This window comes from Leptosomus discolor, chromosome 1 (assembly GCF_034619465.1).
Source record: "Leptosomus discolor isolate bLepDis1 chromosome 1, bLepDis1.hap2, whole genome shotgun sequence".
NCBI lineage: Eukaryota > Metazoa > Chordata > Aves > Leptosomiformes > Leptosomidae > Leptosomus > Leptosomus discolor.
In genome coordinates, this window is record NC_141391.1 from 46,773,183 (window position 1) to 46,844,779 (window position 71,597).

The 71,597-nt window shown below is 43.9% G+C and overlaps 3 protein-coding genes across 7 annotated transcripts in view; 1 reads left to right on the forward strand and 2 right to left on the reverse strand.

Annotated features, from left to right (window-relative positions):
• Positions 1-38,567: 38,567 nt before the first annotated feature.
• On the reverse strand, positions 38,568-43,829 carry LOC104341074 (glutamine amidotransferase-like class 1 domain-containing protein 3, mitochondrial). Its single transcript, XM_086482009.1, has 4 exons — positions 43,716-43,829; positions 42,231-42,402; positions 40,180-40,384; positions 38,568-38,856 (listed from the first exon to the last, which is right to left on the reverse strand). Exons 1-4 carry the CDS (start codon positions 43,821-43,823, stop codon positions 38,664-38,666), a joined length of 678 nt encoding a protein of 225 aa, XP_086338135.1. The 5' UTR covers positions 43,824-43,829; the 3' UTR covers positions 38,568-38,663.
• Positions 43,830-50,798: 6,969 nt separating this feature from the next.
• CLN5 (CLN5 lysosomal BMP synthase) lies at positions 50,799-59,055 on the forward strand. The gene is made up of 4 exons (XM_086482010.1): positions 50,799-50,911; positions 53,002-53,167; positions 54,347-54,572; positions 57,720-59,055. The coding sequence occupies exons 1-4, from the start codon at positions 50,799-50,801 to the stop codon at positions 58,229-58,231; spliced, it is 1,017 nt and encodes a 338-aa protein (XP_086338136.1). The 3' UTR covers positions 58,232-59,055.
• A 7,166-nt stretch (positions 59,056-66,221) lies between these two features.
• The window catches only part of FBXL3 (F-box and leucine rich repeat protein 3), a 17,985-nt gene continuing 12,609 nt past the window's right edge, over positions 66,222-71,597 (reverse strand). For all 5 annotated transcript variants that reach the window (XM_086476639.1, XM_086476635.1, XM_086476647.1 and 2 more), the window contains one exon: positions 66,222-69,005. In XM_086476639.1, coding sequence (XP_086332765.1) covers positions 68,362-69,005 — 644 coding nt within the window. In that variant the 3' untranslated portion in view covers positions 66,222-68,361. The remainder of the gene's footprint in view (positions 69,006-71,597) is intronic.

The window sequence follows — 71,597 nt, forward strand, 5'->3', positions numbered from 1 at the left end:
TTCTTCCTTTTTTTTTTTTTTTTTTTTTTTTTTTTTTTTTTTTTTTGAGGGTAGTAGGAGAGAGGTGAAAACAATTCTGAAAGATCAGGGAAAAATAAAATAAGCCTGAAAGAAGCCAATTTGCTACCCATTTAAACCTCTGAGTTTGTTGCTATAGAAAAAAAGGAAAATAACATGACATATCTTCTAGCACACCGGGAATCTTTGTTTTCTTCCCTTATACTATTTTAGAGTCAATTCACCAGACTAAAAGCACATGAAATTTTCACATGGTGGTTTATGGGTGACAGTTTCATGGAGTTACTTTTACTTCTCAGTCTCTTAATTGGCATCTCCCCCCACATCGTCCTGCTCCCGGTCATACTTAGCAAGAAGCCACCTCAAGAGCCTCCCACAGATTCGTATTTTAAACTCTGCTTCCCTAGTGTGGGCTCTCTATCGAGAGCACTGTGATTAAACTGTGCACCCAGAAGATGAGATCATATAATGCTCGTGCGGGCACTTATTCATAGCAAAATTTGCAGTGGAAGATTTTATACCTACCAGCAGGTGAGTCTTACAAATGCTCCCATGTGAAAATAACAGGATATTTAATTCATCTGTTAATTGAACTTAATTTTTCTGGCATTAGGTGAGTATTAGTGTAGGTTAACAAAAATAGCACTAACATATTTATTAACTTGAGCTTTTTATTTGCCTTGAGGTTTGTTAGATTTAAGACCAGACTTCATAAGACCTGAGCTTAATGTTCCAACTCTTGTTTTCAGAAGCTTTAGACAAGTTAGTTATGCTACTCCTTCAGACATTGGGTCTCCAGAGCTTCACCTCCACCTGCATGTCATCTCGTGGGAGGCTAGATGAGAAGGACTCACCCTGCTCCTGTGCAGCACCATATGATGTCCAAAGCCATGCACATTGTAGGCAGTGGGGGGGGACACAGCTGTAAGAAGCACCTTATTTGGGACACTTTCCCAGGTCTTTCTTTAGGGGTACAAATCAGTCTGTCCCACTGCAGTGTCCTATGTGCCAATGTGCAAGCTGACCCCTAACTCCCCTTCAAAAAGGGAGCAAGGAGCCTTCTCATGGGAAGATACTGTTCATACAGCCTGGTCAACAGTCCTGGGCAAAGACCCAGCTTGCAGTGTTTGTCTCTGAGATAGCTGTCTTTTTCTGGGCTTAAAAACATGCCCCGCACTGAAATACTTGTTTTGAAGCAACCCCTCTTCAGAAGCATCAGCTTTTCTGGGCATCTCACTGCTGCTTTATGCCAGTGAGGATACTTTGCCTGGCTGCAAGGCTTTGGTTATTGTAACTTCTTTCTTTAAGAGATTTTTTTCCTCTTTTCACAAAATATTCAACTAGTTTCTTCTCCACTTCCTATCTCTTTTCATTTGGCTACGTTTGTCTCCAGGGAGGAGAATTGGACTTCATCTGGGGGTGTTACAATGGGTAAATATATCAACTATTTACGTGTCAGTCACCAGGTTGCGTAACACAGTCATAGTCTTAGTGGTTTATTCTTATTTTGTGTGGGAGACAGTGAAATATTAGTACATGTGATATTCCAGGCTGCCACAAAATGCCTTGTAAGACATACATCCCCCGTAAAGGGTGTTAAATATTAAATATGGTCTAACGGACAGGCTAGGCTTTGTGACAATAAATGTGTAGTTGAATTTCTTTTACTGTGCAGTACCATGACATTTCTAAGCAGTAAGACAGTCACATTTCAGTGTTTGCTGTTAGCTGCCCAACAGAACTAGCTACATGTTGGGTACACATGATGGGATCCAACAGCCTTTCTTTTAATATTTTGAGAAGTTTACACTGGTTTTGGGGTGTTTGGTATGGGATTGGGGGGGGGGGGCTTTTATTGTGTCAGTGTTTAGAAAGATGTTTCCATCACGATGAGGTGAAGAATGAACTCCTATTTCGCATTTTGGGTAGGGCACTCACGGGTGGTCCAGGTTTATTCAGGGAGGACGGTTTCCTTCACAAACCATAGAGGAAGGGTAACATCTAGTGGGAATAAGCCCACATTGCAATTAAGAAAAGCAAAGGGCTCCGAAGTATTGCCAACACGACCCAACATTCACAATAAAGAGAAAACTATACTTTTTCGGTCAGAAAAAGTAGATGTAAACGATTATATTATTATATTCAACTTTTTTTCGTGATAAATTTCACAAAGCAAGAGCATATTTTATCCCTGTTCTGAACTACAAGTGGTAGTTAGCTTTTATTATTTCTTCTTTCAGTCTGTTTTGTGTGAAATGGTATAATACTGCTTGAAAAACGCCTAATTATATATGACTAAATTGGTTAAATTTTTAATACTGAATTCAGTGAAATATTTAGCATCCTGCATAAAACCAACAAAAGGAGTTAGTGATCTAAACTGAACTCGAGGCTCAAATGTGTTCATTTAAGCTTTGCAGTCTTGCTTAGAGGATACAGGGAAAAGAGTATGGTTAGTCCCACAGCAGAATTTATTGCCTAAGGGTTAGGAACTCTTCACATTTTTGGGACTTACATGCTCTCTAAAATGAGTGTGGTTCTGTAGGTTTGACTTTGACAGTCAATGGATGACTATTAGATGAAACCTTTCCCATTTCTGACCCATTGCTAGAGTGAAATTATCAGGCTCAGCATCATATCAAGCAATAGCAAGTAATGTTGCCAAAACCTTGCATTGTGTATTAGTCTACCCAAAGACAGCAGAACTCAACTCCTAAAAAGAGTGCACTTTCTCTGCAAACTCGGTCTCACATACTGTATATAGCTGGACAACACAAAAGGACAAATTTATAGATTTCCATATCTCATGTGAATTGTCATGAATGTTAGCTGTGAAGTTATATCTGATAATATCTGTTCATAGCGATGGTTTTGCCTGTGTGTTTGCATATACAGTTGAACATGTTTAGCTGGAACTGCATGTTCTAGGAAATCCAGTGCTATGAAAACACATGTGTGTGTTCAAGCATGAAAGATATTGAAGAATCATAGAATAACTCAGGTTGGAAGGGGCCTCAGGAGGTCATCATGCACTCAAGCACTTTCCTGCTACCAGTGTGACACAGACATTGCTCTGAATAATTTTGTGAGGACAATGCACCGCAGAGCCTGAGGGAGGGAGGGAGGGAAGGAGGGAGGGAGGACAGCCATTAGCTGTGCATTCCATGTCCTTGCCCGATACTGAGCTACAGAGTCTGGCTGAGAAACATAAAGTGAGCAATTAGTGAAGTTCAGAGCTGTATTAATTTCCTTCAAGCACCTTTGCAAAAATTGGAAGACAAAAGGTACCTTCTCAATGTCATGGTAACAGGCAGGTTGTTTCTGCCTCAGTAAAGAAAAGCATTGAAGGGGACACCTTCCACACACATCTTGAGGGTCACTGAATTTGGAGGAGACGAGAAAAGAGGTGATGCACCTTATGCAAGTTATGAGAAGTACTCCCACCTGCTTCTTTTAGGTGGTATCTATGAAAATGTGATTTCCCTGCTTCGGTTCGTTATCCGGAAGTTACGGCTCTCTCTGATACCAAAAAAGCAGAGAACAGCTATGTCATTTTATAATATGTAGTGATGTGGTATTTTACATGCACAACATGTGAGGTTTTTTTCCTGTGCTAAATTACTCATAACCCCTATGGAGCAGTTTTAAATAAATGCGGGTTCTTTTTACAACCCTTAGCTCTCTGAAATTAATCTTCCATATCTCTGTGAAACGTTTCATTCACGTCTTAAATCTTCCCTTGGCAATTTTCCTGTCTGTGAATAAACAGCATTCTGATCCAGCTTCTACAACAGCAATGACAGAAAGAGAACCAGACCTTTGCAAACGTGAGTGGAAACTACATGGATCTTCTACCATTAGCCATCAACGTGGATCAACAGCCTGACGCCGTCTCATAGAATTTGACAGTATGAGGATTCAGCAAAAGAGCTTCTCCTAACAGGGAAAATGCAACTCATTGTCTAGCTAATTAGATATCAAAACCAACTTCTGCTCCCACTTCTGATCAGCCTGCTTTCCTGTAGGGTTGGTCAGGCTTCAGAATAGGTTTTAGTGGGGAAAAAGCACATTTTTTGGAGGGAGCTACAATCAAAAGATAAGAGCATTGGTTTGCTGAGGAGCAAGTTAAGAATTGTCCCTAAGTCTATTCCTCTGAGAAGCTAATCACAAGAGTGGTATCATTCCTGGGCAGGAACTCTATCCAAGAGAAGGTGCTTTTTAATGAAATTTTCGACATTTACAAGTCTTGCTTATATGCTTTTCTTACAAAAATGTGTTGTAACAAAGGAATTCAAAATGTATTGATGTAATTATTCTTTTCAACAGAGTGATTCTTCAAAGGTAAAATAGCTAATGATAATGACACTGGTGGTTGTGTGTTTCAAATTTATGTATTCACTTTAGCTGTGATTATTTCACGAATCTAGCATGTTTCAAAAATCATACCTGTGGGCAGTGAACAGTAGTTAATGCTTTTGCTTTTGCTTTCTGCCACTATGTATCAATGCAAGCTGTACTTAAATGTTAACTCTTCAATGTAGATTAAAATAAACAAATGAAATGCAATCATTCATTTTAACAGACTCAGAAATTGAATGTTCTGCTTTGTTCTCTTTGCATCTTTTTCTGTTGAAATCAATTAAAAATTCCTGTTACATTTAATAGAAGAAATATCACAATCCTTACCAGGGACACTTACAGCATCTGTAAAAGTATTAAGAGGGTGAAAGCCCTCTAGTACTAGCACTCTAGTATAAATAAGTTAGCAACTGATTTTTGACTACCTTAGCTACCTTTCTTGACTACCTAAGAAAACCATATTTGCACTAGTTTTTTTCTCTACTGAGACCTAAGCTCATATCCTCGATGGCAGAACTGGCTGTATTGGTGTCAAATCCTGCTTGTTTTGCAGCCCGTATAAACTAATGAGCAACATTAAACTGTCAAGGAATGAACAGCTTCACAATGCTTGTTTAGTGTTTCACAGTCCCCTGCTTGCTCATGTCCACCCAGGGTGTCAGTCCTGAAGGATGCTTTGAATATGGTAGAAGTGGTTCCAGCTTTCTACTGGGCTCCACAGTCAAGTATCTGTCCACCAGACTTCATCATCTCTTCATACAGACTGAAATTATATTAATGAAGTCTCATTAGAGACTCAGTGCTCACCTTCCCACCTGGAAGATGAAAAACAATTTATATACACATAGAGAGAGAGAGACCCTTTATTGTTAGGATACTCAAACCTATCTTTGTTTCACCTTCTTTGGCCTCAGAGTGCAGACCTTCCTACGTGGAGGGTGCAGCTCCACAAGCTCTTAGCTGCTCCAGGCATCCTGGAACATATCCATTCTGTCAGGACCTTGCCAAAGTACGTCACTGATGGCTATAGCTAGGGTTCACGCCAGTGGGGACATCTGTGAGTGAAGGCTGTAATTAGATACTTTTAGCTCCTGCAGGCAGCGTATCTCAGCTGTGCAATCCATGCCAGAGCAAGATGCTGGACCTCCTATTCACTGATACCCTCCCTGACCTGCCACGTAAACTAATGTGTCATGGAGAATACATTTCTTTTCACTTCCATGGCAGGGGAAATGATTTGCTGCCTAACTGCCAAAAATCTCTGACTAGGGAGTGAAATAGCAGAAGTCAGCCTCTGCTAGGGCCAACGTTGAGTTTGCCAGAACATTTTCTTCAGCCCTCATCCTCAGCAGTGTTTCCAGAACTTCTACCGGTTATCCGTGGCATAACCCAACTTGATTTTCTGCTTGGACTGAGCCAAGCTTGAAGAAACTTGGAATCAACTTCATCAGGCATAGCTGATGGCTCCCCAGCTTCCTGACGTGCTGTGTTAATGAGATATTACTGCCCAAAGGAATGAAAAGCAGCTGTTTCTTACCTGTAAAGAAAAACTGAGTGTTGCTGCAGTTCATTTGAGGTGAGTTTGGTAAGGTTGTCTTCTTTCTTAGAAAAGTTCACTGCACATATTCTGCTCTTCAGTTGGAGAGGCCCAAATAGGATTAAACCAATGTGTCTAGAAAATTCTGAATGTGCTTTCCTGTTTCAAGTAGAGGGATTACCACTCTGCTTTGTAGGGATTTTCTGTACATATCATCTGTCTACAATATCTGGGTGTTTCAGTCATGTATGTAAATGTAAGTAATACATTATTACTAAAAGTGAACATATCAACAGAATAAATGTTTGAGAGACTGTCAGGACATTTAAGAAATATGTGGAATCAAGAGTGTAAGTGTTTAGATTTCATGAAGTTTTAATGAAGAAAATGTCTGAAATCATAGACAAATCACAGCCACTTAATTCCAGCAGCCTACAGTCTCTAAGCCCTCAAGAATATAGGAATTAGATTTTTAAGAAGATCTCTCTTTGTATACCTGCAAGCTGTTGAAAAAATAAAGATTATTTATGAATTACTTATGAACTAAGCACAGAAATTATCTTTCCTGTATCTGCAACAAGACAACAGCAGAAGTATATGCCATAAAGTTTTGCTAGCCTGGAAAGAGTTATACTCATGCAAAGGAAATTGTTTGTTTGGTTTTCTTTTTAATTTTTCATGTGTGTTGTGTGTGCACAGTTTTTGCCAAACTGCCTTTCTCAGAAAGACTTTCTTCATTATTGTTTGTATGTTTTAACTGCATGCCGCAAGTCTAGATTGTATCAGAACTGAGTCCCCTGAATAAAATCCTTTCAAATAAAACAAGCAAAAAAAATAAAATCGATTTATCTCAAGGAGGTTAAATCACACAGAAATAGGTTGAGATTATAAGATGGATCTTAGTGAAGGGGGAGCTTATCTGAGAGGCAGGAGATAAGTGTAAAGCCTGCAGTCATAGTGACAGAAAAGGCCTCTGGAATAAGAAAAGAACTCTTTGTAAGTCAAGATGCTGTCTGTGACTGACAGTCTGAAAAAGGAAAAATATAAAATTGCCAAGCATACATAAGGCTTGTTAAGAAGGAAAAGAAAGGAAGAAATGAAATGTATAGCTAAGGAAAAGCAAAATACAGAACAATTACTTCTTTATTTTATGAGCTCATAAGTCCATATTTATAGTATTTTAGAGGAGTACAATAGCTATGTAGCTAGGTCTTTAATACTGTATATACATATTGAATGTGGTTATTCAGACCTGTTTGATAGGGGAGTGTCTTTAAACAGTGAAATACTCATCAATAATCTACCTAGGTGACCTCTCTTCTTAACCTCAGCCTCTGTCCTCAGGTCAAGGCTGATGTGGCTGTCCCCTCGATTTCTAGTGGAAAAAGATGATGTTTGGATCACTGCCATTTGACAACAGGAGGTGTACTAGCAGGGCATTTTCTGATTACTTTCTCCAAGAAAACTCTACCTTCTTCCTTTTAGGATCACAGAATCATCAAATCATTGAACAGTTTCAGTTGGAAGAGACCTGCAAGATCATCAAGTCCAACCTGTGTCCTAGCTCTACCAACATCACTAAACCATGTCCCTAAGTACAACATCTACCCGTTTCTTAAACACCTCCAGAGATGGTGACTCCACCACCTCCCTGGGCAGGCTGTTCCAATACCTGACCACCCTTTCAGTAAAGACATTCTTCCTAATATCCAGCCTGAACCTCCCCTGGTGCAGCTTAAGGCCATTTCCTCTTGTTCTGTTGCTTGTTACTAGGGAGAACAGACCGACCCCTGCCTCACTACAGCTTCCTTTCAGGTAGTTGTAGAGAGTGATAAGGTCTCCCCTCAGCTTTCTCCCCCAGGCTAAACAGCCCCAGATCCCTCAGCCATTCCTCATAGGAGACATGCTCCAAATCCTTTACTAGCTTGGTAGCCCACCTCTGTACCCTCTCCAGCATTCAGTGTCCTTCTTGTAGAGAGGGGCCCAAAACTGCACACAGTACTCAAGGTGTGGCCTCACCAAAGCCAAGTACAGGGGCACAATCACCTCCCTACTCCTGCTGACAACACTATTTCTGATACAGGCCAGGATGCTGTTGGCCTTCTTGGCCACCTGGGCACACTGCTGCCTCATGTTCAGCCAACTGTCAATCAATACTCCCAGGTCCCTCTCTGCCTGGCAACTCTCCAGCCACTCCTCCTCAAGCCTGTAGTGCTGCTGGGGGTTGTTGTGGGCGAAGTGCAGGACCCAGCACTTGGCCTTGTTGAAACACATGGAATTGGCCTTGACCCAGCGATTCAGCCCATCTAGATCCCTCTGTAGATCTGCCCTACCCTCAAGCAGATTGACATTTCCACCCAGCTTGGTGTCATCTACAAACTTACTAAGGGTGCACTCCATCCCCTTGTTCAAATCATTGATAAAGATGTTAAACAGGAGTGGCCCCAGTACTGAGCCCTGGGGGACATCACTTGTGACCAGCCACGAACTGGATTCAACTCCATTGACCACAACTCTCTGGACTTGGCCATCCAATCAGTTTTTCACCCAGCAAAGTGTATGCCCATCCAAGCCAAAAGCAGTAATTTCTCTAGGAGAACGCCGTGGGAAACAGTGTCAAATGCCTTACTAAAGTCGAGGTAGATGAAATCCACAGCTTTTCCCTCATCCAACACGCGGGTCACCCTGTCACAGAAGGAGATAGAGTTTGTTAAACAGGACCTACCCTTCATAAACCCATGCTGACCGGGCCTGATCACCTGGCTGTCCTGCATGTGCTGCATAATGGAACTCAGGATGATCTGCTCCGTCAGCTTCCCTGGCACTGAAGTCTTGAACCTTTTACTGTGCTGGTGATTTTTTAAATCATCCAGAGTGAATATATTCAACTTACCTGTTCGGGGTTTTTTGCTTCGTGATAGAAAAAAAGTGTTTGTGAAGACAGAGGAGCTGCTTGCCTATAACCCTAAAAGTTAGCATCTCTGCAGGTACAAGAGGCCAGATTATCAACAGTGCCAAATTAACTACACATCATGCACCCAGAGTAGGATTTGGGAGTAAGATGAACTGGAGGAGCAGATGAACGGAATGGAGAGGGTCTTCTGGTAGCTATATAAAGGAAAAATGTTTGTAACTATGTTCAGTATTAGTAACTATATTACCCACAGGAGCTCTTCAAAAGTGAGCTGGGTACATTCCAGCAATAGATATTTGATATACAGGCTAGGAAACATCAAGATAATCTCATCTATATGTGTTATAATGACTGACACTGTAAAACTGACTGTACGACCACTGCCCAAGTAGTTCTTCTCTGCTTCACGTAATTTATTCTTCTGCACAAAACCTTTTTTTCCCATCCACTGAGCAAAACCTGTTTTGCTGATATTGTGCTTTCTCTGTGAAGAATAACATTTGGTTTACTAATCTCAGCCAGGTATTGTCAGTAAGCTTACTGAGCATTTAAACCTTACAGATGATGCCAGCTTGAGCTAACACTTGGTTTGTACCATTCATCAGTCCTGCATCTTATTTGGAGTGTTCTTGTAGGATTCAAACAATTCCTCTTCTATATAAAATTCAGCTTACCTGGAGCAAAAATACTAAGTTCTATAAGAAAATCTATGACACTGTGAAGATTCTTGATTGAAGACACAAAGCTGATTAGTGGTCTTAGCCACACAATTACCCTTTATATTAATTGGAGCTGTTTGGCTAAATCTTGGACTAGATGGTCGTTGTAGGTCCCTTCCAGCTGAAATATTCTATTCTGTTTTCCTCAGCTTTGAGTATCTCAGCCCTTGTCATTATGCAAATCATAAATCCATCCATACTTCTTCTGGCAAACCACTGTACAGGAAAGCATAGCTAATTGAATTCATTAATCCCTACCCCTAAAGCACAAGTGTCTATCACTTGAGCTAGTTAGACAGTAGGTAGTTTTGTGCTCTTTCAAGCTGCTGTATCAGAGTGAGAGACAATATGCTAGTAAATGCACATGAAGTCTGAATATGTTTTGTCTGCTAACACTGCATGCATAAGCAAATATGCACTGATTTACCCCATATAATTTTTTCTTAACTTCTACTTTCCATCCTTGTTAAGTTAAAAGTTTATAGTAGCTTAGTACCCCAAGTTAGATTCAGAAGATTACTTGATTTTTTTGGTTTGTTTTGTTAATTTTTTGGGGGGTGTTGCGTTTTAACTGGTCTGGCAGTATCATGTTCAATGTCATAATTTGGATTAAGGTTCATAGTAATTTTCTTTAGAAAGGACACTGAGTACGTTCACAGTACTTTGGCTGGGCAAATCTCCTAGCCTGGTGCACCCAAATGAGATCCAGTCAAATATGCCTCAGCTGGGAAATGCCAGGCACTTGGCTGTCTGGGAGACAATGCTGTTAGTCCCTTTCTCACAGCTGACAATCATGTCTGGCTGTGGAAATATTCCTTTGCTCCGCTCATGTTCATACCATAAGTGCTAGAAGCTAACCTGTTTAAATTTGCACCAAAGGAGGAAAGAAATACATTGGCGTGCATTTGTCTTGGTCAGCTTTCTTCTGACAACCCAAAGAATTTCCAGGCATAAATAAAAGTTACTAAAGGCAGTAGTAGAGCAGGGCTCAGGTTCAGGAATTTGAATGATTTATGGGTGAGGACTCTAATAGGGACAAAAGAATGCGCTTACAAAGCGGCATTAATATACCTCAGGCAGTGAAGAGTCGGCAGCTTGACTTGATAAGTAGGGATGATCCTGATTCAAAGCATTGGAAGATAACATATGAGCAGGTTGTAACACCACGCTGTGTGCCAAGTTCTGATTTTAATGTGAAAAGCAGTCTTTAGAATCTAGCATGAAGAAGTGATGTTCCAAAACCAAGAAGCAAATCTTTCCTGGTGAAATCCACATGCAGATGTAAATATAGAAGTTAAAATTTTGGCCTCTCTCAACTCAGTGGCAAAGTTCCCTGTGGTTTGAGCCAGGATTTCACCCGGCATGCGTGACTGACAGCACTGTATACATGCATTCAAGCATTACCTAGGGAAAATCTGAAATTTAGTTTCCCTAACAGTTCAGTGACTTTCCCTCAAAATTTACATATGCATTGTTGTAAGAAAATTACCTCTTTGGCAATTTCTAGCAGCCTTTGAAAGTCAGTAGTTAAATCACAAATTTTAATCAAGTTCTTTAATAAAGTGTCACCAAAAGTTCCAGGGTGACAGGCCTAGCTCTTAAAACCCCAGTATAGTTTCTTTAGCACTGACTTTATAGTGAGCTTAGAACTGCTCTTCACGAGTCAGGTCTGCTGTGACTGAATTAATCCAGATGAACCATGTCTTTTGCCAGCCACAAACATCAGTGCCCCATTTCCACAAAGCCTTAGAGCAATAGTAGTAGTCATTAACTTGTACCAATAATGTAAATACAAGCACTATCACTTTTAGGTCATGCATTTTAATGTGATTTTGAACTTAGTTTTCTTGTGTGTTATTCTTTCTATTCTCACTCTTGTCTATTGTCCATCAGGCCTTTCTTTAAGGACAGCATTGTTAATATAAAACCCCAGTCTAATGAGATGCTGATTGTCTACTGTTTCAGTAAATTCCTCACAAAACACTTTACACTGAACTAGCCAAAGATGAGAGCATGGAAGTAGGTGACTAAGCTTCAAAACAAGATGGCTTGTTTTCTTTTTGGAACTGTGACAGAACCGTAATGGTAGCTTGTTTTATTCTTTGCTTATTTGATGCTTTGCAAAGGGCAAAGTTGATATTTAATTTTATGGTTAATAATTGTTTATTATTTTAAAATTATTTTTTAGCATTTACTTTTACAATAAATATATTTTTACAATATATACCAACTTTTACCACCCAAGCTTTGGTTCCCTTGGTGAGAGCAAGAGCCGTGTCCCTGGGAGCAGCAGGTGGCAGTGCTGTCTCTGCTCTCCGTTTTTGAGGCACTGCAGCAGGGCAGCTCGAAGAAGCCATTTCATACAAAATGTTTAATAGTTCAGGTTCCTCCAAACAGAGGCAATTCTGCTTATGGGATATCCCAGCTTGCCCCGTCAGGGTGGTGTGAATTTACCCTCCAGACTCTGAACAGTACCATTCTCCGTGTGAAATTCCTCTGACTCATGTATACAGCATTTGCTTCAGTGTATGTAGCAAGGAGTATAGGTGTATAAGTATGTAGCAAGGAGTACAAATGACTTTTCATTACTTTTATTTTTAACCCAAGATTTACTTACCTGAAAGTGATCAAACTGTATATCTTCACTGATGCAACCTTCACTGGCAGGTACAGTTACCTAGAGGTTAAAAAAAATAGTACCACTGTTGTGCAAGTAAAAATTGTTCCAGAATCATGGGATTAATTAGTGATCACTTTTATTTCAGGTCTTTTCTCAGCAGTAAGTACAGTAGCAGTGTCATTGACAGGAACAAACACTACTAATGCAATAAAGCTAGCAGTTCACCACCTAACTAGAAGTCCATCAGGAAGGCAGTAGATGGGATGCCTGGCCATGCCTTTGTCTTCTCAAGGTCTGCAAACTCTGCTTGCAGTCCATGGCTCTGAGGTCAAGTGAGACCAGCTGGCTCATGTCTACTCTTCTAATGGCTTGGGAGCAGGTTTTCTTGCAGATAGAACTAACTGAAGCAGTCCAATAAAGAGTCAAACCACAAGATTAAAGACTAAGTGATGTAGTTAATCAGGGGTCCGAAACCAGAGCTCACCACCTCATGCTTTTCTCTTTACCAGAACAGATATGCCAAATAGGACATCTACTATCTGCAAGGAGCGAAGGAGGAGGGAAGCAGGGACAGAGTGACAGCAGCTACCTTAGCTTGTTTGAGAGTGGTGGGGAAAGCAATGGCTTGTTACAAGCACGTGGTGGGAGTAAGCCACAAGACCAGGCCTTCATGATGAGTGTGATAAGGTACATCAAATGGAGTCACCTTCTCTTTTTTTTTCTTCTCCTTTTTTGTGTGTATTTTGAGTGACTAGGACAAGAGCAGAACTGGTAAAAGCAAGAAGTGTCATCTGTGTGGCCTCTGTTATCCCAAGAGGACTCGCGTAAAGGATGAATTAGGCCTCTGGTGTTCAAGGGAAGTAAGATAAAAGGCACAACTATAAACTGAGAGAATAAGTAAAGTAAATTATTTTTCTTTGTTGAAAAGATGTGAATCACTGACACTAACAGTTTTAAGATATGATAAAACTAGATGCCTACATAACCACCAAAACATTTGTGTCAGCTTAGTTATTATATAAATATGTATCTGGTTTTATTTTTAATTTGGACTCCTCAAATGGGACATGTGATTTATCTGATAGGCAATATATTTGATGCAGTGTCACCAAAACAAAGAAAATCCCTGGCCTTTTAACATTACAACCTGAAAAGACGTGCCTGTCAATCTGGAGACACTTGGAAGTTCCCCCTGAGGCTAATTTTAAAATTTATTCATGCAAATAAGGGTGTCTTACAAAAGACATTTTTCAGAAGGGGTTTGGGTGAGAAGTGATATTTTGGTGAATCAGCTGAGGAAGTCATTCCTTCCATAAAGGCAGAGAGAAGCGGAAGATGAAGATGAGCAGAGGACATTGACCCAAGGGTCACTGCCAGAACTGAGAACGGGGAGATTGTTTGTGTATCATCCTGCTTTGGACTCATGAAGCTGATGGGCTTCATCTGGCAACAGGGGAACATATAGCATCAAGACAGATCAGCGTTAAGTGAGTGGAATTAAATTAAATGAACACACACGTACACAGAGACCTGGAGGAATTGCAGACCCATCTTCAGGATTTTGTTAGCATTTTGTTCTTTCCTATTCTGTGTGTCACTTATTACTGGCCTTCCCATTGAATTATCCCTATGATAAAAATGTGCCTCTCGTCAGTCAGGCACTCACAACCATGTATCACACTGCTGAATAAGGATCACAGTGGCTTTAAAAATATGTAACTGACAACAAAAGTTCAGAGCAAAATATACACGGAGTATAGCAGGGACAAATGCGGGAGAGTCCTGTCTAAGTTAGAGGAACTGATTATTTTACTATGTGTCTGCAAACTTCAGCAGTCTCACACACAAACAGAAAGAAGACACTAATGTTAAAGGGCAAAATGAGGAACAAGTTATAAAATAAACTATGGTACATGTCACAAGATGTTTTCAGTGCAGGCTTCTGACTAGTTAGTTCACAGAGGCAGCGAAGGCTTTTGAAGTTTTCTCTCCCTCTTTAATCAGTTCCATTAGAACAAGTAGATCCCAGCTTCAAAGGTAGCAGGGCTTGTCAAAGAAGAAAGTTGCCTGCTCCTCAAACCACAGATGGCAGCTTTGTGTCCCACAGTGGTGGTTCCCATGTGGGGCTGCACAACATCAGCAGGGCGGGCGTGATTACACAGCAAGGTCTGTACTCAGATTTCTTTGAAGGGCTTGTACGCTTTCCCTAATTATTGATCCTCTCCATTTGACAGAACTTCCAAAGACTTGAAAAGATACTCTGTAAAGCATACTTCTTGTCTTGATCCCTCACCTATAAAGTCTAGATGAATCCACAGACTTGCTGCATTTAAACTGTTTTGTCTAGTTCTATAGATAACAAAGTTTTGTTAATTAAAGTAATTGGCATATTTTCTTAATAAATGCCTGTAAATTTTTTTTGCTCTATTCTTCCTACAAGGCTTTTCCCAGAACTTCCCTACAGTAAAGGGAGTAGAGAGTTTTGTATAAGAAACCTGTTTGTGTTTATTTTGTCCACAAAACACTTCACTGGGCACTATAATTACTAATAGCATTTATTTACTATGGGGAGACAGAAGGTTAAGTGCATTTCAGTATTTTCCAAATCTGATTCATTGATTCTGCAGCCTGTCATTTCTGGAAGTTTTCCAAAAACAAGAAAAAAGAAGTCTTGAATACAGCACATCTGTCTACTTCATTTTGACTCGTTTCACACTTCTGCAGTTTGAATATGAACATCACTTACATTTCAACAAAAAAATTGCTGTTTGTTATAGTTTTCTTTGAAAACACTAATGAAATTATATATCTCGGTGTACACATTTCCCAGTTGGTGAACGGGCTTCCAGTATTTGCAACTGGATTTCCATCATGCTTGAGCAACTACTTGCAAGTGTTGCAATCCCATTGGCAGTCTGAATCATAAGCCTGGGAATCGTCTCTTGAAGTATGACTTATTCTCACGGGCTTACTTTTATGGTATATTTAGGGACCAGCTGGGCCAATCTAGGAAGTCTTCCAGAACACAAAGCAGATCATGAGCAGTGTGTCTGATAATGTGTCTGTGGACAATGTGTTCACGGATGCTTCTCTGGTCTTCAACAAAATATTAGTCAAATAGCAGTATTAGAATCTGACATCGTTCTTATTAAAGCCCTTTTTCCAAGTAGTATTGAGTTCAGTTAGAGCTAATTCAGGCAAGATGGGTGAACTCAGTACATAATGAAGACAGAAAAAGGGAGGGATGGAATCTCAAGAAATCACCCTCCAATCCATCTCTGCACTGGGGCAGGATAAGAAACCTTGGACTAATCCTGGCAGACATCAGCATAATACGCTAAAAATTATTCCAGTGAAGGAAATTTCACAGTATTCTTATGTATGGTATTTTAATGTTTCTGTACCCAGTACCCTTCCTGTTATAAAGGGTTATTTTTTTCACATAAACCAAGATTCTCTGATAAATACTTAGCAGATTTCATTTTGTGTTCTTTCTCAGCGGATATGTAAAGTTGCTCAACATCCTCTTCCTAAAATATACAGATTGTGTTTCTGTATCATGTACCTATGTATGGCACACTTTCACATTAAAGCTAAGCCAGTCTGAAGGTTAGCTGCTGACAAAATGAATGACCCTACTTCTTTCCCCATACAGCCAGCCCTTGCATGACTGTGATGAATCAGTTCAGAGGATAAAATGGAGCAGCTTTCAGTTCTTTAATAAAATTCATTTTCTGCTGCCTTAGTTCATTGAATCAAGCCTTGGGGAGGGCATCAGACAAGTGTCATTATTTGGACTTGCTGAGATGTGATGTGAAATGGCACAACGTCTCTTTTCTAGGCTAAATAAACCTCCTCACACCTCTTTTACAGGCCATGCTTTCTAAGCCTGCTGTTCTTATGCTCTTCTGAATCCTCCCCAGTTTTCCTGTATCTTTTTCGTACATGGTGTATTTAACATGTTTCTGTGCCCAAAGAATGTTTAAAATGTATGATTCAGTTATAAGTGAACAAGCCATCAGAAAGGTTAAGAAGAATTGCTGTTGCTCATATGCTATTCTCCCATATTTCCATGCCTAACTTGTGTGTGCCATTACCATGACTTTACCTACCTGTGTAACAATTGTGCTCATAAGATGGAAGTATAAACACAAGTGTGTCACCCTGTGCTGTGCTTTTTCAGTTCAGCTTCAGACCTTTCAGAAGGTCATACCGATCTGCACCCTTCCCTATGTGGTCACTGCTCATGTGGCCATCTCATGTTTAATTTTAACTTAGGACATCATCCAAATTCCAGCAGAACTTCAGGCAAGAGTTTCTCTAGGTGGAGAAGATACTTTCCCTTAAGTTTCTTTCAGTTTCGCCATGTGTATACACTGACCTACATTGAGAGTAGGCACATGACATTCTCAATCAGCCTTTCATGTAATCTTTTGGGGTTAATGGCTTCATGTAAGTATAATTTTGTGGCAATCTATAGGAATAAGATGTTAAGATTTGCTGTCTTTTAGATATTTATAAATAATTTATATTTCCCAGTATAGATACACTCCTGATTCATATTCATATAGTTCTCTCAACACATGATCTAGAGTCTTGAAGTATTTGGGTTTTTTCTTTTAAAGCCATCAACACCTGAAGTCATGTAATCAACTGAGAACTGAAGTTTTTTCAGTAATATTTTCTTGCTCGTATCACTGTAAAAATGTGGAAAATGGGAAGCAAAGCAGAAACAGCAAAAATAAAGCAACAAAGTTCCCAGATATACATGGTCTTTTAAATCCCATCACTTGTTAAGAATTGCGAGGTTGGAGTCTGTGCTAGGGATGAAAGCCACACTGTAGAGAATGCTGCACCAGTAATGGCTCCGTCATTGACCGTCTAGCTGAACTTGTATCCCACCACAGACTGCAGTAACCTGCCAGTTGCTCTGTCCTATGTAACCAGATTCTATCTGAGATGAGCCAGCTTGTTCAGAAACATTCAGAAATGCCTGATCTGAAGGTAACGGTTACTGGGCTTTCCTGTCCTTCCCATGAAGGCTCTCATGTGGCTCTCAAGAGTACAGAAACAGCAGAAGCCTATGGGTAAGCTCTGGATACACTGCCATTTATGCTCAGAGATAATGTGAATGATGGGGACCTTCGGGCCAGGTGTCTCCACTACAGGCTTCCTTGTAGTGTGATGACACAGAGGAAGGAAACCCACTCACCTTTACATGCTGCTCACCCTCCTGAGAGAACCTGGTGAGCTTTTGAAGCCCATCTTTCCACGTCCTTACAGGGATTTCTTGGGGTCTGACCATACTTTTGTCACAGCCCAGGAGCATATTCTCCAATTCAGCTTTCTCCCTCAACCTTGCACATTTTTTCATGAATGTCCTTGAAGCACCAGGTCCTCTGTCAGAAGCACCCACTGTAATGGAGACTATTTGGGCTGATGACTTGTGGGACAGGAGAGAGAAGAAGGCTCACCACTTTCCAAGTGCCACCTCCAGCACCAACTGCCAGCCCCATCATGATCTCATTGCAGCATGTGTCACACACAGCCTAACCAAAGATCATAATTTTCTAGCATCAGTGTGGCACCCACTCCTAGGGCATAAACTGGAGTGGACTTTTTTTATAAAGTTATGGGAAACTGGCATCCTGCACTGGTTTCAGGTGAGACATGCTCCCAGTTCACCTATGAGAATAGAAGTGGAAGGAAGGAAAGAAGGAAGAAAAGATGGACAATTTTTCCAGGTAAAGAAGGAGCATAATACCAGGCAATAAATAGCACAGCATGCTGAGGGTGGCCATAGATCTATCAATATTTTTCACTTGGAGTCAGTGAGCAAGTTCACCATACCTTTGACCCTATCCAGAAGCAGCATCATATTAAATGACATTGCATTTCATACAACAGATACAAATAGATACTTTCCTTCCTCCCTTAGCCATGGTTTCTTTCCCACCTTTTTCATGAACACGTGGAGAGCATGCAGAGTTCTGACCACAAGCCCTTTCTCCCTTTCCCGGACTCTTGAACATTTCCCCTTTGCTGACCTACATTCTCAGTGAGGGCTTCACAGCACATGTCTTCCTGGGGTATAGGAATGAAAGCCAAGTTTGGATGAAAAATTGCAAACATTGGAGCAGCTGCCTTAACACGTACTGGCTAGCAAAGTTGTCTGTACCTATAGGAAAAGACTGTGGGTACAGTCAATGTGTAAGAGCAGTCTGATCCTAGGAAGGAATGATGTGCTTGGGATTTTTGGCTTGGTTTGGGTTTTTCTTCTCAGCCACAACTCAGGAGCAGTCATCAATGTAGTCAGTTCCCATGTCATTCCATCAACCCCCCCAAGGCAAGAAGTCTCTGGCACAAAGTCAACTCACAGACAACCTTCTTACTGCATCTGAAAGAGGTAGGCAGCATTTCTGACCAGAAATGATGGCACTGACAGAACGAAGTCAGGAGCAGAGGACAGATAGCATAAGGCTTGCATGCCCTACGTCCTTGTATGCATGGCCAGGAAAACAGAGGGAAGGAGCTCCTGCCATCATTGCTGAGCAGCTCCTGCTCCAAATGTGCCAGACAGCTGGACACAGTCCCCACGGGTATTCTGAGTTGCTCTCTACTGTCCAGAGGACTAAGAAGAGGCAAGCCAGCAAGGAAAATGAGGGCAGACAAAAAGCCATATAAACTTGGCTCGGGGAGACATATGGAGCAGCCTGTGTTAGTGCTTGCCAAGGGCCAGCACCAACCGAGTGATCACAAACCACGTGTAGCCTATGGTAGTGAGTGTGGACCTTACTGCAGTGCCAAATTTGGTACTGATTTAGGCTCAGTTGCAGAGGCTGTCTGGGTCAACCAGTGTAATGGTCTGCCTGAGATGCAGCCCTCACCGTGCTGTGCAGTGGTAGCTAGATAACACACCAGTGTTTTGACTACTACTGAGTAGGGCTCACACAACATCAAGGCTGTTTCCCCAACATTTCCCCAGTAGGCTGGGGATGGGTAAAAACTTGGGAGGGGATATAGCCAGGACAGCTGACCCAGACTGACCAAAGGGATATTCCATACCACATGACGTCTGCTCAGCAATATAAACTGGGGAAAACAGGAAGAAGGGGGGGATATTCGTTTCGCGTTTGTCATCCGGAGCAACCGCTATGCGTACCAGAGCCCTACTTCCCAGGAAGAAGCTGGACATTGGCTGCTGATGGGAAGTAGAGAATAAGATCTTTTGGTTTGCTTTTGCTTCTGTGCACGGCTATTTGCTTCATTAAACTGTCTTTATCTGACCCACGTGCCTGTTATATTTTCTCTCCCCTGTCCAGCTGAGGAGTGGAGAGTGATAGAGCGGCTTTGGTGGGTACCTGGCATCTGGCCAGGACCAAACCACCACAACCAGTTACTCCTCCATCAAAGAACTCTGTATACATTGCCCTGCACCCAGGTATACCAGCTCCTTCTAAAACACTGAAAAATTGGAGCAGTTGCCCTTTATTTCATGATAGTTAAGCAGAGGGGTCTCTTCCATCTCAGCCTGCTGCTGCTGAGGGAGTCACAAGAAGTGAGTGCTAGTTCTCCCTTCCCAGCTTCTCAGCAGCACAGGAAAATTCAGTGTTGCTGTAAAGCCCATTTTTGGGGCCTGGGAAGAGGAGACCTGGAAGGAATCAGGGAACCCGAGAAGGTGAGAATATATAAGGGCTTGGGGTCTCTTTCTTCCCCTTTTTCTTTTCCTTCCTTTCTTCCCCATCTTCCCTTTCCCTGTCCCACAAAAATGCTTTTCCAGCATCCTTATGAGACAGATCATGTTTTATTCCCACACAGCCACATAGCTTCTATTTCCTCTCCTCCTTCACCCTCACCAAGGAACGATCCACCTTCCCTAGTTAATTTTGACTAGATAGGCTTCCCAAATTTACAGGGAATAGAAAAGCATGGGGAACTATGACTGGGCCTTGATATCAGAGGAGGAAAAGGGGCAGTGCAGGGCCAGGCTGGGCTTAGAAGGTGGAGGAGAGCCCTGTTGCCAAGGGTAGTACAGCAAGACAGCAGGAAGCCGTGGGGAAAAACCACTTCTCAGCATCAGCCACCCCGTTCCTCCTTAAGAGCCCTTCCTTTGACTGCAGCAATTGCAGAGGAACGCAGAAGCACAAAGCAGCAACGAGTGGATCAGGCTAAAACCCACTCAGCTTTAGTTTTTCATTAGTAGGCAACACAGGCACCAAGCTGCTTCCTAAAAGTTGCCACCCAAGGCAGCTGCCTGCGCGTGCTTTTCTTACGCAGTGGAACAGCATTGCATTGGCCCTACCCTGTGTATCGCTGGTTGAATGACTTATGCCTTGCCTCACTGCAACTGTGCTGGTGTTTTAGGATGTGCCACAACGTTTCAGTATTCCTTCATTTGTGACTCAGTTGATTAGTTGGAGGGAAAATAAAATGCACCTCCTCTTTCTTCTGAACCACAATCATCCCCCCCCGCCCCCCCCCCCCCCAGAGTTTCATAAAATACCACACCAAATCAAGAAAATAAAAACAGGGGGAAAAAAAAAAAGAAAACATAGACCTCAAAATAGACTTCAAAACTGCCCTATTCGATAAAGAACGGACGTAGCCAGATTGCAGAAATGGAGAAATCTTCTAATTGTGGAAAGGAGGAATGAGATTGGTTTATTTGATTATTATATGGCAATTCACTGGCATTGTGCCATGAAGAACAGTTACCAAAGTCAGTAGGACAAGCTGTGTGAGCAGGTGGTACCACTAACATCATATGTTCTCACTGAATATGACCTGAACTAATTTTTTAAACAAAAAATGTCATGACTCAAACAACATACTATTTTCCTTACAACTAACACTATTACTCCTGCAACATCTAAGGCCGCCTAAGGAGGGACATATTCCAACTACTGCAGGGAGGAAAAAACGTAAATAAAATACTGTCCACTATATCTGACAGTAGGTACCATTTTTGGGTGACTAGTTTTAAACCCTGCTGATGCTGAAGAGTCAACACAGATGATCAAAAGTTACAGAAACATTCCTTTCATTTTGTGAAAGTAGTTTTTTCCTTGCTTTTTAATATTTCCTGCATCTGTCTTAATCTACTATGCTGAAGATGAGTCATGTTAGGGAAAAAATAGTGTCATTATAATGTCTAAAATCCAAAATTCTTCAAAGCTACTTATGTAAAAATGGACCACTTTAAATCAAGCTGTTAGCTTCTGCTTAAATGTTCAATTAGAAAAGTGTAATAATATAAATGTTTTATGTATTCACAGCGCTCATCTTCAAATTTAACCTTTCTTCTGGTTTTGCTACTATTTCTCCTTTTTATAAATGTTGGTGTAATTATGCCCATTTTCTCTTTAGAGGTGAATATACAATCACAGCTAGAAATTCCCTGGTATGTTTTACAGTCTAAACCATGTAATGTTCAAGCTCACAACTAATAACTACCATGGTGTATTTTATAATTACACCATAAATCAGAGACTGTTGCATTTAAAGTGTAATTTTAGGCTGTTTCGCAGTATTTCTTGGCACTTTTGAAATATATCAAGGTGGAGGATGAATGATCTAGCTACGTACTACCCCAGATGAGGAAAAAGGCTCTTTCTCCAGTTACTGGAGTGCCCAAAAAGAGATGCAAAAGGGCAGTGACATGCCTGTAGCTCATGGGATGCCCAAGGTCCTCGAGGACCTCAATGACAGCATGTTATCTGAGCAGATCTTGCAGTTCAGTGATTAAGGAGGGGAGGGGGGGGGGGAATCAACCCATGACACAAGCTTGCAGAATGAGCAATCCATTAGCAACAAGTACGCTGTGGCTTTTGCAACATGGTTCATTGTTTAAATCCTTCCAGAGGGTTTATGTTTGGGAGAGACTAAACTCAGAGGAGGACAGTGAGCATCTGCGATGAAAGCTGGAAGAACAACTCTGGCAATTCATACAGCATCCACCAGTAGCTGTCTCAAGTGCTTCTGCAGCTGCTGACAGGTAAATGATGGACTTCCACAAAACTAGGTGAATTTTTCTCCCAAAGCCCATTTCTTTCTTTGAAGGAGAATGTTTTATTTACAGAACCACAGAATCACAGAATGGTAGGGGTTGGAAGGGACCTTTGGAGATGACCTGGTACAACCCCCCAGCTAAAGTAGGTTCACCTAGAGCAGGTCACACAGGACTGCATCCAGGCAGGTTCTGAATATCTCCGGGGAACGAGACTCCACAGCCTCCCTGGGCAGCCTGTTCCAGCGCACCCTCAATGTAAAGAAGTTTTTCCTCATGTTGAGGTAGAAATTCCTGTGCCCCAGTTTGTGCCCATTTCCCCTTGTCATGTCACTGGGCACCACTGAAAAGAGCCTGGCCCCATCCTCTTGACTCCCACCCTTTAGGTATTTATAAGCATTGGTAAGATCTCCTCTCAGTCTTCTCTTCTTCAGGCCCAGGTGTCTCAGCCTTTCCTCATAGGAGAGAGGCTCCAGTCCACCAAACATCTTTGTAGCCCTCAGCTGGACACTCTCCAGTAGTTCCCTGTCTCTCTTGAACTGGGGCCCAGAACTGGACACAGTACTATTTGTTCTGTTTTTGCTGTCTATGCTTTAGGTATTATTTCAGCCCTTGCAGTGCACACAAAATTTTGTAATGGCATCGGGGATAATTTCCTAGAGTTTCAAAATCCCTGAGTACTAGTTTAGATGCAGAGAGGTTCTTTTATCCCTTAATTAATGTTGAAGCTTGTCATAAACATACTAGATCTTGATACTGCATCTCCCCACTGGACCACCACCACAGGCTTGCTGGGACCTGTTTAGCCTGAAATCTAAGTTGACTTTGAAATGATCAGGAGGGTCTCTTTATTGAGTACCTTTCCACGTATGATGCAGCAGCCCAGCACAGTGACTAATGCCTCATATGCACCACGAGAGTTCTGCTGGTAATTTAATTAAAATTGCTATATCGCTCACTAATTCGGTTTCAGCTAATCAGACTCTGAATTTATGCTAGTCAAGTTCTATCATCTCCCCAAATGGCACAAGTCCTGTAATGACATCTGGCTGCATTTTGGCCACTTAATATAGACATCAGAACTGCTTGTTGATTAAAACAGCAATGTGTGCTACAGGCTGCCCCAGGCTGCCAAAACCATCAACAAGAAGTTGTGTCCAAGTCTACGCATGTACAGAAAACCTACGTGATCTCCTACACTTGCTGCCATAATTCATACTGGAGGTCATGCCATAAGTAGATATCCTGCAGCCACCTGCTACTAGTCCAGGTAACTTTATTTCTTCAGAAAATTAAGTTGGAATCTACAGAGGGATGAAGAAAAGCTTTGGAAACATCGCTGTGAAGAATCCCAGGGAGAAATGGTGGTACCCCATTGTTGTGGTTTGAGCCCAACCAACTGGCAACAAAGCCCTCCACAGCTGCTTGCTCACCCTTACCCCGTCCCCTGGGGGATGGGGAGGAGAAAATACAACCAAAAAGGCTTGAGGATCAAGACAAAGGGCAGGGAGGGCTCACTCACCAGTTATGGTCACGGGCAAAAGATGGACTCAACTTGGGGATAACATCAATTTAATGAACAACAACCACCATCAAGGAGAATGAAAAATACAACCAGGTCTTAAAAACAACACACCTCCGCCCACCCCTCCCATGTTCCCGGGCTCAGCTCTGCTCCCTCTTCCCCCCCAGCAGCGCAGGGGGCAGGGAATGGGGGTTACAGTCCGTCCGGCACAAGGTGTCTCTGCTGCTCCTTCCTCCTCAGGGAGAGGGGCCCTCGCAGCCCTCCCCTGCCCCACCGCGGGGTCCCTCTCCCGGCAGACAGCCCTCCACCCACTGCCCCAACGGGAGTCCTTCCCGCGGGGCCGCAGCTCCCCAGAACCCCCCAGCGCGGGTCCATCCCGGGGCTGCCGCCCTCCCACCGACGGGCGGCTCCAGCACGGGCTGCCTCGGAGTCGCGGCTGCTCCGGGCCCGGTCCCTGCTCCTCCGGCCCGGGGCCCTCCGCGGGCTGCAGGCCAACCTCTGGGCCACCGCTGATCTCCAGGGGCTGCAGGGGCTCAGCCGCCACCCCACCGTGGGCCGCAGGGGAACCTCTGCTCCGGCACACATCCCCCTCTCCTTCCTCACTGACCTGGGTGTCCGCAGGGCTGTTTCTCTCACATGCCCCTCCTCATCTCCACTCACCAACAAAGAAACAAAGATGAACAAAGAACTCCAACAACAAGTTCTTTCACTCTTAAATAGTTTTTGCAGAGGCACCTATTGGCCTGGCCTTGGCCAGAGGCGGGTGCAAAATTGGAGCTATGGGAGCTTCCCTAAGCCTCTTATAAGAGCCACCTCTGTAGCCCCCTCTCCTGCTACCAAAACCCTGCCAGACACCAAACCACCACACTCATGATGCGGAGGTGTGTCCTGGTTTGAGGTAAACCAGGATAAGGTTGTCCACAGGGGACTGGGACTGGCTATGTCACCTTCCCCTACACCTCCTCCTCCTGTACTGTGAAGCCGAGGTAGTCCCTTGCACTGTCAGCATCTGAATGCTGCATTAGTATTACAGGCTATATCATAGAATCATAAAATCATAAAATGGTTTGTGTTGGAAAGGACCTTAAAGATCATCTAGTTCCAACCCCCCTGCCATGGGCAGGGACACCTTCCACCAGACCAGTTTGCTCAAAGCCCCATCCAACCTGGCCTTGAACACTTCCAGGGAGGGGGCAGCCACAGCTTCTCTGGGCAACCTGTTCCAGTGCCTCAACACCCTCACAGTAAAGAATTTCTTCTTTATATCTACTCTAAATCTGCCCTTTTTCAGTTTGACACCATTATCCCTCGTCCTATCACTATCATCCCTGGTAAAGAGTCCCTCCCCATCTTTCCTGTAGGCCCCCTTTAAGTAATGAAAGGCCACTACAAGGTCTCCCTGGAGCCTTCTCTTCTCCAGGCTGAGCAAGCCCAACTCCATCAGCCTGTCCTCACAGGGGAAGTGCTTCAGCCTCCTGATCATCTTTGTGGCCCTCCTCTGGACCCTCTCCAGCAGGTCCCTGTCTTTCTTGTGCTGGGGGCACAGGTGGGGTCTCACCAGAGCAGAGGAGATGGGTAGAATCACCTCCCTCAACCTGCTGGCCACACTTCTTTCAATGCAGCCCAGGATACTGTTGGCTTTCTGGGCTGCAGCTGGCTCATATTCAGTTTTTCATTCACCAGCACCCCCAAGTCCATCTCTTCAGGGCTGCTCTCAATCCACTCATTGCCCAGCCTGTATCTGTGCTTGGGATTGCTCTGACCCAGTGCTGGACCTTGCACTTGGCCTTGTTGAACTTCATGAGGTTTGCACTGGCCTACCTCTCAAGCCTGTCAAGATCCCTCTGGATGGCCTCCCTTCCCTCCAGCTTATTGACTGCAACACACAGCTTGGTGTCATCGGCAAACTTGCTGAGGGTGCACTCAATCCCACTTCCCAGATCACTGACAAAGGTGTTAAACAGCACCAGTCCAAATACTGACTCCTGACGAACACCACTCATTACTTGGTCTCCACTTGGATATTGAGCTGCTGACCACAACTCTTTGAGGGCAACCATCCAGCCAATTCCTTACTGACCGAGTGGTCCATCTCCTGCTGACCTGTGATCCCGTTCCATGCACTGGGCATCTATTGCTGGCACTGGCATCAAACTGGTAGGAGTGGGATGGATTGAGGTTCTCCTCCCCCAGCGACTTTTGTTTAAAGCCCTCTTCACCAGCTTGGCAGCCTATGACTGAAGGTGCTGTTCCCCTTCTCATACAGATGGTCCCCATCTGTATGGGTGAAACCTAAAATTTACACTGGGACAACAGGAATTTCATGGAACTGTGGTGTCTTCTCACATTGTTACAGTTCAGGCCTCCTCACGCTACTCCATAATGCTGTTGAAGGGGCTTGCCTAATTATTCAGGGACACCCTCTTTGGCTTCAAACACTCTTTTGCTCCTAGTGGAGCAGCTTGAGCCTATTCACAGTATGTCTATACTGAAATGACCAATCTCTCTTGAGCAACATCTTATGCGATTGTCCTGGCTATGTCTGGTGCCTCTGTCTTCACAGAATCACAGAATGTTAGGGGTTGGAAAAGACCTCGAAAGATCATCTAGTCCAACCCCTATGCCAGAGCAGGGCCACCTAAAATAGGTCACACAGGAGCGCAATCAGGCGGGTTTTGAACGTCTCCAGAGAAGGAGACTCCACAACCTCTCTGGGCAGCCTGTTCCAGTGCTCTGTCACCCTCACAGTTAAAGAGTTTTTTCCTTATGTTAATATGGAACCTCCTATGCTCCAGTTTTCACCCATTGCCCCGTGTCCTATCACTGGACATCACCGAGAAGAGCCTGGCTCTATCCTCCTGACACTCACCCTTTACGTATTTATAAACATTAATGAGGTCACCCCTCAGTCTCCTCCAAGCTAAAAGACCCAGCTCCCTCAGCCTTTCATCATAAGGGAGATGTTTCACCCCCTGAATCATCTTTGTGGCTCTGTGCTGGACTCTTTCAAGCAGTTCCCTGTCCTTCTTGAACTGAGAGGCCCAGAACTGGACTCAATATTCCAGATGCAGTCTCACCAGGGCAGAGGAGAGGGGGAGGAGAACCTCTCTCAACCTACTGACCACACCCCTTCTAATACACCCCAGGATGCCATGGACATTCATCTCATTTAAGGAAATCAGCGTCTACATTACTTGTGTTTCGGAGTAGCACTGCTAATTTGTGAAGGCAAGAAGGACAGTGTAATGTAGACCTGTTGCACTGACTTGTAGCAGAATTTACCAGAATATGGTCTGGAACTTCCAAGATTAGCTGTGAGGAGTCTGAAAAAAGGAAACAAGGGTGTCGTAACTTCTCAGAGATTGCACTGCCATTGTTACTAGTTGTGCAAGTAGGTGAATAAGAGAAATACTTGTCCTAGGTTACAGTGTAAGATGTGCCCAAAAGGTATTCTATTACCATCTTTACGAGCTGTTGAGACCAGGAGGGGCAGTGCTCCCTGCCTCCTCCCTCTGGACTATCTCCTGTTAATGGCCCATCAAGAAATTGCCTCACGACTCACCATCCCATTGTGAGATGCTCCGCCCGGGGGGAAGGAGCCAAGCAGTCCATGCTAAATATAAACTGAGATCTCGAACACCCTAGCAGCCTTGCTTCCACTGGATACCCAGAGGAGTTTTTTTCCCCCCACTGGAGTTCCAGAGGACAAGAGCTACCTACCTACCACTGGACCTTCGCAGGAAGACCAGACCCTTTTACAAGATCGCTGCTTCAACAGAACTACATCCATCACTTCAGGAGGACTGCAGCCACCATCTTATCGGACTGCTACTGCCACCCTAACAGGGTGTCAGGTTGTATTTCTGACTCTGTTAGTGTAAACCAGTGGGTTGGTTTTTTTTCCTACCTTGTGTTATATATATATATATATTAGTAAAGAACTGTTATTCCTATTCCCCGTATCTTTGCCTGAAGGCCCCTTAATTTCAAAATCATAATAATTTGGAGGGAAGGGGGTTGCATTTTCCATTTCAAGGGAGGCTCCTGCCTTCCTCAGCAGACACCTGTCTTTCAAACAAAGACACTACTATAGGCTAGAAATTTACAGAATTATGTTTCGCGGTGCGACCATTGCCTGTTACATTTGCTGTGTATTATTGCTGGCTGGCTCAGTAACTGCTGTTGGGGTGAACACAGGAAGGTAGGCTTGGGGAAAAAGTGGCACTGGAGACTATAATGATACTGGTGCAGAATTATGGGATCCCAAGCTTTGTGGCTGTAGGGCCGTAAACAGAATTTAGATCAAGCCACCTATTCCGGACCATTCATTAAGATTCTCACCTCTTTACTGTACTTAAAACATCCCAGTAGAGGGAAAAGGAGCAGGTTCTGCACTTGTAAGGTGTTTTCAGACCCTCAGCAATAGCAGAGGCTCTGTAAACAGAGCACGCTGTCACCTGCCTCCTATTTTCCTGTCTTAGTACAGCCCATGAACAAAATTACATCTTAGAAGGTAGCTTAGAGAAAAGCAAGCCTGGACTCTGTATTTTCTTATAATTTTTTATGTTTCTTTAGAACAAAAGGAGTGTAAGGCCAAGGTCAGAACTGAAAGCAGTTGCAAACATACAGCCTGCAGGTGTGGGCAGAGTTTAGCCTAAAATAACTAGAGGCAAAAGAAAGAAAAAAACAGCTTAAAAATGTGATGTCAGCAGGAGAAAATAGACTCTGTGGGGCACTGGCTTTCTAAAGCCTTGTTCTGTAATCAACACAGCTCATTACTGTAGCTGTGTACGATTTTGCAAACGGCATTTGGATGAACGCATTTTGACTTTCCATCATGCTTGCTAGTTAATGAATTGTCCACCCAAATTGCTGAACCATGGGTATTGTGTCAAAGAAGAGGAAAGCAGCAGATTCCCTTTGTCAGAGCGGACAGCCTGTGCCAAACTCTTAGTAACTGATTTTCAACCATCTTCTGTTTAGACCCCTACAAATTCTCCTGTGGAGGTACAGCACTTTGTATAGATGCCTCTTTCCCCTGCAGTGATAATCATATTCCTTTCCCTCCCAGTGTACACATGACTCTGAGGTCTGCAGACTATATTTTGGAAACTGGTATTCCAAGCAATTTGATTTTGTGCATTTACAGTTTCACCTAATCCTTTTTCCAAAAAAAAAGGTCACTTTCTTATAAGATCTCAATTCAGTCCTTAATAGTACTGATGTTACTATTGCCATGCATGGGACAATCCATCTTGCAATCAAGGTTACAGAAGGAAGTAACAACATAGCTGAGGTCAGCTAGCAGCATGACCATACATCACATTGCAAGGCACTTCACAAGTTCTGGCTCCCATCTGAATTCACTTTGGAGCCTCGGCATGGGACTAAAGGCAGTTGGACCTCTGCACTTCTTTCCTGTAATAGGTGTTTCAAAGTGTTTTGGTGGAAATAAGACATTGTAAGCTGTAAGTTGTTGTATAGATCTCATTTTGAAGCATGATGCAGGCTGAGGATGCAGTCCTACAGGCTGACACTACACTACGCCTTCTAGAGATAAAAAGGGTTATGGATCATTTTAGCCCCATTCTGATTGTGGGCATTCCAGTATAACGCCACCTGTATTAGAGCAGTCATTAGAATAATAAATTAGATTAATCAAGAGATGCATTGCTGCATTATTTTCTCATACTTTTCAGCTATTCAGCTGTGTTCACTATTCCATCCACTGGAGTCGTCAGGGGAAATGAAGAAGATCCCACATTGCTTCTCATGTTATGAAAATTCCCCTTAACTGGCTGTGGGGCAGTTGTGTCTCCTTTGTGCCATCCAGAAGCACAGAGGGGTCAAGAACATGATCAAATTTCACTTCCATCTCACCTGAGGAGGAAAAAGAAATGAGAAACAGAATAGAATTATAAATCATATCCCAAAGCTAAAGGAAAAAGATGACTGAAAGAGGACTGATTTTAGGGTTTGAATATCTTTTATTTAATATGTAATTTTTTGGTGGTCAAACACTGTCACAAGTTGCCCAGAGAGGCTGTGGAGTCTCCATCCTTGGAAATATTCAAAACCCAACCAGACATAGTGCTGGGCAACCTGCTGTGAGTGGCCCTGCTAGAGCAGGCAGGTTGGACCAGATGAACTCTGGAAGTCCCTTCCAACCTCAGCCACTCTGTGATTCTGTGGCTCTGTGGTTTAGATGTTTTCTTCCATTTTTCTGGAGAGAGGAATGAGCCCAAAGAACAAAAGTGAAAGTTAACAAAATCTTTCCCTTTTTCAGTCTAATAGCATTAACTTCTGTTAACCTTTCTAACCATTGCCAACCTTGTCAATGTGAGCAATCCTGTTAGCTGGGCTGAGTTTTATCAGCACCAAAGACAATTCTTCAGCACATCTAGGCTACCTCTGAGGTTTTCCTTAGTGTGGAAATGAGGGGGCAAGGAAGAAGCACTGATGCACATTCTGGTTCTGTCTTCCCACGGGGTCAGGATTTGGCCAAAGTGCACATCACACCCAGGAACTAGGAAATGCTGCTGGGATTTAGATGCAGATTACACATGCATGAGTGAGAAAGCTGTAGTATACTCATACAGAAATGTGTGTGGGAAGAGGTTTAGTAGCCGTGCTGAACAGCTGCTCATATTTAAGAGGAAGACAGGACAAGGTTTTAAATGGAGCCTGCACAAAATGGAGGTTAGCCCGTACAAAAGTGTGTATGTGTTCATAGGGCTGAGTCCTGGGCCTCAAGCTCTTTGGCTACGTCCATGAACAGACACGTCACTGCTTCTATCATTTAAGGCGCTTTGTTACTCAATGTAATTTTCAGCATCAGGTTAGGCATTTGTAGATGACATCCATAAGCAGAGCTGGCACAGTCAAAATACGCAAATGTCTGTGTTAGAGCTGCCTGAGGAACAGCTGATCACCTCTCACCTCTTTTCACCTGCCTGTTCTTTCCCAAAATTTCACAGAATACAGCTAGCCCTACTTCTCTCTGCTTCTGCTTGTGCTGCTAGATTTAATTTTGCATTTCTGAGGCAATGAAACTCAGTTTTGCCTGACAGCTAAGAATCCCTGAGCTGGCTCTGGAGACAGGCTGGACCAGCTCAGAAAGGGGTCTGCTCAGCACCAGCGCTGGCACAAACAGGAGGAGGACTATGTGTCCAGGGACAGGAGAGGGGAGAGTATGCAGCATGAAACAGGACCTTTCAGTAGTAGTTAGAGCCACTCAAATCAATGTTTAACTTCACCTATAGACCCATGAAAACACTGGAGTTAGATAAACTCTGGAAGTTTAGCACTCTGGAAGCACTCAGGAGTTAGATAAACCTTTACAAAATTATTTGAGGGTAGGCTGAGTAAAGGGCTGATGTTCCTAAGTTTTAGGCAGCGCTTAAGCATGGAAGTGCAAGACCACAATTCTGAAGATTTGGTACTTTGTTCCCTAATCCAGGGGGTTACCAAACCTCAGACATACATTACTTTTCAATTCAGAATTATTCAGTTGCCTCTACTCATGCTCCTCTGGGGTCTGCTCCCTTCCTGATGGGATGCACAGGGATTTCTCACTCACTATCTTGTAGTAGTCTGGGATTCCCACAGAAGTGAAATCACTAAACTGGTGGTGGGAGAAGTGCCTTTTTCCTCAGAGAAGACATCCTTGCCTGAGATGCAGAAAACCTGCTAGTAGAAATGATGGTCTCACATTGCAATTCATGCTGTTAAAATAGTATTGAATGCCAAGAGCTGCCTTAATCCAACTTACGGCCTGAAATTCTTATGGCACACTTTCCCATGTCTGAATTGTATGTATTATAGAGGATACATATAGTGAAAGTAGAAAAACAAAACAAAACAAAAAAACGAGACGTTGTTTAAGTTAAAACAGCCTTTGCCATCCTGTAAGTCTAGTACTGGGCTTATCGCTCTCCCAACTCATGGACTACTGTGGTTCCCCAAGGTCAGCCTGACACACCTGATGACCTCTTCACTCCATGCTACCAAACTAATATATCAGTTTCTATCTGGTAACCAAATATCACATATATCAATTTACATGACATGTGAATGGACTGGCAACGTCCTATCAGACAGGTCCCAGCAGTTTATTGCGCAGTTAGCCAAAGGAAAGTTGAAAGTGAAGAAAAAGGAACATTTCCAGGCAGAGGAGGAAATGGGCAGGACAAAATGAGTAAGAAAAAAGGCCTAATATTTCTTCCCCCACCCCAGACATACACATATAAGTAGTGAGAGAGTGATTTTCCCTGCTCAGTGGCCACCACAGTTTTCTGCATCTCTCTGGGACCACGCACCATTCCTCCAAGATGTGGACAAAGGTACTGTCTTGTTTCTTTACAGTGTAAGATGCACTTTTCTGATCAAGCTTTTGTATCCTACCTCTGTATGTTTCAGTAGGTGTACATCACACCATGGGATATGTGGTTCACCTGCTTTAAATGACTTCTGTTCCTCAAGATAGTCTTAATGCTTTAGTACAATGCTGAGTGAGAACTTGTCTGAAATAATGAGTACAATTCTGGTCACCATTGCCAGAAAACAGAAATCCAATGTGAACAACACAACAAAAAGCTCAGGGGTGGGTCTGTATTATAAAACAGAGAGCAGAACAATTTGGCTTGTTTAACTTAGCAAATGAAGGCCAAGAGGAAATATCATCGCTCTGTATGGATATGTACAGGGGAGTAGATGAAGGGGAAGGACAAGGGGAAATGGAAGGAGACAACTTCCAAAGAGAGCAAAAAGCTATATGCAGTAACACCAGTATAAAAAAGCAAGCATGTGTATAGACTGATTGTAAATAATATGTACCTCTACAGGGGGAAGTTTCTAATGGTCAGAGAAGGGAAGTTCTAGATTAGTTTCTAATAGAGATATTAACAGCAGCTAACAGCTCCATCCAAGAAGCAGGCTGAATTTGCATAATGGGTCAATGCTCAATAGGAAAGCAAAAAAAAAAAAAAAATTTAAATACAATTCCCAGATCAGCAGGAGCCAGGAACAAGGAGCCACTGTTTTTTTAAGAAGCAAGATCTTGCCTTGGAGAAAAGCTGACTCCAGCTGAGCAAGAATTTAATGGGAGCTGGCAGCTAAGAGTGACAGGTACAAGGTAGGGCTGCCAAGTCCTGCCTCCCACTGTGCACCGAGATCAGCAAGATTTGGGACAGTAATTCTGCTACTCAGGGAGACTAAATCTTGGCTCCTTGTGTGCTAGTGGCTGCACTGGATTGAAATGACACTTTCACACTGATTTCAGTAGCAAAACAAAGATGCTATGGAAAGCCAGATGGTTTTTGCTTCTATTTGTTTTATGTATCTGTGTGTGTGTATAGATATAGATATAGATATAGCTATAGATATAGATATAGATCTTGCAAAGTTACATCACCTGCAGTGCTTACTCTCAAGGACTCAAGTCAGGGAGGAAGCAGCTGAAATACAGAACAGACAAGGACACTGATGAAAGCATAAATAAAATATAAATAACACTGTGGCATTTGTGGGAATAAAAAGAGGAAGAATTCAAAGCTTAGTTTTGCTGATGCAATTCATGTAAGCAGGGGCAGGGCAACAGAACTGGCCAGCATGCTAAGCAGTAGCCCAAAACTGAAAGCAGAAAAAGAAGGAAAAAAAAATATTTTCTTTAAATGAAGAAAAATATCTACTTCTTTTTTTTTCCCCCAGACAATTACAGGAAATTTTGCCAGTGATTCATGGTTTGAATGCAAACCACTTGACAGACCAAGTAATTCAGAGAAGCAAGCGAGTGATTCTGGATACTCTTGGAGTGGGTCTTCGGGGTACCAGCACTGAGGTCTGCCACAAAGTGACACAGTACAGCAAGGTAAGATGTCCCACATTCATAAACCCTAAGGTTTAGCTATAAGAAAAGCAAAGGAAATTTTGGGCTATAAGGGGCAACTTTGTCATGGTAAAATTCTTGGGGGGATGGAAAGAGAGACACAATGTTCTTCCCACTGGAGACAGGAAAAGTTCACTGCTCAAGTTACTTTTAACTCTGGACGAGCAAAAGTTTGTGTAACAGACTATATGTTAAGACCCGCCACCACAAACACAGTTAACTAAGAATCCCTTCCTTTCTTTCACTATGAGATTTTATTTAAAATGTCAGCAAAGCAAAGCAAACATCACTTAACTCTAGACTTTCCAAAGCAAGGGAACATTAAAGGGGTGGAGGGTTAATAGTGGGTTACTTCCAGTCTATAAACGATAATTGTTGTCTGAGGTACATTGGCCATGTTCCTCCTCCAGTTTTGCTTTCCTGAAACTAGAGGGGTGCTTGACCTTGAGGAGAAACCTTGCCAACACAGGTGTGCATCTATGAGGAGGAGTTTAGCGCACTGTTTTATTGGTCAGACCTGGCTAGTTAGACTCAGGCTCCAGAGCTCTGTGTGCCAATTATTCTCTTCACACAGAGATTGCCCCCCTCCAACAGTGGCAGTTTATGCCCTTTTATTTAATTCCATAAAGATGTCTTCATTGGCTAAAATATCTGCATAGCAAAAGGAAAAGAGCAGAGCCCTTTACAGCATGGGGGTACCAGCATCAGTAGGACTTGTATCATTTACCCAGAGTCTTACTAAAATGCAGAAAACTAGAACCTTTGACTGGAGATCTTCCCCAACAAGATGATGACAGTCCTGAGGGAACTGCCAGTGGGCAGTGAGAAGGGACGTCAATGGCCAGAGGTCATGTGAAGGTACTGAATGGCCAGGCGAATGGTGTTGGTCTGCACCCTGAGGTCTGTTTGGGTGGAAAGGGGCATAAGCCAACAGGAAACTGAGTTTCTTTTCATACTTTCTGAAGGAACAGTATTTTTCTCAGGAAAGGGAACAGTTGGGTCCCGAGAGGGTATGGTCTGGTCTCGGTTACATCAGAGATACAGCACACATTTATCCTTGGGTTCAGGACTTTGAATTAATTGACGTCAATTTGTTTCAGATTTACAGCTCAGATATATCCAGTACCATCTGGGGCCACTTGGATTTCCGACTGCCTCCTCTGTATGCAGCTTTTGTGAATGGAGTGGCTATAAGGGATGCTCTTTTATTTACTCTTAAATCACACTAATTGATGCCATTCTTGCTCTAGAGAGAGCAGAGTGCTCCTAAAATTTTAGTTTACTTTATTCTTCTGTCTGAAGCCTGCTACAAAACTTTCCTAGACTGTTCCCCTAATGTGCTGCAACTTTCTTCCAATGAGACAAAGCTCAAGGTATAATATATATCTGGTCCAACTCAACAGCATCCCTTACCTTCTGAGTGAGACTTGGGGCTGTTTTCAAAGGTCAGAACTCTACAGCTTGTTACAAGGTTGCTAGAACTGCACTACAAAAAGGTATTCTAGCTCTCACTGATTTCACTGGGATGTAAATTTCACGCCAACTGGCAAAGTATAGTTGCAGAAAACCACAAATACAGACAGATGCACACATACATACAGACATATAATATCACAAGACAATTTAATCTGAAGTTACGCAGTTCGCTAACTGCAATTATGTATTTTGGACACATACTTTGTCTTTAAAGCAATAACTGACTCCCCAGACATTTGTCTAAATTCAGATTGAGGCTGAAACCAAATGAAAAGATGCACAAGAGGTGGGGTAGACAAATTTGGCAATTATGCAAAACTAGGGAGGGTGACCAAGGAAATTGTGATATTAAGCCTATCTAAATTAGTGTGACAACAAGATCAGAGGTCCAGTTTGACACCTCATTTCCAATGTAGAGAAAATTACCTTGGAAATGAGATTTGATACCTCTCAGCTCCTAGCAGCCCATCTGATATTCAAATCTGGCTATTAGCATATACATGAACATTTCAGTTTACATCTCAGTCACAGGTCAATTCTAAGCATTTATTGAAGATGCCAGGAACACAGATGACCCGGTATTGGGCATGACTTTCGTTATCCTGCACTGCAGGACATCTTCTCAGCTGGCATCAACGTTTTTCAAGGCAGGAACTGAGTTTTCTTCTGGTTGTTCAGAAACGCAGTCCTCAGAAGTGCATACTCCCAGTATTACAGGGCAAGACCTGAGCGCTGGGGAGCCTGACCACCTTCCCAGTCTGCTCTGAAGTAAGACATGGGTGAATAGGTGTGAAAGTTCAGCTTTTGAGGCATTATTATGTTATTAAAAATGCTGCCCCTGATGCTCTCAAGTACTTGGGGATTCCCAAAACTTTGGGGGAGTTTCTGAAAAGCAGTACCTTGCAAACACTGACTGCACTGCTGAGATCAATCTGCTATCAAAACAGCAGCCATATGCCATGCTGGGAACACCCAAAATCTTCCCAAGCAGCTGGGCTCTGGGCATGGGAAAGAGGAGGCACCTCTCTGGGTACTCTCAAGGGCTAAGCAGCTTGTCCCAGTTTTAAGACCACGGCTTTCTCCTACTCCCAGCTGGTTCCTCGTGTGACAGGTCTTGTTTTGATGTGCTGAAAACTCAGGCTGAAGTCTGACCTACATTTGCAGGCTTGTGCCTGTTGCCTGTGGATGGTTGCACCAGAGAAGTTGTTCTGATACAAATTCCAGTTAGCTGTACGGATTCAACTGCTACAGCTTTAAAGGTGTGAGCCTCAACAGCAGCATCAGTTGCAGCACTGGGGAAGACATTTCATTATGTTTACATATTGTTTTGGGGGAAGCGAAAATTCACCATTCACATGGTGCACTTAGAACTGCTGCTTTAATTATAGCAGTCTAATTAAAGCAGCAAAAGCCTGTTGTAGGAAAGAATCATTGTCATATTAGTTTTAGATTGGTGCAATCTGAATTAGAATTATACTCCTTTGAGGCAAGATTTGTATTGCATTGCCACTTCTGATGGAGCCATGTCAGGAGTAAAGATCTTTAAAAGAACGACTTCTGAAGTTTTGCTTTCTAGTTCTTCAGTCTTTTTTTATACCAGCTACAGTAGTTTCATTTGACTGAGCCAGTCTTGCTAAGTCAGAGTTTATTTGTGATGACAAGTCAAGGCTTCTCTTTCCATTAGGTGCACTCCATGGATTTTGACGACACATGGCATCTGGCCACACACCCATCCGGGGCTGTGCTCCCCGCCATAATTGCGTTCTCAGAGGCCTTTCCTCAGGAGAAAAAAATCTCAGGTCTCGATCTGCTCTTAGCTTTCAATGTGGGAATCAAAGTGCAAGGCAGGCTGCTGCGCTTCTCCAGCGAAGCCAGGAATATTCCAAAAAGGTACATAGAAATGCTTCAAGTGGAAAGTTGAGTGGAATGTTTTTTTTCTCGGTGTTAATATACTTAATTAAATGCTAGTTAAATAGGGCTCCTGTAACACAAAAGCCATACTCAGTCCAATATTGCGGGTTTTGACTAAGTAATTAATTTAGTAACTATGTGCACAGCTCAGGGAAACAGAAGATCCTCTGCTGGCATGGTCAACTTCAATTATATTTGTGCCTCTAGAGGCAGAGCACTGCTTGTGTGCGACACAAAAATTTCCCTGCTTTCCTGCCAAAATCTTATGCTCTGCTTCTGCTAAATAACTCCAGAAAGGAAATCCAAATTCTGGAGGAGTATGGAAATGCGTGAGAAACATCACTGTGGGAAGGACAGAGAATTAAAGCCTTTATATATTTATTTCTGTAGATTTAGCTCTAAAGCCTCCCTGAAGAGGCTACCTGTTACATCAGAGCTTTCATGTTTGTGCTAAAATAAACACGGCACACATACTTGATACCTGCAACATGTCAGCCTTCACTGTAGTGACTGGTCATACATTGACGAGGTAAAAGTTAGAGCCCTTCCTGATCACACCAGCTGCTTGGCAAGAGGGACAACTTAACGCTCCCCATCCCTGAAGTGTTATTTCCCGGTTCTGTCTTTTGGCAGCTCTGTGGTACAGGTTTCTTCCTGCTGTATTCCTGCTCGTTACAAGGCACTCACTCACCAAGACATGATTAGCACCAATTAGTGATGACATGTTTAGATTACTTCAGGCACTGCAAAGCGTGGGCTACAGTACGCTTGTTACGACTGACAGACCTGTATCAGAACACTTCTTATGCTGAGACAATGAAGTGTCCGCAGAGACAATCAACTTACCTTGATAACGAATTCTGGGGACTTTTAGTTCCTTCAGGAGAACAAAGCCTTGCCAGATTGCGCTTACAAAGGAGCCTGACTTTGCTCACACTTGCAAGATCAAAGCGCGTGTTCTAATGTATACAAAATGTATCCTGAGGAAGCTTAGGGCACTAAACTATGTATGCAAAAAATCACAAAATAAAGCTAACTCATTTTACAAACTAAACCTCAAACTATTTCATTTATTAGAGCAAAACTTGCACATTTTCCACATACAATGTATTAATTTGTACTTAAGCCTCTGCCTCTTGGTTTATAAAGTTGGTTTATCTAGGGGACTCTGCACAAATTTCAGAAGCCCATTAATTACACTTGCTTAAAGATGTGCAAGGGAAGAAAAAAACCCAAATAACCACATTCTTTTCTTTTTCCCTTCCAATTAGAAAGTAGAATTGAATTACTCACTGAAGGTGAGTATACTCAGGTATACTGAAGGTATACAGACTCATTTTATAGCCTGTAATTATAGCTGAATTACTGATAATCATTAGTGACGTGATAAAACCCCATTGGACAAGGAGGGTTCCTACATTACCTTATCAAGACTGAATACATTCAGATTTACGAGGAAAAAAAAGGGGAACCCCACCACCACAGCCTTCAACACACACTTTCTATTTTAAAAGAGAAATAAACAGGATAAACTTAGCAATAACCATTTGGTGTATTACAGATTTAAAACAAACCAACCAACCAAGAACTGTGAAGTTTAGTAGTTGCATTACTTTATTAATACAGTGAAAGGATGCTAAATGCTTATGCTCAGTTAAACTGATTTTCTTGCAGAAGTCTGTACACTTCCAGTCAGGCAAGTTTCAGGACTTCTTGTACCATTGTTCCAATTCCATCAAAGATTTCATGCAGAGGAGCCTTGCACATGAAAGCACAGGTAGTAACTATTTTATTGGCTTTATCTACATGGGATTCATTCACATTTTTGCAAACGTGCTTACATCCAAGCTCTGCTATAGCAGATGCCGTTTCAGCATCAGGAAATCTGTAAATAAAAAGACTGTAATTAACACAAAACAATGATACACCCATAAAGTTCTGCCAACATAAACTGAATGAGAGAACTACAACAATATTTAAATGACTCTTTAGTTGATGATGACAAAGGAGTCAAACAGACTGCCACTGTCAGGTTCTCCCATCCGCTACGGACACAACCAGTGATCTGATTTCTCTCATTTGTGGTCTGAAAGGCAGAGCAACACTGTGTCAGACGGTACAATTCTGGTATTAACAATCCTTCAATGAGTTTATAAGATGATATCAAGTACAGCCATAACTGATCCTCAAAAGTTTGAGAGGTGCCAGCTGAACTCACAGACACATTAGACCTTTTCCAACACCTCCATGTACGGTCTTCCAATGGGATTTTGCAGAGATTTATCTTTTTTCCTGAGTATAATGGAGGAACAGAGGCAATCCCTCACTCCTGCTACTGCTATGAAACTCCATTCAGAAGTTTTTTCGGGAGCTGACCACTCTTTAAGCAGCACTGACTTCTACCAGGCCCTGCTCACATCTGCCTCCCCTAAACTGGCCCAAACCACTACCACCAGAAAAACGTTATTAAAAATCTCTGAGCAGACAAAAGCCCACAAACGCAATTTAAACAGCCACTCAAATTATCACAGGGTACCAAGTTTTTGAATGCCAGCTGGCCAGATGTCTGTTCTTCATTTGCGCATTTGCAATGTGAATCGTGGCCTTCAAAGGCACCGGGTAAGCAAATCCTGTATCTCATTTAATATGAGCTAAAATCTATCACTCAATTACCATGAATGTAACGTGAAAAAATAACTCAATATCCTTGGTCACCTGCATGTTTGCACAGCTATGACTCTATAAAAGTTGCTTTGTTCTGTCACGTTTAGGACGGATGGATGCTATATCCAGCGACTCATTAGCACTCATGCTGCACAAAACAGCCAGTGCAGGAACCTGTTACCTTCGGTGGCTCACAGAATGACGGCTTAGGCAAGAGATAAGGCTACCTAGAGTTTTCAGACTATGAAATGTGTCTGTGGATCTTGGTATCATACAGCGTATCACAGACCAACGTATTTCTGAATTTAGGGATAAACTGTTCCAACGTTGTAGCACACAAGTCACCTGACCTCATGGATTCAGACAGTCTGCCCTGAGAGTTCTGTGCCTACTATTACTATGCAAGTGAAAATTTGAAATGAGTGAAAAATATAAGCAGTAAGTTACCCAAGGTTTACTGGCACCAGACACCTCAGACTTCTGCACAGAAGACTGGCCATTTCCTAATTACCATGTAAATTATCTCCATCCATTTCTTTCTTACCTTCCATCTACGTTTTTATCTTGGCCAACTGTAACCTCACAACCAGGGAAGACTTTAGCTGCCAGAACTGGTGATATACAGCACAAACCAATGGGCTTTTTAGCACTGTGGAAAGCTTGGAGTGTGGAGTTCACGTGCTCATTGACGGTACAGTTCTTGCCATCTACAGCCCAGGAACACAGGTTCTTTGCTACACCAAAACCACCTAAAAAACCCCAAAAAGCTCAAATGTAAGAGACCACCAAAAGCCATTAAATTCAAGACAAGACAGAAGCCCTCCTTTTTTTTTTTACAACATAATCTTGACATATGTAGGACTGTTAAGTTACTATGCCGAAAGCTTTCAGCCCATGAGATATGATGGGTTTACAATGTTAAAAGTTTAACACTGCACATTTTTTATACCACGTATGTTACATAGGCCAGAAAGCTTAATTTTGCTTCAATAAGCAACAAATAGACAAACAGGAAACCTCACATTCCTTTGCCAGTCATTGGAAAAGCTGCACCACCTGATACACACCGCTCAATAAGCGGGAGAGGGATCATGAGAAAGACCAATGATAGCTAAAAGTAGACGAGTGTAAATCACGAGAGTAATGCAAACAGTGATTTGACCCTCTACAGTAACTTACTCTCAAGTTTTACTTCAATACTTTAGCAATTACAGAGCTTTTTCCCCCCAGAATTATTTTTGAACTTAAAAATAAAGGTGAACACAATAAAAACAAAATGGGTATTACATTAAAAGGCAATGATAACACGATAATGAGATGTACGATTGTGAATGATAACATAATTTCCTACTAAAATTAATGCTGAATTTGCTTTCTAGAAATTCGTTATAACAATCCTTTACTTGAATTTAATCTTTGTTTAATTGTACAAGCAGATTATATTTTACAGCACCTTCGTTTGCTGGATTTATAACCATCAGAATAAGCAAAGAAAGAAGGTTATTAGTAAGTGTAACATCCATTATATTTGATTCCTTACGGAAGGTGCACAACAACTTTTCTACAATGAACAAAGAGAAATTTCCACAAGTATTTCAACATCAAGAAGCTTTGCATTTTTAGTATTTTTCCTTTTACTTTTTGCTCACTTTCGAGTATTAACAAGAATCTCTGAGGTAAGATTTTAATTTTCAAACTTAATAGGGTTTATTTGCCTCTAAAAGTTATTACAGCAACCCTCCTGAGTCTGGGTTACAACAGTATGAAATTAACGTGGAAAGTATTTGCTAGCCTCTACTCCCTGATCAGTAGTGATGTCACCCACTCATTTTAGTGCTGGAAGTATGTTTCTCTGCGTTATACACACACCCCCTCTGCTGGTCTTACAACAAAAGACAGTGTAACAATCTCAAAATTAATGCTTATCCACAATCATGAAAGCAATATTTAACAGTACTATGAATATTCCAGAAAGTGAACTTCAGCAAGTCACAATTTCCTCGTGACGCTTTGGTTTCTTCACTTCTAAAGTGATGACAATTACCTCTGTCTGAAAGGCAATTTTGTGGTCTATAAATAAAAAATTATCCATAAACACGTTTAATATAACTTGATCAGCAACAGACCAGATACATAATTAAAATAAAACGTACTCACATCTGACAGGGAACATTTGGCAACCTGCTATTCTGCCAACAATTTCAGAGGCCTTAAAACTAAGGCATTGCCATGTAACGTCACATTCTGGCCCTACTTTCGTATTCTGATCAGTGTTCTTGATTGCAAGCAGGTACTGAAGTTTCCACAATCTTTAGAAAGAAGGAACGGTGTGATGTGTAACTTCACATCAAAAGAACACTTTGGCATTTTAAATTAATGAACTTTAATTAATAAATAAACTGAGATGACTTATCAGCCCCTGAGAGTTTGCTAAAACATTTTCTCATCCTCAAAAGTAAGTAAAAAGAAGAAAAAAACCCACATACCTCTCAAATTCAAAAGTATAATTTATTCTGTAGACAGATTTAAAAATAAAAAAGTAGCAGAGGCAAAGCAGTTATTTGCAACAAATAATCTTCTTTTAAAAGCACCTACCAGGAAAAATGACTGCATCGAATTCATTAGCTTTCAGTTCAGCCAAATCTTGAATGTTTCCTCTTGCCAATCTGGCACTTTCAACTAACACATTTCTCTTCTCGTCTGTTGGACTTCCTTTTAGGTGATTGACTACATCCCTTTGCTCAATATTGGGGGCAAATATCTTCACCTAGAATACAGAGATGAAGCAATATTGTGAACTCATATTGGTCACAATAAAGATCGTTTAATGAAAACAGGTATTGCTCCTGAAGTTTCTTATCCAAGAGAAGTGGATTCCACAGGATGGATTCATTGCATTAAACACCTAAAGTGACATATTAGGATGGGTAAGCCTTGCCATCCTCCCCATCCTATTCCTGCAGCTTTTTGACAGGACTGCACCCTTACACCAACGTTAAGCTTACTGATTTTGCCACCTGCTTTACCTCTGCAGATAACCCCAAGGACAAACAGAGCACTACAATTCATATCAGCAGCCTGACTGGACACACAGCTGAGTCTGAAGAAAGGCTGAACTGTTATGGGATCAGAGTGCTAAAAAAGTTTTACAAAAAAGTTTAAAATATAAAGACGCAAACTTTACACACATTTCTAGTGCAGACGTCAAGAGTTACCCGCTTTCCTAAAACACTGGTAGCAGGAATGAAAAACAAAACATGGAAGAACGTATTTTGGTTAGGCACAAAAGGGGGAAGCTGCATCAAAATATAAAGCTCTGTGAAAGGTGTACTGCAGTGGCTGGTTTCACATATCTGTTCCGAAGCTTCCTTTGCAGACTTCTCAGCGCTAGCTGCTTCAGTTAATTTTACAGAGAACAATTTTGTGTTAAACATGGGGGTGCTGTTGTTACCACCTGAGTGCGCCTAAACGCAGCCAGAAAGTGACCACCTTCCACCATTTGAAGCCACAGCTGGGACCAAAGCACACCACTGTGTTCTAGTCCAGGCTTTTCCAACGACTCCGTTACCGAAAAAGCCCAGAAACAGCTAGCACAAAATAAGCAGGTGAACCCAAGCGAGGGCAAGCACCTGATTTCTGCAAAAGCGATCAGAAAGCAGATGAAGAATTTTAACCAGGCCCCATCTTCAGCTCACGACAAAGGGGCAGGGTGAGGCCTCCTGCCACTCCTCGCTCCCGGGTTCAGCCGCCGGCGTGTGACCTCTGCTCTTGTCAGCGGGACATTCGCGTCTTTGGGGAGCGGGAAAAGGGAGGGAGAAAGATAAGGAGAGAGGTTATGGCTGAATAGGCTTTACAGCGTGCAGTGGCGGGGAAAAGACCACCCGTGAAGTGGGAGTGGCTCCGGTCCCACAAACAGCGGGAGCCACAGGATAGCCTGCCCCGACACAGGGCCGGGGGGAGACCAAGGCTGGGGTCCCTCGGCTGCTGAGGGTCGCAAACAGACGGGGAAGACATACCTCCCCTCCTCCCCGCCGGGGGAGCCTGTCAGACGCTGCTCGGCACACCCCGCCTCCCCCCTACCTCCGCGCCGCCGCGGCTGAGGTGCACCAGTGCCGCCGAGGCTTCGTGAATCTCGCTGCCATCGAAGACGCCGCAGCCGGCGAGAACCAAGGCCACCCGCTTGCCCATAGCGGTCTCCCGCCGCCCCTCAGGCCCGGGCAGAGGCCGAACCCCCGCCTCACAGCACCCTCCCGCCTCCTCCTGCCGCTGCGCCTGCGCCGCTGGGCTCCGGCGCGGCCTCCATCTTGCAGCTCCCTGCGGGGCCTGCGGCCCCAGCGGCGCTCGGTAGCCGGGGAGCTCGAAGGGCTTGGGCGTGGGGGCTCTCCCACAGCCGGCACCCCGCGGGTCTGGCAGACCGTGCGCAAGGCCTTGCAGGCAGTTTTTCACTAGGTGCTCTCCCGCCTGTCTACAAAGCGTAGCTGGGAGGCGAGCCTAAAACGGCAGGGGGGAATTGGAAAAAATATGAGGTGCGCCTTTAGTTTTAAACGAAACAGCTCAGGCGTGTTTTCGGTCTCATGTCCCTTCTGGCCCGCTTACCGCAGCAGAGTAGTAACTCAGAGAAGGTGCCGCATGGTGGCCTTTGCAGTGCTGTCATGCATCTGCATTCCCATAGCTCGTTTGAAAGTCGCTCTGCTTCCAGCAGGACCTTGTAAAGGCTCGGCGGTGTTATGTGAGGTTGTTTTTTTGTTTTACACATAGGAATATAATGGTGTAATGAATATACTGCCTTGAGGCGAGGGTTGGTCTGTTCTCCCTAGTAACAAGTGATAGAACAAGGGGGAATGGCCTTAAGCTGCACCAGGGGAGGTTCAGTCTGGATATTAGGAAAAAATTCTTTACTGAAAGGGTTGTCAGGCATTGGAACAGGCTGCCCAGGGAGGTGGTGGAGTCACCATCCCTGGAGGTGTTTAAGAGACAGGTAGATGTACTTAGGGGCATGGTTTAGTGGTGTTGGTAGAGCTAGGACACAGGTTGGACTTGATCTTGAAGGTCTCTTCCAACTGAAACTATTCTATGATTCTATGAAAGCCAAAAAAAGTGGTTTGAGTAGAGCCCGGCAGTACTGCTGGGTCCTGATGCAGTTTGTTTCAGTGAAACCCTTGCTCACCAGACCCATGTACCCCTTTTGGCTCCATTAACCTCATATTGGGTACTAGGGAGTGGCTCCATTTTACCAAGAAGAGCAGAGTTTCTTTGGAAAATCTTTCTTCTTTCACCTGCTCCCAGCTTAGTCATTAAGGCATTACCCTAGGGAACCAAAGGGCTTCCTTGGGCCAAGGCAGACATTCATTCCTAATCTCATCCTTACGACTGTGCACACAAACGTCGTTGTGTGTGAGAGAGACCAGTTGTATTTAATTTTAGCAAGATCTCTCAGCTCTTGGTCCTTCATTTTTCATGAGGTACTTCTCTTATAATAATAAGAAACTTGGGCTTAATAATGAAAACCTACACTTTTACTGGACCAGAGGGCTGTAAAGATGGATGTTGTAGAAAAATCGGAGTGTCTTCCAAAAATTTGGAGTATGGGTGTTCTGCAGGGGACGCAACAGTGCATAGGCTGGCAAGAGCAAAAGTGGCATATGAAAGCAAAGTCTCTTTCTGTAGCAAAATGCATTCACCTATATACTGAGAGGTTGGGAGTCTGTGTGGGATAATGGTTAGGGAGATTCTTGAACAGGAAAGGGCCGAGATAGGGAAACTCCCTGCTTAAGGGCAGACTGCTGTCTGCTGGGCAACATTTGCTCCAAATGAATGTAGGGCTGCAGCTCAGTCTCCATTACAGCCCACACTCTCCCTCTCAGGATTGAGTGGGACTGCAGTGCAGCTCCAGCTCAGAAAGCCCTCGATTGCCTGACCACTTAACCTGCAACCATATACTGGGAGATCCCTGTCAGCACAAAACACTCGAGTTAGAGCTGGGAAATTCCAGTGGAGCCATCTCAACCCAGAGAAATACAAATTATGTTTGGTGAGAGTGGAGTGGCAGTTCAGTGTACTTAACTGGCATGGGACTCCTTAGGCTCAGCTGCAAGAGAGTGGGAGGGTTGGTTTGATTTGGGGGTCAGGGAACTGAGTCTCCAGAGCTGGAATCCCCCGAGAGACCACCTCATGCTTGAGAGCTAGGAAGGGGCTGCTGTCTGGTAGGAGTTTAAGTTCAATGCAGGTTTGGAGAGATTATGAGTGGAGTCCCACACTCCCCTGTGTGTTAGGGCCCGGGTTAATGTTAGAGCTAGGAAACTGAGCACCTTCAGAGCTGGAATTTCCTGCTCCTTTCTGTCCTGACTTAACTAGTCCTAGTCTTCCTGGATGGACCCTGGACCTGAATTGTCAGTAAACTAATCTCCAGTCTTGTTTCTGGCCCTGCCTCTTGGGTGGACCTCAGACTCACATCATAGGTAGCCCTTTTTCCTGGATGGACCTTGGACTTGGTGGGGATGTGATATTCCCATCCCACTTCAGGTCCCCCGTGTGACATCTCTGTGCCAGCTCCATAACTGCCCTGGCTCTGTCCATTGGTCTAGCACCAACTTGCTCATGCTGTGTCCCTGCCCTGGCTTTCTGACCTTGTCATGGCCCTCCATGTCTGTCTTAGGTCCATGTTTTCATCCCAGCTCATGACGTGTCCTTCCCCTGGCTCTGCATCACCCTGAAGTAGCCCTGTGATGACTCTTCTCTAGCCTGCTCCCACAACAGCAAGTAGCAACAAGAGCATTTCACAAGGAGTACACCTCTAAAGCCACATCTTTGTAAGGTGAGAGGACACACCTTGATGGGAGAAGGGCCCTGAGTGCACTAGTAGCCCTATAATTGCCCTGGCCAGCCTCAGCTGTGGCCTCCACCCAGGCACCCTCTGGCTGTGAATACATAGGCTCCCTGTAAACTTAGGCCTGGACATCCAGACATCACCTGAGCTAATCTGCAAGTGTACGTGTCCAGTCCTGTGCCCTGTTGTCCTGACATACAGGCTGGTCTTCTTGCAGAGACTGTGAACCTATGCTGCAGGCAGCCTCATCTTCAGTCTTGCCTCCTGAATGGACCTTGGACACATATAGGTAGTCGTGGGTTTGACTCTACCTTGCTATGTCTGGGGCTGTTGCTGGATCCAGCCACTATGACATACCTGTTCCCATTCAGAAACTTCAGGACTGCACTGTGATTGTTGAGGTCACTGCTCTTGCCTGCACCATGGTCACCTGCTCCTGGCTCGTCCTTCCTTGCAAAGCAGCCCTACTCCTGCTGCTCCCTGATGCCCCCAGAACTAGCATAAACAACAAAAGTTATCTCACTTCAGGTAATTTGGAGTGGGGAAGAGGATTCACTGCTCTGCTGTGTGGCAGTATCGGAGTTAGGGTGCCAGGGCACGGCGAGGGCTGGCAGCTCTCCAGGGGGAGCTGAGCATGGTGACAGGGCAAGTGGAGCCAGGCACCTCACCAGCCTGGCCCAGTCCCACCCTGCCTGAGCAAGGTGAGCAGGGCAACTCTGGTGATAGCAGTGAGGTTCCACCAAGAGTCCAATCACTAGGCAAGTCCATGGTGATGGAGCAGATCCAAGGTCAAGCTGGGATGACAGATAGATGGGTTGGGATCTGCCTCAATGGGGTCCAGGGCTGGGCCCAGGCATGGCTGCAGCAGAGCTCAGGTGGGAGGCAAGAGCCTCAGCTTAAAAGCAGCTCCCCAGGGAGCAGGGACCCTCTACTGAGGTGTCTCAGCAGAGCTGTTTGGGAGAGCCTAGGCAGGAGCAGTTTCTGGCTTTCTTCGCAACAGTTCTTACCAGACTTCGAGCAACCAGCTACACAACCTGAAGGGGAAAGCGCGCCCTGGGCCTTGACTTACCGTCCCCTTCAGGCTTCAATGGGTTGAATTACAGCTCTGTCCTGGAGCCAAACCCTTTTCCTGCTGCTCGGGATCTGAGAAAGATGTTTTCTGTAGTGGAAATCCTGCTCTGAAGGGCCTCAGCTGCCTAACAACAGATTCTCAGATTAGCTTAAATTTGCCTTGGATATCTCTTTGTATTTCACAGACTGCATCCAGCTGACTCATCAACTCACGTATCCCTACCCTGCAGCAGATCCCAGAGAGTCCCTCTCAGATCAAAACTCGTGATGAACTTCATCTATATCCTTATCCCAGCCCTCTTCCTATCTCTTAGGCTTCAGCAGAGCCCCTCTGGAATTCCAGCTTGGAAAGAAATCGTTACCTTCACTTGCCCCCTAAGCTGCCAGACAAAGCAGGGGCTCCTGAATGCTCAATGAACTGCACATCTGTCCGGAGCACAGCCCTCATCCTAGCTCTCAGAGCTGAGCAGGACCTGAGGGGAACCCTTAGCCCTACCTTACACAGTCACAAAGCCATTCACAAGCCATTCTACTTTCCTGTAGAAAAGAACATGGCCTTCCTCCACCCCAACTCACAGTTCAGGTCACATCTCAGGCTACGTAGCAGAGTATAGGTGCAGAGGAGTCCCGTATCTGGCTCCTTTTCTCAATATGTCTTTCATGCCCCTCAAAGGTGGGGAGGGTGGACTTCTGATTGATGACTGGCTTCAGTATGACTTCAGGTAATGTGTGTATTTCTCACTGTGCATCCAGCTGACTCAATAGCTAACATATGCCTGCCCGTGTGAGTGTAAAAAAAACCTGTGAGCAGTAAAACTGCCAGCTAGGTAGTTTTGCCTACTGTGATCCATATATAACCATAACGTTCTTACTGAATGGCAGATGTGCAGCTGAGGGTGTAAGCACTATCCAGAGGAGCCCATTTTCGTGAGACAGAAGCCATTACTTCAGGTTCAACAGCCTCTTTGCTGTGACTGCTGCAGTGCGGTGACTCATGTAGATGTTCCAAACCAAACTAGCTGTTCAAACTTTTGGCTGCAGCAGCAGGGCTTGTTTTCCCCTTTCTTTATGTTCTTTCCTTCCCTCTCAAGGGCAGAGATGGAGAAGGTGCTGTTTTATAACAGGAAATCACCAAGAGTCATCTTCATTGTTTCAAGAAAACGTTCAGTTTTCACTAATCAAAAGAAAAAACTCTGGGAAATCAGAAAAATTTAGGAATTCTGTCAACTCCAGAAGTTAACCTTTGTAGCCAGTCTCAGTCTTTCCTCAAAGCCTGCTAGTGGATGGAAGATGCAGATCAGCTCTGTGGGTTTATAAAGGGCACTTTGACATGTTTCTGGATAATAAATGAGGCGGCTGCTGACTCAGAAATTGCTGGCATGTGTGCTTTTTAGCTCCAGTATATTCACAAATTTATTAGTTGTTTATTTTTCTATCTTAAAATATGGTTCAAGACATAACTTATGTTGTACGAGAAGAAAAAACAGGACTGTGTTGCAAAAGTTTCCTATGGGATACAATGAAGTGAGATACAAAAATGCTACTAAAATGAAAAAAAAAAAAATCAATAGCTTTGCCATCTTAGTTGTTTGACTCCACACCTTCAGCAACCACAGCAGTGCCTGAATGAAGACTTAATAGCCCAAGCTGCAAACATATGCTGAGCCAGGACTAAGGACCAGTTCATACTGTATTTCTAGTTTGGTTAATGAGCAGTTATGGCAACTCCATTATGTCATTTCACTTCCCTGTATCCCAGTTTCATAGAAGGGATAAATTATGCTTCCCTTACTTCAGAAAGCACTTCCAGAGTTACACATCAAAATCTCTAAAACTAGGAGTTATGGCTATATTCCACACAAACACATACCTTTTTGAACAGATAAAGAGCTGGCATCTTGTACTACACTCAAGCTAGGAAACACGTATGAGTAATAGCACACTTTATTTTATAAAGAACAAAACCAGAGCTTTACTTAAAGCATGAGATTTACTAATAAGCATGAGATTAAAATGAAATATGGAAATATAGGTATATATAGATTAAGTATACATGCATGACATTAATATCTATGCTGAATATAATTGGTTTTAAAGATAAGCAGTATAGAATCAGGCAGCAGTGAAGTGAGATACAGAGATGTTGCTGAAATTAAAGATTTTATTAGCTGTGCCATCTTATGATTTTCTGAACACATTTAGTAGTCCCAGAATTACTGAACTGATATTCAGCAGCCTAGGGAAGATACAGGGTTTTCCACCTCCAATTCTGTTTGGATATAGCCTAGCACAGTGCTGACTAGAAGACAGATTGTTCTTTAGGGGCTCATATGCAATGAGCAGGGATATTTCTCTGGCTCCTGATAGTCAAAAGTCCACAGCACAGTTATTATTTACCCAGTGAATAGCACACAGTAGCGTTATCAGAGCTGATGCCAACTACCAAACTTAGCCTCCTGGACTCTGACGCCAGCATAGCCGGTTTTGAACTCTACAAAGCTGGAAAAAGCTGTGTTTACTGCAGGGATGCTGCTGGCAAACCTGTCCTCACCGTTTCTCTTAGCCAGAGTTCATCTTAAAGATACTTCTCGCTATCGTCATAAAAATGAGAGAATAAACTGCTATATAATCCCTGTAATGTAAGTTACAACCCAAGTAAGTGTTCTGAAATGGGCGATGGGTATACAAACTTAAGCTTGGAGCCCCAAAAGGCTTCAGACAAGACTCCTGGGCAGCCAGAAGAGGCGCAGGGCTATGCGGTTTGTCACAGCAAAAGCCCTTCTGCCATTTGGTGAGGCCTCACCTGATCCTGCCGGCTCCACACCAAAAGGTCATGCCTCTCGGTGGGCTCTGGTTGTAAGGATGGGCTCTCGATGTGTGTTCTAAATAGGTTCCAAAGCAACGCTTGAAACAACCTGTTAAAAAATACTTTAGCTGAATTACAAAAACGCATAGTTGTCTGAGTCTCCAGAAAACTGAAATCCTAGGTCAGTCAAGGGATGTTTTTAAGGGAGGACTGGGGACACGGTCGGTTCTCCCAGGGGGAGGAAAAAACCCTGCGTTTGGTTGGAACCCCGCACGTAGCACGCTACCACCTTCCCCGCCTCACGCCCTCCAGCCCGAGCCCTCGGCGGGCACCACCGGGCCCTGTGGGCGGGCGCAGGGGCGGCCTCCTTCCCGCCCAGCCTCCCTCAGCGCCGCCGCTTCCCCCTGCCCGCCCGTCCGTAGCGCCGGGGCCCGGCTCGCAGCCCATAGGCCGCGCCGCCATGGGTGCCGCTCGCCACTACCGGCTGCTCCTGCTGCTGCTGGCGGCGGCTTGGGGGCCATGTTTCTCAGGGGCGCCCCGCTCCCAGCAGCGGCGGTGGCCGGTGCCTTACAGGTGAGTGAGGCGGGGAGGGGGCCCGGCGGCTGGAGCGGGGGAGAGGCACGTCCCCGGCGCCACCGCCCGCTCCGCCGGCCCGCCTGCCTGCCTGCCTGCGCCCGGCCGCCCGCCTCCGCCTCCTCCTCGGCCTTTCGGCTTTCCGTTTGGGTTGTCTGTTTGTTTGCTTTTTAGACTAAAAAAGCCATAAATAGTTTCCTCTTTTTAATCACGGTGGTATTTGTAATTTATACGGGTTTTGGTGTGTTTATCTAACAAGGGAACGGGTGCCCCGTGCCTTGCGTTTGCTCTGTCTGCTGTGGGATGGCTGCCCCCGGGAGTGACTGCTCTCGCTCTGAAGATGGTCCTTTAATTCCTGTTTTAGCAAAAAGTTGTGATGAGGAAGTCAGGCTACGGTATTTTTCTTTTTTTTTTTTTTTTTTTGTTTGTGTTTTTTTTTTTTTTTGTTTAACTTTACCTGATAGTTCTTTTAATTATAAAATAAATGTTATAAAAGCTCATTTGCTGCTCCGGAGCTGCCTTAGCTCCAGCAAAAGGCCTGGTGGTGGTGGGGAAGGCAGAAGAGTGCATGTTACCACATTTGACCAAAGCAAATAGCCACGGGTTTGACTGAACTGGGGAAATGAGCATCTTCAGGAGAAGGGCTGCACTTACATGTGTATTTTGTGGGGGTTTGCTGTTTGTAAAGAGAGGTGTTATCTATGTTTAACTGCAATCTAATGCACGCCTGAAGTTTTGAAAGCCTGTTGTGTAGTTCATAGCAGTTAAATTTGTATCGGGTGATGCCTGAAGGAGCTGATCTTGCAGTCACGGGGTGTTTGGGTTTTCCAGTAAGTTAAGTAGTTGCAAGTCTGGTTCTCAGAATGGTAGAAGTTGGAGTACAAGTCTAGATAGAGGCCTAAGTCTGTCAGCATGAGACACTCAGAAATGTGTTATTTTAATGCTTCTTAATGTGCTTGTTACCTTCTTGTCACATGGAAGGGGCAGTGGGAGGGGGTATTGAAAATATAAGGTGTGCAATTTAGAAACAGGATTTAAATGTGTAATTGGCATAAGTCTTTGGTTTCTAACTTTGTGTTCTTCTAGCCGTACTCTTTCCTGTCTTTCCTGTCTTTCCTGTCTTTCCTGTCTTTCCTGTCTGTCTTTTTCTTTTTTAAATTTCCTGGACAAAATAAAGGCAGACATCCTGAAGTACCAGCAAGCTTGGAGAAGAAGGCCACAGGGAAAATCAGCAGTGTCTCAGCAGGGCTACTGGCCTTGCTGTGGCTCAGGAAGTCCCATGTCCTTGAGTAATCTCGTGGCTGGGGTATTAGTGCCATTGAGCCTCAGGCAACTGAGTGTGTTAGACTCCCAGGTGGTGCTCTGCGCAAGCTGTGTACGCCAGTCTGTCTTGGTAACCGAAATGTAGGAACCTTGTTTTAATTGTAATACAGTGAGTGAATTTGAAGGAAATTGGGAAAGGAAGTCTTGTCAGAAAGGTTATTTGCTGTTTGTATACAGTGTGATATGTAAGCGGATTCAGTGTTCTGGTTTTGAGTTTTAATAGGAATGATGAATGGAAACAGTGATCATAGGTTCTTAGGCCTCTTTATCTAAATTAGCACAGATTAATATTTCTTTCTGATATTGGCAATATTCTAGACTGAAAATAGCTCCATCTGGGGACCTGTTACTGTAGGATAGTTTCCCAGAGCAAACTGGTCAATCTCTGTGTAGACGAACTGTTAGGAGAATGTTTTTGAGGCAGATCTCTAACCGTCCTCTACCCAGCATCTATGTGTCTCTGATTTTGTGAATATAACTCACTCTTTGTAATCTGCATCATGTCCACTCCTTAGCTGTCAGCACTGCATACAACATGACTTGCATTCACAAGTCTGAAGTCCTTACGTCCTGTTGCTGCAGACGTGCACCTCAACAGCCTTACGAACTTCTGTACTCCCAGTGTTGTGGCCTCTGGGTCAGAGAATCTGTTGCTGGGGGTGGCTGGCCACTGGAGCTCTCCTGCTCAGGCTCTTAAGAAGCCATGGGGTAGTTACTCCAGCTGTGAAGCTGTGCTTATCATTCTGTGTGTGTCTCTTTCTCAACAGGCGCTTTGATTACCGTCCAAACCCTGATCCTTACTGCCAGGCTCGTTATACCTTCTGTCCCACTGGCTCTGCCATTCCGGTTATGAAAGAAGAGGATGTCATTGAGGTGTATCGATTACAGGCCCCAGTGTGGGAATTCAAATATGGAGACCTACTGGGACATTTGGTACGGTGATGTTTTTGTTTAACAAAGTTATAGTGGCAAATTCAGCTGAATTCAACAGCAGGTGTCGAGAATGGGAGCTGTAAGATTGGAATCTGCTTGCATGGAAGAGGATTGGAGCCCACAAGCTTGGGTTTCTATAGGAAAGATACCCAAAGAGCAATAACTTTCAAACAAAAGGTACAGAATTTAGCTCAGCTAAAGAAAAGAGCATAACCGGCACTGTCAGGGCATGTGAATGTCTTCCTCCACGGAGCTGGACATTGGGAGTGTTTGCATTCACACACCATTACGTTTTGTGGGAGTTTTTTCTGTGCCAGCACTGCATCAAGAAAACACATTTCATTGTCCCCTTATATGAGATGAAATGCTTGCTTAATGTATAAACTTTTCTATTGTTAAAAACTTACTTATTTACATGAACATGGATATCTGTCAGGAATGGACAGCTAGCTGGTCAGAATGGTGGATCACGGGGAGTTGGTTGCTTTTACAGTTCTTTCTTGAATGTAATGATCAGTATTGAATTAAAGGCTTCATTCATGGGGTCATACAAATATGAAAGAATCTCAGCTTTAGTGATATTTATGGCTACAGCAGTAGTATAATTAAGTTTCAAAGCATGATCCCTAATTAAAGAAATACTAATGAACATGAAATAGCAACATCAAAACCAAGCACACAGAGTCAAAAATAGAAATAGCTTCAAAAATTGTTACCTCAGTTGTTAAAACTAAGGTTGAATTTATGTATTTACTATACAGCTTTTAAAAGAAATATTGATCTCATTCCTTTTGTGGTTTTCATTACTAAGGTCTAGCTTTGGTAACTCAGTTCTGCTCTTAATTTCTTTGATTCCCCTGTGAGGTTAAGGATTCAAAAGTACCCTTGGGTTTTGATGATGAGCTCCCACTGAGTATCTGCCTCCAAGTAACAGAATTGACAATGGATGGTTAGACCACCACTGAGACAGCGTGACTGTGATAAAAGTATGTGTGTGGTACGGTCTAGTTATGTTGTGCATCAATGCCAGATCCAAGGTGTTATAGGAACCCCTTCTCCTCTTCTCACCCTCTTACACAACAGCTCCCAAGCGTCTTATCTTCTGTGTAGATCAAGCTGAAGTCATTTTTAGGTTAAAGTTTGGGGGGGGGTTGGTTGTTACTGTTTTTTCTTTTCCAGAAAATTATGCATGATGCTGTGGGTTTCAAGAGCTCTCTAACGGGCAAAAACTACACCATGGAGTGGTACGAGCTCTTCCAACTTGGGAACTGCACATTTCCACATCTCCGGCCTGGCATGGATGCACCATTCTGGTGTAACCAGGGAGCTGCCTGCTTTTATGAAGGAATAGATGATGCACACTGGAAGGAAAATGGAACTTTAGTTCTCGTGACCACAATATCAGGTAGATTTCAGATGCTTTGAATGGTGCTAATACCATAAAATATAGAGTCAGCCCTGTCTTCACATAAAGCAGTATCTTTTGATTTATGTTTTGCCAGTTATTTGCAATGTTAATCACTGATACTAATTTCAAACTGAAATACTTTCTCTGCCCTTCCTTTAATACAGAAAGCAGCATGAGACTGCTGCCCTTTGAACAATACACACTGAAGAGTTGCTAAATGAGTCATTTGGTGTTGCTATACAGAAACGCTTGAGTCTCTTGATTGTAAAAATAGCAAAAACAGCTTATACAGAGCCATTATGGACTCTTCACATGGCTTCACCAAAACAAGACCTTCTATTGTGAAGTGGCAGATGACTGCTGAGATAGAACTGGTGAAAATATGTACATTACTGAGCAAACAAATAAGGCATATTTAGAAATAGTCTCGAAAATATAAAAAATTGTTAATCTCTATTTCTGTCTCTCCCATTATGTGTCATAAAAACTGTGCAAATGTCCCCAGTAATAGGTCTCTGTCATACGTTGTAGAACAAAACCAGGATTTACATCTCTAAATACGTGGATGATCACCAGAATAGCTTCCTGGTATGCACTGAAATCCTAAAATAAAAAGGTCATTTAAATAAATCTGATTCATTACTGTAGTAATACAGTGAATGACTTACGAACAAAGTCTGCTGAGGATTTGGAGAGTTGCATTTTGTGTAACCAAAACCACTTTCTCTCCGAAGTTAGCATAGCGTACCAGGCAAAGTGGAGAGTTGGATTACAGCTGGTGTGATGTGGTGCTTTGTGTTTGCCCCCTTGAGCAGCTTGCTTGTTTCCACCTTGAGCAGCTTTGCTGGACTCAGTCTCTGGATAATCTATCCAGTGCTGCTAAGAAATTCTTGGCTGTTCTTTAAGCAATGAAATAAGCAGAGCTGCTTTCCTGTGGGCATGACTGAAGTCTTTCATGCCCGATATAGTTGGATTCTTTTGTATGAGTACCAAGTTAAATGTTTTTATACAATTGTAGAACTTGCAATGCTTCCTGCCTGTGTGGAATATTTGATGCAGAAGAAGGGTGAAGTTACGCTGGTGCCATGTGGGGGCATTGTTGCTGTCTTCCTGTCTCTCTTTCTATTCCCATGAAACTTTCAGGAAGGTAACATCTCTAGAGTTTGAATTGTCTAAAGTTGACTAGGAATCTGAAAGTTACCGTGGAAGAGGGTGAATGATGGCCAGCAAACTGAAGTTGCTTCCTTCAGAGAGCAAGCAAAAAGCACCCCGTCTCGTGGGAGAGGGCTTTAACATATGAAACAGCTGGACCCTTTTTGCCCTTGGAAGATCCTCCAGAGCTGTTTGTCAGCAGTGTCAGAGACCACATTGAAGCATTCTCATTTTCTTTTAAAGCCTGTTGGCCAGGTTAAGGTTACTTTGGGCTATGTTTCTTTTGTGGAAATAGGGCAGGAATATCCAAAGTCTGATTTTTGACTGTCTAGGCATCTTCCAACAGATTATCATGGAGCCATGCATTAACCTTTAATGTGTTTGTTTAATGTAAAATGTTAAGGCCAGAACTTCATATTAAGTCCATCTCAGTCTTGTTAGGAGAGGCAAATCCTTTTCAATAACAAGCCTTGCAGAATACACATTAGGAAGCTTCAAGCCCATCTACAGTGTATAGTAGGTACGGTTCTTGATACAGATTTAATGACTTGCTGTTTTATTAAACCAAGTTATAGGCAATTAAAAAAGTATTCAACACTTTCACTAAACAGAATGATGGCTATGTTTACTGTGAATCCCAAAAGCTCTTAAGTGTGGAGTGAAGAACAGTTAATAAAGGGGTAGCCTACGAGGTGAATGTGCAGGGCTTTAGTTACTCCGAGGTAGTAGCTTGCACACATGCCTTACCTTAAGGTAAGCATGAGATGTGTTTACTCTCTGATGAAGAGTAGACCCAGCAGTCTGGCCTTTGCAGCTTGTTTTGGGGGAAGATGTGTGGCATGCAGTGCCCTGCATTGGCCTGGATGAATACAGAGTTAATGCAAGAGGCTGGTTGTTGAGTGCAGGGTGGTGTTAGTGACACAGCTCTGTCTGGTGTCTGCCACGTTGCGAGGTAACCGTTGCCAGTCTTTCAGCTTGCAGCAGTCTTGCCTGTCTTTCAGCAGCTACCAAGCACAGTTACTGTACCCACAGCAGTGACACTTGCAGCTAAAGAGAGATCGTGCCTTGGAACACTGTCACGATGGTGAACTGTCATCTGTCTGTGCCTTCTGACGTATCGCACAAGAAGAATCTGCAAAATTTGGTCATGCTATGAACGTGAGGTGCTAGATGGATCTGAGTCGTAGATGGTTGTACCCTGTGCCATGACTGCGGAAAGAGGGCAGGAAGGGCTAGGCTAGGGTGCGCTGCTAGGACTATGGGAAGAACAAATGAAGGAAGATCAGTCCTGTGCTTCAGCTCTGTTTTGAGAAGGCAGCAGCATCACATGTAACTAACAAGCTACCAGAGGGCTGAGCTGAGTTAGAGGTATCTTCCTCATTCTAGTTGTGAAATCAGCAAAACACTCCAAACATGTATTCTAAATAAATAAATAAATAAAACCATGAGGTCTTTAAGTTTACTGGTCTTCACATCCCACTCGTATCGTTTGGCTTAGTTCAGCTTTGCTGGATGAGGAGCTGCTAAAGCAGCAGGGTGTCTCAGTCTAAGGTTTCTTTTGTGGAGAGACATGAAAAATTCTTCCCAGAATTGCTGAATTTAGTTAAAACTTGAGGAAGTGCAGAAACGCCTGTTGTACTGGTGAGCACTTTGTCAGCATCTGTTGTAGATTGTACTACCTGCCCTGTTTGTCTGCATGGATAAAACAAAATGAGAAGTGTCATGGTTCTCTGATGTTTGGGTGGTCTGGCATAGTAGCAGGAAATAGGGCAGAAGAAGGAATTACAGTTTAGATAACTTACACATAAATATGCTTTATTCAGTGGGGTATCACTGCCCCCTCCAGCATAAGCATTGTGTCTTTGTACGGTTAGATAATGTTGTAGATAAACTTTTCCAGGGAAGGGCGGAGAATCTTGAAATAGATGGAAAATATTTTGAGTCATGTATTTGTTACCTTGTCTCTGTAATACTTATTTTCGTCTCTTACAGGAACCATGTTTAATGAAATGGCAAAATGGGTAAAATACGACAATGAGACTGGCATTTACTATGAGACCTGGACAGTTCAAGCAAGTCCCAACAAACAGTCAATAGTATGGTTTGACTCTTATGAATGCTCTAAATTTATACAGAGAACGTACCAGAAGCTAGCTGACTTGGGAGCTGTATTTAAGAAGATACAAACAAACTATACGAGCATAATTTTATTCAGTGGAGAACCTATTTATTTGGGAAATGAAACATCTATTTTTGGACCACTAGGAAACAAGACATTGGCAACAGCTATAAGAGACTTCTACTCTCCATTCAAACCTCATCGGACAGTCAGAGAGTTTTTTGTGGATCTTTTAAAAATAATTGATCGTGTCATCTTGAATCATCAGTTTTACCTGTTCTACAACTTGGAATACTGGTTTTTACCTATGAAGTTTCCTTATGTCAAAATAGTTTATGAAGAGGTCCCTTTACCTATTGGAAGCAAAGCATCCTTTGGTGTGTGATTGCTTACTGCAGAACTGAACTTGCGCTTATGTCAGAATATCCTTCAGGATTTTGGAGCGCTACCATGATGGTATTGAAGTGCTGTATGTTTCACTGCTAAGTGTAAAAGCTGCATTGGGAAGGCTTTGCTAGACCAATGAAACATGATGCCTTTTTTCTTATTACCTGTACAACACGTTCATGAATGCTTCAGCATCTCTGACTTGGCCAGCTCCTGTGTAGCCATGGACCCCTGCTGTCTGAAGGGGGGCTGATGTGGCTCCTCTTGGCTAAACTCTGCAGTGCCAAAGGGTGAATGGGAGGCAGAGGCAGCCCAGCTGCTCTGGTCTCAGGCGCTCTGCACGTACATGGCCATGTGGCGACAGATAGCACCTGGCCACCAGCAGAGATGGGACACAAGCATTACAAGCACCTTCTGATCTGACTAACTCAGCTAATCCGTGTGTTGGAGCTAAACAAACCTGAGTGCCTAGACGTGCCCAATTCCCTCAACATGATCCTTCTGTATTTCTTTGGTTTGTACAGCTGGGATCTATGAACTGCTCTCTGGTTCACAACAGAGGTGTTCAGCAGGTGGGAAGGGGCAGTGAATCAGAAGACAGAATCATAGAATCATTAGGTTGGAAGAGACCTCCAAGATCATCAAATCCAACCGTCAACCCAACACCACCATGCCCACTAAGTGCTACATCAACGTGTTTTTTGAACACCTTCAGGGATGGTGACTCCACCACTTCCCTTGGCAGCTTCTTCCAATATTTGACCACTCTTTCAGTAAAGAAATTTTTCATGTCAAATACAAACTTCCCCTGGCATAACTTGAGGCTGTTTCCTTTTGTCCTGTCGCTTGTTACTTGGGAGAAGAGACCAACGCCCACCTCACTACAACCTCCTTTCAGGTAGTTGTACAGAACGATAAGATCTCCCCTCAGCCTCCTCCAGGTTAAACAACCTCAGTTCCCTCAGACGCTCCTCGTAAGACCTGTTCTCCAGGCCCTTCACCAGCTTTGTTGCCCTTCTCTGGACATGCTCCAGCACCTCAATATCTGTCTTGTAGTGAGGGGCCCAAAGCTGCACATGGTATTTGAGGTGCAGCCTCACCAGTGCTGAGTGTAAGGGCACAATCACTTCCCTATGCCTGCTGGCCACACTATTTCTGATACAGGCCAGGATGCTGTTGGCCTTTTTGGCCTCCTGGGCACACTGCTGGCTCGTGTTCAGCTGGGTGTCGACCAGCACCCCCAGGTCCTTTTCTGCCAGGCAGCTTTCCAGCCACTCATCCCCAAGCCTGTAGCGCTGCATGGGGTTGTTGTGACCCAAGTGCAGGACCCAGCACTTGGCCTTGTTAAACCTCATACAATTGACCTTGGTGCATCAATGCAGCCTGTCCAGATCCCTCTGCAGAGCCTTCCTGCCCTTGAGCAGATCAGCACCCCCACCCATTTCAATATCATCTGCAAACTTACTGAGGGAGCACTCAATCCCCTCCTCCAGGTCATCAATAAAGATGTTAAACAAGACCAATCCAAATACTGAGCCCTTGGGAACACCGCTTGTGACCAGCCACCAGCTGGATTTAACTCCATTCACCACCACTCTCTGTGCTCAGCCGTCCAGCCTGAGTTTTTTTACCCAGCTTAGACTGCACCTGCCTGCAGCTGCCATGTATCCCTAGGAGAATGCTGTGGGAGATGGTGTCAAAGGTTTTACTAAAGTCCAGGTAGATGACATCCACAGCCTTCCCCTCATTGACTAGGTGGGTCACCTCGTCATAGAAGGAGATCAGTTTGGAAGGAGACCTGCCCGTCATGAATCCATGTTGGCTGGACCTGAGTGCCTGGTTGTCGAGCACACGCCCTGTGAGTACCCTCAAGATGAACCGCTCCAAAATCTTCCCCGGTACCAAGGTCAGGCTGACAGGCCTGTAGTTCCCTGGATCCTCCTTCCAGCACTGCTTGGAGATGGGCATCACACTGGCAAGCCTCCAGTCATCTGGCACCTCCCCTGTTAACCAGGACTGCTGATAAATGATGGATAGTGGTTTGGCCAGCTCCTCCACCAGTTCCCTCAGTACTCTTGGGTGGATCCCATTTGGCCCCATAGACTTCTGGCTGTACATGTGGAAAGCAGTCATTCTCTGCTTCCTACTGGATTATAGGGGGTGTATTCTGCTCTACATCCCAGTCTTCGAGCTCAGGGAGCTGATTACCTTGAGGATAGCTTGTCTAACTTTAAAGACCGAGGCAAAGAAGGCATTGAGTACCTCAGCCTTTTCCTCATCCTTGGTGGCAATGTTCCCCTCCATATCCAAGAGAGGATGGAGATTCTCCTCAGATCTCTTTTTGTTATTAAAGTATTTGTAGAAACATTTTTTGTTGTCTCTCATGACAGTGGCCAGTCTGAATTCTAGATGGGCTTTTGCCTCTCTAATTCTCCCTGTGCATGACTTAACAAGATCCCTGTACTCTTCTTGGGTTGCCCACCCCTTCTTCCAAATGTGGTAAACCCTCCTTTTTTTCCCCAAGTTCTAGCAAAAGCTCCCTGTTCAGCCAGGCCAGTTGTCTTCCCCACCAGTTCGTCTTATGGCACACAGGGACAGCCTGGTCCTGTGCCTTTAAGACTTCCTTCTTGAAGAATGTCCAGCCTTCCTGGACCCCTTTGCCCTTCAGGACTGTCTCCCAAGGGACTCTCTTGACCAGTGTCCTGAGGAGGCCAAAGTCTGCCCTCCAGAAGTACATGAGTACATGGTAGTGGATTTGCTGACTCTCCTCCTTACTTCAAGTATCGAGAACTATTATTTCATGGTCACTAAGCCCAAGATGGCCTCCGACCACCACAACTCCCAACAGTCCTTCTCTGTTCGTAAAGAGTAGGTCAAGCGAGGCACCTCCCCTGGTAGGCTTTCCTACCAGCTGTGTCAAGAAGTTCTCTTCCACACACTCCAGGAACCTCCTGCGCTGTTTGCTCTCTCTGTATTTCCAGCAGACGTCCAGTAAGGTGAAGTCCCCCACGAGGACAAGGGCTAATGATTGTGAGACTTCTGCCATCTGCTTGCAGAATGCTTCATCTGCCTCTTCATCTTCGTTGGGTGGTCTGTAACAGACTCCCAGCAGGATATCTGCCTCATTGGCCTTCCCCCTCATCCTTACCCATAAGCACGCGGCCTTGTCATCAAAGTTGCTAAGCTCTACACAGTGAAAACACTCGCTAACATGCAAAGCCACCTCATGGACTCTCCTTCCTTGCCTATCCCTTCTGAAGAGCTTATAGCCATCCATTGCAGCACTCCAGTCATGAGAGTTGTCCCACCATGTTTCTGTGATGGTGACCAAGTCACAGCTGTCCTGCTGCACAATGGCTTCCAGCTCCTCCTGTTTGTTGCCCATGCTGCGTGCATTGGTGTAGATGAACTTGAGCTGAGCTAACGATTTCACCCCCAACAGTGGCATGCCATCCCTAGGTTCATCCCTGGTGGCCTTGTTTTGTCCCCTTCCCCCTTCAAAACTAGTTTAAAGCCTTCTCAATGAGACTGGCCAACTCATGTGTAAGAATCCTTTTCCCCCTTTGAGAAAGCCAAACTCAATCTGTCGCCAGCAGGCCCGGTGCCATGTAAACCTCCCCACAATCATACAAACCAAAATTCCACCTATGGCACCAGCCTCGGAGCCACGTGTTAATCATCAGGTGTGTTTTCCTGTTCCTTTCAGTATTCTCCCCTGACACTGAAGGGATTGAGGAAAACACTCCCTGTGCTCCTGAGCCTTCAAGCAATCGCCCCAGGGCCCTCAAGTCCTCTTTGATCACCTTTGGATTTCTCTCTGCAACCTCATCACTGCCAATGTGCATAACTGATAGCAGGTAGTAATCAGAGGGCCATACCAGACCAGGGAGTTTCCCAGTAACATCTCTAACCTGGGCCCCAGGGAGGCAGCAGAGTTCCCTGTGGGATGGGTCTGGTCGGCATATTGGGCCCTCCGTTCCCCTCAGAAGGGAATTGCCTATGACAATTACCCTCCATTTTTTCTTAACAGAGGCAGTCACAATGTGTGGGGCTGACTGACTCTCCCTAGGCAACTCCCTGGAGGGACCTTCATCTACCTCCTCATTTGCCTGGCCCTCACCTTCTACACCCGTATCTGTTGTGTAGGGGCAACTGGGAAGGTGAGGGAGGCCAGGAGGGGATTTGCCTGCCACCCCTAGCAGGGACCTGTTTCCATTCCCCCCCCAGCTCTTTGGTCCCCTCCTTCTGCCTGGTGGCAAGAGGGCAGGGATCCTCTGCCTCTTGTGGAGCCTCCACCTGCTGCCTTTGCCTCAGGGATGGCAGGGTGGGGCTCCACCCATCTCTCTCCCTCTCACACTCCCTCATGCTCCTTAACCTTTCCACTGCCTCTCTCAGCTCTGCCACCAGGCTGAGCCCATCGGCCACCTGCTCACACCGCACACAGCTGCTGTCCCTGCTGCCCTCCGGCACAGTGACAGGCTCAGGCACTCTCGGCAGCCAGAGACCTGCACAGCTGCGGGGTTGTGCGGGAGCTCCGCCTGGGTCGCTACATTCCTTCTGGCGGTGGCTTTCGGCCGGGTGGAAACCGTAGCTGGGTCGTTTTCTGGGAGGGCGATGGCCACCGGTGGAGTTGGCCTCTAGAGCCGGGAGAGGGACCGCGCCCCGCCCGCCCCGCCCGCCCCAACCGCCGCCCCAACGGCCGCCCCGCGCCCCCTTTGCCCGCCCTGGTGGCCGCGCTCTGCTCGCTCGCGCTCCCCGGGGCTGCTCTCGCCTGGGCGGGGGTTGGCCGCCGTCAGTCACGCCGACATGGCGGCCACACTGGCTGTTCAACTGCCGCCGCCACTCCTGTCCCGCCCACGGCGGGTCCCAGCTGACCCCGTCAGGCGCTCGCTCTGCCCTCTCGGGGCGCTGGGGCACCCTCTCGCTCCCGGCGCTTCTGCCGCCTCGCTCTTGCCGCGGTTTTGCCGCTTCAGGAAGGGTCCCCCGGCACGATCCTCCCCTCCGGAGCCCTTTGCCTCGGTGGCTACAATGGCGCCGGTGGTATATTTTCACCATTTTGCTTCCTTAATCTGCACTTCAAAGACAATACAGATGGCTCTTCCTAAGCTTTGTGTGTGTTTTCTAGCACAGATAGAAGGCAAACAGCCTCTTTTGATGTCAACTTCGACGCTTAACTGCAGTATTCTCGCAGTGTCCTGTCTTAAAATCTACTTGAGTCTTTAGTTAGATCAGTTTCATAGAAGTCATGTTTATATTCCTTTTAAATTTCTTCAGAAAGCTTGGAATCCTTCATATGAAAGAAGCAATGACAGTTTGTGGGGTGTCAAAGTCCCAGTTAAAAATCCACATTTGCCTCAGATTTGCCTGTAAAAAGTGATTGCAGCCTCTAATTGGCAGTGATACCTCCTGTCATGGTGCTGTGCCAGCTGCGGTGTCCTTGAGGCCTTTTCCAGGCTATGCCTAGAGCGAATTGGCAACTAGCTCCCTTTAAACCCCTCTGACCAATGCCAAGGGAACACTGGCCTTCCAGAGAGCCTATACACAAAAAATACCCCTGCAGCAGCATAATCATTGCCAAGTGCATGCTGCTTACTTCTGGTTTGTTTGGGGTTTTTTTAAACTAGTTGCAGGATGAGTAGCACGCCCGCAGAGGTTATTACTGCATCACGGCCAAGCAGTAACACAGGAAGCCAACTCTGCACTTTCATTTGGCTTGAGCCAAGCTAACAGCATGCTGCAGCCCAAGAGGGGAGTATACAGTGATTTGATTGAAATCCTGAGAATGGCAGAAAGTGAACCTTGTATTAAAAAGTCACTAAAATTAATCAGTTGAACTGCATTATCAGGTGACGGGACGAGCATGAGAGCTAGTGTGAGAGGAGTGAGGTGATGAGCGCACCCCTGTTGCGCACGGGAAAACTGCTAATCAGTTCCACTGTTACTGTTCACTTCATCTTCTGCCTCAACTTGAAAGACTTTAATCTTTGCAGCCGAAGTCACAAGCCCTTGCTTTAAACAGAGGAGCTACATAGTCTTTAGATTATGAGGAGGTAATCCAGGAGGCAGTAGGGAAGATAAAGGGGTGCAGCAAGGCTGTCTACAGAAGATACATTCTTGTTGATGCATGTTTTTATGACTTCGAAACCCTCAACATTGTTGAACCCACGTTTATCCTCTCAGAAAAAAGCCTCACTCTCAAAACCAGTGTCCAAAGCTCTGAAGGGGAAATAGGATCATAGAACCAAGCCAGTAGAAGCCCCTTTTCTAGCATTTGCTAAAAAGCTTGTAGCATTGATGCAGCTAGAGAGACCTTTGAGAGCCTAAAGCAGATGCTATGGTGGGGTAAGTCATGCTCCCTCAGAGTAGAGGTCTGTGCTCAGCCTGGCAGTGCTGTTCATTCACTGATTTTTTAAATGTCCGTGAGCTCCTTCTGAGGCCGGTATTTATTCCTTCTGGACCCAAGTGTTGGAGAGAGAGCCCTTCACTTTTCTTGCTTCTCTCAATTTGGGAGTTTTTGGTCAGAACTTTAAAAGCCAGCTGTTCAGACTGAATGCACAGCTGGGTGGAAATAAAATTGCCGGTGCAAACAGGAATTGTGGAAGAGGTGCAGTTTTTGAAGTTGACTAATTATTGCACTGGAAATAGTTTCATTAGCATTTAGACTGAAGTTAGCGAGTGCAGTGCTCGTTTGTAGGCAGGATCCAGAATCCTTGAATTAGGCCTATTAGAGCTCGATCCAAAATAACACTGAGGTGACGAGCTGGCTACTTCTGTCAAGTTTAGACAGGCCTAGATAAATCCATAGAGATGACACATCTATCACTTAAAAAGCAAATGTTTGTGACATCTAACAGCTTCTGTACACCTGATGATTTGTTGTTTGCACGTGAAAACCACCTATTTAGCTCAAGCGTTTGAGGTGGACGTCTTCCTGCTGAGGGTCACGGGGGGGAAGCAGGAATAATAGGATCACACATAACATTTTGCTCACAAACAACTGCTATTAGCACTTGCCTGATGGTAGGAACCAGGGGACTGTCCCAACTGCCAGGCTCAAGGACAAGCTCCTATGTTCTGTTTTGCCTGTTTCCAGTGAATGTATCACTGAGTAATGACTCATGCTTTGAAGACAGGATTTATTGGTCACTTCAGACCATGCTTGGTTCTGCTCCCCACTTTTATGCATGTTGCAGTTAAGGGTAAAAATACAGCTGCTCTTAAATCCCTCACCTTTTCAATTTTGATGTATTATCTCATAATAAATTAGCATAAACTGGTTACAATTACCCCAGCTGTTTGGAATCAACAGCTTTCAAGAGTAATTTTACACAAAAAAAACCCTGATGTAGCACTTGTGTCAGAGGTAAGATTTGTGTCAGAGGTAAGATTTGTGATGGCACACATTAACAACTCCTACCCCAAACAGGACAACCAAGGTGCCACGAGATTATCTTCTTCTGAAAACAAGAAGAAATAAAGGTGAACCCAGGGAAAATTTTATACAGCTGTTAAGACACCCGTGTTCATGTTTCTACTGAACTTCATGACAGTCTGTGGTCCTCTTGTTACTACTTGTGTCATGGATTAATTTTTTTAATTATTATTCATTTGTTCCAACAGGTACAGAAGGCAAAATAAGAGTTGCACAAAAGGAGTATTGTACCATTTCCTGAAGCTACTGAGAACATAGGCTTGCCTGGGAAGTTTGCTTTATGGCTGGCTGGATTATCTGAGCTAAGGATGCTGTAGTTGGTTTGATGTATAAAAATTGCCGACCTTCAGTGGAAGAGGAGAGACAACTGCTTTCAAGTGGTTTTCTTATCCTTGAACATTTTCATAACAGGATACAGTGGTCATCTATGAAAGACTTTTTGAAGTCTATGCCGCAAGACAGAGACCTCCTCAGAAGAGGCCAGCCAGTTCCTGTGCTGGGGAGGCAGTTCCACTACAGCTAAGCACAAAGCCTTCAGCTGCCAGCACACTCCCCAGCTTGGGGTCTGGCAAAGGTCTCTCCATGAGAAGGGGAACGCTGGGCTTCAGAGACGTGAATTCCAGAGGTGAGGGAGCTCAGCTACTTAGGCTGTCTCGTGCCTTTCAGTTATTACCACCACCACCGCAGTAAGCAACAGACCAACACACCTCGCTGGCATCAGCAGCCAAGGTCCAAAGACGTTTTAGCTGCGTTATGAACAGGATTATTTCACACATTCATTTAGTGAAAAAGTGTCCTCTTCCCAAAATAACTAATGTTACTCCACCTTTATCACATAGGCAATTCCAAGAGTCAGAACATAAAAAACACTGAGATTTTTTGCTTTTACGGACTAAATATATTGACAACTTTTATACAAATAAAAGCAAATTATGGTATTACATTCATTTAACAAATTCTAATACAAAAAAAGTGTATTTCATAAAATGCAATTTTTAAATCAAAGCTCTACAGAAACATACAACTCCCCTATAAAGATGTCCAGTCCGCCGAGCAATGTTTGCTCAAAATAGTTATGAACTTAAATATGCTCATAAGTGTATTACACTTGAACTATACATCTGGATAAACATGACTGAAATCAGAAATGAAGAAAATTTACTTACTACCAGAACTAGCTGTGCAGCTCGAATGAGCAGCCACCAGCTGAGCTTGGCACAGCCTGCAGCTGGAGCAGCTGTGCCTGGCCAGTGGCTGACCACACCTTCCAAACCCATCCCGCAGTCACGGGAACACTTCAGTGTTACCAGCCAATAACGTAAAAGAGGAAATAACGTAACTGGTGGTGGTAAGAAATGAAGTCACAAGCCACATCCCGATCACAGGCAATGTGTTGCCTACACCACTTACAGACTAAAAACTTTCTTTGATAAAACTGATTTACCAAATATTCAAAACAAATTTTTACCTATTGCTCTACTTCACGCAAGTTTACTGCTTTTAGGTTTTTAAATATTATGAAATTATCGAACTAGCTGAATTATAGGTATACAAAATGATCATCTATCAAACATTCACTTTATACATAAACATTTCCGAAACAGATTTACAGGATACAATTAGTTTATACAGCTTAAGCAACTGTTAAAATGTCATTTCTCTCAACCTGAAAGCAGCCAAAAGGTCTAAGATTTTGTTAAGAGGTTCTTGGTCACCGTTCAAATGTTAACTTTCTTGTCTCACGCTGCTCACATCCGTGTCACCGCATTTAACGCTGCAGGGTTCATGTAATAAACTATACATTATTCCATCTCACCGTACGCTGCAAAACCCATTAATGTGCAGGAAAAGCTCATTAACTCTCACGTGTTTTTAAACACAACATATCTACATTTTTCCCCAGAATGCTTTCGCTTCCTGAGCTAGACATAAAATACCTTAAAACAGGTTTAGACACAGATCCGAGACCCCGTAAGCAAACTACATTAAAATGCATAGAGGGGAAAAAAACCCCGCACCACTTTCGGCATCTCGCGCTACTATTTGTTTGCACTCTAAATACATTTCAGACGGATCTAATAATCTCTTGAGTAAGGTAGCACACTTTCTATTTCAATTGTCTAAACTATATTATTGTGTATTGCTCTTGCCTTTTATGACTTTTTCTATAAAAGGATGTCTGCATTTCACAGCCTACGAAATACTCCTGACACCCGTAATCTTGTCATCGAACTGACTGGGTTTGAAAATGCTCAAGTCTGCAACAGCAGCATGCAATTTTGGTGGGGTTTTGTTTGTTTTGTTTAAGATCAACGCTGACTGCGTTTAATACTAGTATCTAAAGCGAAGAAGGACAGCATATTAAAAGTGGCATTTTGCAGGTGCCTTTCAATATTTTAAATACATTTTTTTTATTTCCATAAAAGTTTGAAGTCACCATCCATGAAAAAGAACAAATCTGAAACAGAAAACAGATTTTCGCTTGCATGGAAACAGAATTTGGAGCTATCCATGATTTCTGGTTTTGAACCTGGATTTCATAAATAATTTTTGAATGAAAAATTCCTTTTCTAATCAAACAACGAAGTAACTTACAGTAAAAACTCTAGTATTAAATAAGCTTATACAATAAATTGCAATAGTGTAAGCTTGGGTTTAAGGTGCTATTCCATCTGCCCTGAAGTCTTGTAAGGACTTCACCACGTGGGCATCATGTCCGGGAACCAGACTCTACCGAGATGCTTTGAAACCTCCCAATGAATCTGCTCCAAGCTGTATTTCTGATCAGGAATCAAAACTTCCTCCATGATAGAAAGCTGAGAGAGACGACCGCCACACATCTTCACAAACTCAACAAAGGCACTGCAAGAGACTTCACATTCTCCTAAGCCAACAGCTGACAGGTACTTGCAACGTTCTGCGATACGGATCAGCTCCTCATCCAGTGGCCGCAATCCATTGGCGCACACCACCAGCTCAACTAACCGAGGACATGTCATCCCCACACGGCCAAGTACGTCTTTGCTTACTGATCTTCCAAAGTAAAGGTGAGTGACAGGTATTTCGTAACGAAAGAACGGGTCAAACTCTTCTTCGTACAAGAAAAAGTACATCACTAAATTTACTTTAGGAGAATGCTTGATGAAAGCGTCCCAGCTGCTCTTCTGGATTGTGTGGAACTGAGTCTGTCCAGGATTTTCACTGACGACATCAATGCGCAAGTGTTCTAACCTGACATGTTTTTCAGAAGACAAAGCAAGCAGAAGCTCATCGCTTAGCAGGTGGTAGTTTAGTGCCAACTCACGTAAGCCATGACACTGGTCAGCCACACAAAGGATACCTGGGAAAAGAGAATATTAGGGAAGGGTTTACACAGCTAAACATACTAATAACAACAGGAAACGTAAGACTGAGTTTGGTTTTATGTGTCAAGAGGGTGCAAAGACCACATATTTCAACATGCAGTCAAGACAGAACATCAACACAAAATCATACTGGACAACCAGAACACGAACGTTCTTCACATAAGCATGGTCTTGTGACTTCCTTGCTCCTACGCTGTAAGATACCCATACACTGTGTGACGACATCGCTGTTTTGCTAGCGAAACATCAAGAAGTTAACACGCTGCATCGTCTGCTTTCCTGTTGGGAGCTGATTCTCATGTGAAAAATACAGAAATAGCATTCTCTGCCTGTGCGGCCCTGTCCTAAGACCACACACACCCAAGTTCGCTTTTGTAACAGGGGCTTGCTCACAAGAAAGGTTATTTCCCCAGCCCGCTCTGGCAGAACTGCTGTCCCCCTCTGGCAGAACTGCTGTCCCCCTCTAGCTGGCAAAGCAATCATGAATGACACCTGGCACCTGAGGAAAGCAAACGTAAAATGAATGCCAGATTTTAATTAAATACAGAAGTTGCTGTTGTCAGTATTTGTTCTTTCTAGCAAAGTATAAATACTTAAATTTGGAAAAGCAACAGCAAGAAACAAGGAAAACAGTAAAAATTGGGAGCAGTAATTCCTAAGCCAGCCGTTTTCAGACTCTCCCTTTAACGAATCAGTATAACCTGCTGCTCATGGAAGACAAAGACATCAACAAAAAGAATTCAGTTCAGTCTATAAGGCTTCCACTTATCCTATTTGCAGATACAAGCAATGGTACCACACTGGGAACAGTCCTTAAAAAAAAAAAAAAAAGGGCACTGAAAAAGCGTATCGTCCTCCACATTTCATGTGATATGGTCTTTCGATTAACAGAGGAGATGAGAACATAGCATTTCATATGCAAGTGAGACACCTGAGCTCAATACCCTATAGCTTTGAGACAACAGGAAGAAACATAGCAAGACAGCAGTTATTTTAAGATGCAGTTATTAAACTCAAAAGAGAAGCCTACATTGAGCCTAAAAACACTTTCTTCAAAAAATTACTGTAAAAATATTGCATGAATATCTATACATCAAAAATATCAGTATTTTCCACCTGAAGATCTACAAGAACACGTGCATCAGCAGCTCTCCTCACTGTATCAACCAGTGTCATTTCAAATATAAAAAGTTCATTACGATGAATTAAAACAAGTAACTTTTGTTAACTTTCAGGGTATGTTATTGACTAGTGCAATGGAAAAAGGGAAGAACTGGGGTTCAACCTGCTGCGATTTGTTACCGGTCCAGGACTGGACACCCACATCACATCATAGCAACGAAATTATGTATCCTGCATATAGAACTGACAATCAAGACAGTGCAGTTACCTGCTGGAGGGCCTCCCTGGAGGCCACACTGCAAGTGGAACATTCACAGAACATCCCCAGGTGCTGCCTAAACCTTCATGTCACCAAGTGGTAAATTGCTCAATATCATACAGCACAGACTTACACCCAAAAAAATCCCTCTACTGAACTGCTGATGCGGACACATCCTACATCCACTCTTCTCCCCTATCCCCCATTCGAAGAGGAGCAACCCTCCTACCCCCAAAGCAGAGCAAAACCACAGCCCGTACAGAAATGCTTTCTGCTCCCTCTGCTAATGTCTCAGAAAATAAACAACAGCACATTGATGCAGATTTTAAAATAACCATTGTTTTGTTTTACAAGGTCCTGTTGCAGTTCTAATGCATGTTAGCTTCAGAGGGGAAACAGCAAGCAGAAGAAACTTTGCACATACTCACAGAGATCAGAAATACAGCACTGACTTTGTTTCTCCAGCCAAACCCAAACATCTCTTTATCTTTGTGCAGTAACTTAGGGATTATTGAGAATCTTTCAGAAGCAAAGAAGTCACAGTTTGGTATCAATCTTTTCCCTTTATTCCTGCAGCAGTGGAGTCTCTCTGGCACTACTCGCATTACTCTTCTCTGTCCTTCACTAACAAACTTCCTTATCTAGTAATAAACATTTCCTCCCACACACACTGCAATTTGAAGGCATGTTATACCATTTATGTGCATCTGTAAGTATTTATTTTTGTGTAACTCAGGGCCCTTTTGGGTTTTCCATATTTAGAGCAACCTGCTAATTATAATACACACATCAGAAAAAAAATCCAGGTTCAAAGTTTCTCATTTTCCTTCAAGAGTGTATTTTTTGCAGCCTGCCTGCTCCGAAGCCAAGTATCTACACATCAGCTCCTTTCTTTTGTTCCCACTTTTTTCTCCATCTCAAGGCACACCCATACCTGAATTAAGCAATCAAATTCTCCTGCCGTTTGCTTAGTGCTCTCTGGTTTTGTCACTAATGTATCTGATCCCATTCTATTCCCCTCTACTTCATGAAGGACAACAGTAGTTGTGCCCCTTGTGCCTTAAACAGGCATTGCCATTTCTTACCCACCGTTCCTCCAATTTAAAACATCATACATCAGACAGAATACAACAGTCAAACAACTTTGTGTTCGTACCCTCTCCCAAATTATCAAGTGTACGATGTT

What these genes read in the sequence shown, in the direction of transcription:
- LOC104341074 (XM_086482009.1), bottom strand. Translation starts at nt 43,823, where the DNA reads ATGGGCAAGCGGGTGGCCTTGGTTCTCGCCGGCTGCGGCGTCTTCGAT. An exon ending in CGATGCAGTCATTTTTCCTG is followed by an intron (nt 40,385 to 42,230) that starts GTAGGTGCTTTT and finishes GGGGTTTTTTAG; the next exon opens with GTGGTTTTGGTGTAGCAAAG. An exon ending in GATAAAAACGTAGATGGAAG is followed by an intron (nt 38,857 to 40,179) that starts GTAAGAAAGAAA and finishes TTTTATTTACAG; the next exon opens with ATTTCCTGATGCTGAAACGG.
- CLN5 (XM_086482010.1), top strand. Translation starts at nt 50,799, where the DNA reads ATGGGTGCCGCTCGCCACTACCGGCTGCTCCTGCTGCTGCTGGCGGCG. An exon ending in GAGACCTACTGGGACATTTG is followed by an intron (nt 53,168 to 54,346) that starts GTACGGTGATGT and finishes TTTCTTTTCCAG; the next exon opens with AAAATTATGCATGATGCTGT. An exon ending in TCTCGTGACCACAATATCAG is followed by an intron (nt 54,573 to 57,719) that starts GTAGATTTCAGA and finishes CGTCTCTTACAG; the next exon opens with GAACCATGTTTAATGAAATG.